This window comes from Manis pentadactyla, chromosome X (assembly GCF_030020395.1).
Source record: "Manis pentadactyla isolate mManPen7 chromosome X, mManPen7.hap1, whole genome shotgun sequence".
Taxonomy (NCBI): domain Eukaryota; kingdom Metazoa; phylum Chordata; class Mammalia; order Pholidota; family Manidae; genus Manis; species Manis pentadactyla.
The window spans coordinates 89,669,646-89,741,734 of NC_080038.1; the positions used below are offsets into that span (position 1 = coordinate 89,669,646).

Sequence of the window (72,089 nt, forward strand, 5' to 3'; positions counted from 1 at the left end):
ATAGAGGCAAAAACAATAATAATTCCAGTCCAGGGCATATTAACCCCTGAGAAGCCTTCCCTTTCTGTTTATTTTCAGGAGGCAAAAATGAAGATTTCTACACTATTGACCCTCGTCATGACCTTTCGCCCCGTTTGGACCCATCAGATTTTCAATTTCACCTGGACAGTCACCAGTGAAGCAGGAGACGTCGTTTTCAGTTCTTCCACTTTAGCAAGTTCCCCCCCATGGCCTGTTCTTGCCCCTGACCTCTGTGACTTGGCCGCTGGAGCTTCTGCGGCCTGGGGGACCCCAGACATTTACTTTCCTTTTTCCACCTCCCCTGAGACCTACCCTGAGGGACAATCTACCACCTCTCCTGGGTGTAACAACACCCCTAGGAGAACCTACCTCAGAGAAACAGAATTTTATGTTTGCCCGGGAGCTCATAGAGATCGAGCCCTTAACTATAAATGTGGATATAGAGACTCCTATTTCTGTGACTCCTGGGGGTGTGAGACTACAGGAGATGCTAGTTGGAAGCCTAGCTCCACCTGGGATTATATAACTGTAAGTAGGGCTTGGAATCCCAAGCCTAACTCAACTGTTACCCCAGAATGTCAAAGCACCCAATCCACAAGGGGGCGATGTACACCGCTCTCCATTGCCTTTACTGACAAGGGAAAAAGGGCCCCTATTGATGGATGGCTCAGGGGACATGAATGGGGGCTAAGGCTTTATGTTTCAGGAAAAGACCCTGGGCTCACTTTTAAAATCAAATTAATTCGATCCATTCCAAACGCCAACAAGCACGTTGTCCTTGGCCCTATTGCCCCTAAGGCAAGAGACCCAAGACCTTCTAACCCTTCTCCCCTGTCTACTAGTACTGTTTTCCAGGCCTTGCTCCCCCCAGTTTTACCCTCTACAGGCGAAATCCTTAAAGGCCTGGCTAATGTGACTGCAGAATCCCTTAACTCCACTGGATATAGCGAGTGCTGGTTATGTTTCTCCCCCGTTCCCCCGTTTTACGAAGGGATAGCAGTTTTAGTAAACACCTCAGCAGACCTCATACTTACCAATGACTCCAGCAAGACTCGCTGGTCAGACCCCTCCCGTTTTTCAGAGACCTCTCCGGGTCTCACATTGACGCAGCTTTCGGGAATAGGCCTCTGTATACATAGCCCCGTCTTGCGTCTACCCCCTCAGCTAATACCCATTTGTAACAGCTCCTTCTCACCCCGCTGTCCTATGAATTCCTTGTCGCGCCCAACGGTACTTATTTTGCTTGCTCCTTTGGCATAACGCCCTCTGTTAACCCGCGCTTGCTAATATCTAACAATGAATATTGTGTTTTAGTCATGCTCATGCCCAAGATTTCCATACATCCCACCGAAGACCTCCTTCCATATTACTCGGGCTCTACTCGCACTAAGCGTGAGCCAGTAACCGCCATTACCTTATCTGTGATATTAAGATTAAGAGCAGCTGGGGCTGGAACAGGCATTGCCTCCATAATTACTTCTAAACAACAATATTATGCTCTTAGTCAGGCTATTGATAAAGACATACAAAATCTGCAAGAAGGTTTAGACAGCCTGAAAGAATCTGTTGTCTCTCTCTCTGAGGTAGTGCTCCAAAATCGCCGAGGGTTAGACCTCCTTTTCCTGAAAGAAGGAGGCCTCTGCGCTGCTCTTAAAGAAGAATGTTGCTTCTATAAAGACAAAACAGGGTTAGTGCAAGATAGCATTGATAAAGTTAAGAAAAACCTAGAAGCCAGGCAAAAACAAAGAGAAAAGGATGAGGCCTGGTATAAAAACTAGACCTCTGCCACCCCTTGGTTAACTACTCTGATCCCCACCATCCTTGGACCCTTGGCAGGATTCTTCCTTTTAGTGTCTCTTGGCCCTTGGGCCTTAAGAAAACTGACAGTTTTTATTCGAGAGCAGGTTGACCAGCTCGTCAAGCCAGCGGTTGCTGTTCATTATCACAGACTTACAGCCTGTGATGAAGAGTCTTACACCGAACCAACCAATGCTCCCGGTCTCCGGTTCTCAACTTTACAGGCGCCTCAACCATGGTACCATCGATTCTGGCACCGTACTTAATGTGGCCCATATGCTGGTCAGCCAGAACCAGACATACCCCTAACTATGAGGGTATGGGCATCGAGATGAGTGCGAGACAAAGTACCGCAAGGGAGGGTTCTTCCTAGAACCTCTCTGGTCCTCCCTGAGAATACGCCTGGCTTGCATAGAGGTTGGTATCCATATGTACATAAAGCCTTGATATATTAAGATCAATTTGGCTTTCAGCTCTGCCTCTCCTCCCTAAAAGATACCGAGAGCATTTGCGAAATGTTACCCTGCTGGAGGAGCCAGGCCTCTATTCCCTCACTCGATTAAGGCCCACCTTTCTGAAATAAATAGAAAGGGAGGAGATGTTGGGAGCCACACAAAGACAACAAGATGGCCACAGTTCATGAGGTTCCTGCTTCACTTCCTGGAGATTAGCTGCGAGCCCGCGCGCGCCAACAAGAAAGCCCGCGCGCGCCAAGAGATACTCTTCTCCCCCTCCTTCCCCATTATCATATACCAATCAGAATGTAACTCGCTGCGCCATCCCTGCTATGCAGCCAATCCCCTGCTTACAAGTATCCTATGGCCCACTCTGCCCCTGAACACTGGTGTATATCTACCCCCGTCTTACAATAAAATTTGAGGGCTTGATCAGAATACTGTCTTGCCTTCGCTCTTCTCTCGCCCCCATTTTCTTTCAGGTCGGATCCCCCTCGTCCCCACAAATAACTAGGTCCCGCTGGACGGGACACTTCACCTTAGGAATGAGAAATCTTGTGATCCATGCAGATCCCCCGTCTCTCTTATGGTCCCTAGTGATTCTTCCTGCCCCACCACATAGGGCAACGCATAAGTGATGCTACTTGTATTTTAGCAGATCTGGGGAAGGTTGAAACAATAAGAGCACGGAAGGAAATATGGGCTATCACTGAAAGGAGAGGTGCAAAGGGCCCTGTGTAGGTCTCAAGGACGCAGATGTGTGTTGATTTGATAAAGGTGTAGGTAGTGAAAGAAGAACCTGATGGGAAGCCCAATAGGATCTTGTTAGAACTGTGGCACCAATTAAAGCTAGAGAAGCAGTTCTGCCCACTGAGGTCCAGGACACAGAGCCAGAGGCAAAGCCCCATGTCCAGCCTGTGTCCTTGCAAGACTTCAAAGAGGAGAATACTCAGGATCTGCCTCAGACCTCATGCCCACAGGAGGGTGAATGGGTTTTGTTGTTCTGCTGAGGGGGGATCAAGACCCACACTGAAGGGCCTCCACCCGTAAGATGGCGAACCTCCTGCTTCTCTTCCGGGTCCTCGGTTCCCGCCGGCACCACCTGAAGCCCAATCACCCCTTGCCCCCTTCCCAATCCCAGCACCTAGCCAATAGCCACCAGCCCCGTAGAAGTAACACCACAATCACCCAATGCCCCTTCCTATATAACCCAGCACCTTTCCCTAATAAAGCGGAATTCTCCGGTGAATTGCTGCTGTGTGTCGCTCCTTTCCTTTCACACACCTTGGGAGACAATCCTGAGCATTTTATGGCAATCCTGAGCATTTTCCTGGGACCCCTGCTGTGATATATGCCTATGGGGGTAAGGCAATTAGAGGGAAGAATGCCCAAATCCCATTGGAGATAGGATGTTTATCCCCAAAGGAGTATACTCCATACATTTCTCCCATTCCTGAATATATTTTGGGGGTAGATACCCTTCAGGGCTTGTGGTTACAGACCATGGCAGGTGAGTTCAGATGGAGGATATGTGTGCTAAAGGCAGTTTTGAGGGGACATACTAATTCCTCATTGTGGCCAGTGAAAAAGCCAGACGGCTCCTGGCATATGACCTTGGACTACAGGGAATTGAATAAAGTCACACCCCCTTTCCAACTGCTGTCCCCTTATAGCAGCCCTTATGGACACAGTCATAAACTAAGGACATATCATTATGTTGTGGACCCTGTTAATACTTTCTTCTCTATTGACATAGTGCAGGAAAGTTAGGAACAGTTTGCCTTCATATGGGAAGGCCGGCAGTGGACATTCACTGCCCTTCCACAGGAATACCTCCATAGTTCGACCATTTGTCATGGACTTGTAATCCAGGACTTGGCCACATGGAAGAACCCACAAGAGGTGTGGATGTATCACTAAATTGTTGATATCATGCTCACATCTGATTCTCTTGAAGATTTAGAAGGGGCAGTACCTAGACTGCTGTGACATCTACAGGAGAAAGGATGGGCTGTGAACAGTACCAAGGTTCAGGGAACTGGTTTGTCAGTAACTTTCATGGGAGTTGTCTGGTCAGGTAAAAGTAAAGTTATCTCAGAAGCAGTCATACACATCGTGCAGGATTTCCATATTCCTGTCACTGCGGCAGTCTTACAAGAGTTTTGGGTCTTTTGGAGTACTGGAGAGTGTTTATCCTCCACTTGGCACAAATTAGGAAGCCCTTATACCAGTTAGAATAAAAAGGCATCTGGTGGGACTGGGATGAAACATGTGCAGCTGTTTTTACTGCTGTTAAGTGAGCAGTCAAGGCCATACAGGCCATAAGTGTAATGGACTCATCAAGGCCCTGTGAGCTAGATGTTCGTGTAATCGAAGATGGTTATGAATGGGGTCTTTGGCAGTGACTTGAATGTACATGCCAACCTATTGGATTCTGGTCACAAGTATGGAAAGGAGCTGAGGTTCAGTACACCTTGATAGAGAGGCAACTGGTTGCTGTGTATAATGGCCTGATGGCTATGGAGACCTTCACCAGAACAGCTCTGTCCAAGGTAATAATCACCTATCCCTTCATGGGCTGATTGAGAGACTGGACCAAAGCCCACAGAGTGGTGTGGCACATATGTCTACTCTGGCCAAATGGGGTGCATATTTACAGCAGCATAGTGCCCTCTCTACTAGCTCCTTATGTGGAGAACTCCAATGCTAATTGGGGCCAGTGATGTATACCAGTGGAAAGCAGTTAGAACTTGATTTTGAGCCATTGGCAGCTAAGAGACCTTATCAGGAGGGAAAAGCCCCTATACCTGAAGATCCTTGGTATACAGATGACTCCAGTCATGGGCAGCCCCTGAAGTGGAGGGCTGTGGCTTTCCATCCTAAGACTGAGACAGTATGGATGGAGGATGGATAGGGGAAGAGCAGCCAATGGGCTGAGTTGTGGGCAGTATGGCTCATGATCACCCAGGAGCCCTCCCCTATAGTTGTCTGCACAGATAGCTGCGCCATATATTGGGACTGGACACTGTGTCTACCAACAGGGTACCATGACAGCTGAATGGTTGGTCACCAGCCCCTTTTGGGGCAAGAGTTGTGGCAAGATCTATGGGCCTCTGTTCAGATTAAGATGGTTACCATATATCATGTGACTGGCCATTTGCCTTTGGCATACCCAGGGAATGATAAAGCAGACACAATGGCCCAGGTGCATTGGCTAGAAGGAAAGCCTGCCTCTAATGTAGCCCAATGGTTACATCAGCATTTGTGGCCTTTAGCCCATCAGTGCAGCATGCCATTGGCCTTTGAGGAAGGCAGCATAGCCTGGAAGGAAAGCCTTGTGTGATCCAACAGGGACTTACACCAAGTCCTACAGCAACATGGGACATTAGAAAGGTGCTGATACCCCATGTCAGGTGGCAGATAGACTATATTGGGCCTATGCCCATATCATATGCCATGACTTGTGTGGACACAGCTACTGGACTGTTGGTTGCATTTCCTGCATGTCATTCAGATCAGCAGACCACCAAAAGGGACCTAGAGTGTCTCTTTGCAGCCTACTATGGCTGGCTGCAGGTGATTGAGAGTGATCAAGGCACCCAACAAGGGCAGGCATGACAGAGAGGTACAATGGTTTGTTGAAATCTGGCCTGAAGGTGAACACCAACAGTCTACGGGGCTGGTCAGTTCATTTATGGACAGTGCTACAGTGTTTGAATGAGAAGCCCTGAAAAAGAGCCTTGAGCCCTGTGGATATGCTAACACACATTGCTGCCCCTCCTATACAACAATATGTGCAAACTAAAGTGGAACTGGTGAAGCCAAAAGATGGCCAGCTGAGCAAAATTTTGCTGCCAGCCCCTACTGCATTAAACCCTGGAGACTCTGTTGATTGGATGTGTCCCTGGACATTTTGACATATGGACCAGTGATAGCTGGCCCTTCTGGCACCTTGGGGAAAATACCTGGAAGCTGGCTTCCTTTGTATTCCTGGAGTAACAGCACAGTGGCCCCCAAAGTTCATGGTAGTGTACCCAAAACGTTTGGGATGTAAGGAGCACTTTGCAGGGACGTTTTGTTTTATCTTTATGGCCAATGCATGTACCTCCCTTAGCCCTATATATTGACCCATCTGTAACTCCCACACGGATGGGGGTGAAAGTCTGGTATACCAGAAAAGGACGAGATGCCTTTCTTGCCACTGTCCTATCACAGGACCCCTCTTTTGCATATATCCTACTTGATGGACAAGATTTGCCAATGCTAGTGTCATCGAAACATGTATCTTATTGCCCTTAGGGTTATTTTCTTCTACAGTCCTTGTGGCCTGGACCTGCCCTTTGGCTGCAGCTGTGGCATGCTGATTGTTCTGAACTCCTTACCTGTTCAGCTACTGACTGTCTATGGAATGGGCAAGCTATTGACTTAATCTGCACAGGACTATGAACCTATCTGAATATGCTGGCTTAAAGATTATCATGATTTCATTGTTGTTGCTATTGTTTGTTATTAGTCTGGTTACTATGCTCCAGTTCTCTCACACAGTGTCCATTGTGGAAGATAGGGAATGAGTAGATTGTAAGACAGGATTTCTGGAGGGGTGGGCTGTGGGTAAACTGCAATACTTCCATGATCTCTGGCTTGGCCTTAGTGTATCTCCATATCAATAGACATTTCCAAGTGATGGAAAGAAGTATCCATCTCCATATCAATAGATAATTACAAGAACAATGGAAGGCTTATCTGGACCTGAAAGGTTGAGTGGGGCCTCTTCTTCTGCAGCTGGGTGGGGAGAGATATGGGAAAGTAAAAGTGGATGGCTGCTTGTAAGCAATAAACAGTTCTCCAAATTTATTTTTCCCTTTGACTGATTTCGGTTTCAAAGGCATTTTGCCCTGGGAATTTCCCCCCAGAGTTACATATTTACATACAGTCAGATTCTCTGTTATTTATTTTATTTTATTCTCATATCTAAATACGATTTAATTTCATGGCACTTCAGTTTATAGCATTATATTTTTGTTTATCCTTTTTGTATGTCTCCTAGTAGATTGTTTCTCTGAAATACCCATCATTGGTCTTAAGTTCGATTCACAGGGATATGGAGAACATGTCTGCTCCCTCTTTTGAATGACAGATCTCAAAATATTTTAAGACAAATATTGTGCCCTTCCTGAATAATCTCTCATCTAAGCCAAATATCTCCTGTTCTACCAACTTCTTTTTTGACATGGCTTTGTGCCCTTTCAGTATCTCTTTCACTATTCCCCATACTCTCATCCAAATCCCATTCATCCATCAAGTAGCAGCTCCTTTTTGAAGTAGTTCATTCCTACTTCTGTCTGCCTTAATGCTCCTACTCTCTTATTTACGGAACATATTCTTTAATCTGGGAAAGAAGGAATTTTTCATATTTGATTTTAAAGTTAAGTGTTCCAAAATGTAAGGGCTTTATGCTTTTTTTATGATTTAATACAGTGGTATAAGGTACCAGATGAATAACTTAACATTGCAATGAGAAAGAAGTAAGAGTGCATACACAAAACCAAATCCGACTGATGTAGTGAAACTTATAGGAATAGCATCCTGAATATTAGGTTATTGTTTTTATAAATTATTTTTCCTGGAATTGGCTACTTGTTTGTATCTAATTTAAAAATCCAATTCCATTCAGAATTTAGTGGGAAGTCAAAAAGCTGTGAAGACTCATCAGTGGTCACAGATACGTTGCTGATCCACTAATTATAGCATTATCTAGTGAAATCTCACAATAAAATATGTATGAAAATAATTCCATTATGCTTATGAGCTAAATTTAGTCACCGTGGGATATACAAGAATAGCCTAACAATCTGTAAAATGCAAGAGCTAGAATCCCATCATGTAACATGATTATCATAAAAGGACTGTTTAAAACCAGGTTTTCTTATATCCAATGTCACTGTACTCATTTATAAAATGTTCTTTCATGTTATTACATACAAAACTTTGGTATGTCTCCTTTTCAACCATCAACTAAAAAGAGCTTGGCTAATACAATACTCCTTCTATAAATCAGAGCTTTTTAAATTCTGTTTTCCACATCCAAGTAGAGTGGAAGTAAAGAAAGGGAAATAGTCATTTTCTTTTTTGTGGGTCTGTATCCTTCTAGTTCTGTCCCTGTAGTTTCCTCAATGAGACATTTCTAGTCAGATCACTAAAATAAATGTAAGGCCACTGTAGAATATTTTGAAAATACAGAGAAACAGCATAATTTAAAAACTTATAGCTCCACTAAAGTTAACTAATATCACAGACAATTGTATTTCTACTCTAGTCATTTTTTTTGGTATCATAAATCTACAATTACATGAGGAACATTATGTTTACTAGAATCCCCCCTTCACCAAGTCCCCCCCAAAAAACCCCATTACAATCACTGTCCATCAGTGTAGTAAGATGCTGTAGAATCACTATTTGTCTTCTCTGTGTTGCACAGCCCTCCCCAAGCCTCCCTCCACATTATACATGCTAATCATAATGCCCCCTTTCCTTCCCACCTCCCTTATCCCTCCCTACCCACCCATCCTCCCCAGTCCCTTTCCCTTTGGTAACTGTTAGTCCATTCTTGGGTTCTGTGATTCTGCTTCTGTTTTGTTCCTTCAGTTTTTGCTTTGTTCTTATACTCCACATATGAGTGAAATCATTTGGTACTTGTCTTTCCCTGCCTGGCTTATTTCACTGAGCATAATACCCTCTAGCTCCATCCATGTTGTTGCAAATGGTAGGATTTGTTTTCTTCTTATGGCCGAATAATATTCCATTGTGTATATGTACCACTTCTTTATCCATTCATCCACTGATGGACACTTAGGTTGCTTCCATTTCTTGGCTATTGTAAATAGTGCTGCGATAAACATAGCGGTGCATCTGTCTTTTTCAAACTGGGCTGCTGCATTCTTAGGGTAAATTCCTAGAAGTGGAATTCCTGGGTCAAATGGTATTTCTATTTTGAGTTTTTTGAGGAACCTCCATACTGCTTTCCACAATAGTTGAACTAATTTACATTCCCACCAGCAGTGTAGGAGGGTTCCCCTTTCTCCACAACCTCATCAACATCTGTTGTTGTTTGTCTTTTGGATGGTAGCAATTTTTTCTGGTGTAAGGCGATATCTCATTGTGGTTTTAATGTGCATTTGTCTGATGACTAGTGATGTGGAGCATCTTTTCATGTGTCTGTTGGCCATCTGAATTTCTTCTTTGGAGAACTGTCTGTTCAGTGCCTTTGCCTATTTTTTAATTGGATAATTTCCTTTTTGTTTGTTGAGGTGCATGAGCTCTTTATATATTTTGTATATCAACCCTTTATCAGATGTCATTTATGAATATATTTTTCCATACTGTAGATGCCTTTTGTTCTATTGATTGTGTCCTTTGCTGTACAGAAGCATTTCAGCTTGATAGAGTCCACCTTGTTCATTTTTGCTTTTGTTTCCCTTGCCTGGGGAGATATGTCCATGAAGAAGTCACTCATGTTTATGTCCAAGAGACTTTTGCCTATGTTTTTTCTAAGAGTGTTATGGTTTCATGATTTACATTCAGGTCTTTGATCCATTTCAAATTTACTTTTGTGTATGGGGTTAGACAATGATTCACTTTCATTCTCTTAGATGTAGCTGTCCAGTTTTGCCAACAGCAGCTGTTGAAGAGGCTGACATTTCCCCATTGTATGTCCATGGCTCCTTTATCATATATTAATTGACTATATATGTTTGGGTTAATATCTGGACTTTCTATACTGTTCCACTGGTTTGTGGCTCTGTTCTTGTGCCAGTACCAGATTGTCTTGATTACTGTGGCTTTGTAGTAGAGCTTGAAGTTGGGGAGCAAGATTCCCCCCCACTTTATTCTTCCCTCTCAGGATTGCTTTGGCTTTTTGGGGTCTTTGGTTGTTCCATATAAATTTTTGAGCTATTTGTTCCAGTTCATTGAAGAATGCTGTTGGTAATTTGATAGGGATTGCATTGTATCTGTAGATTACTTTGGGGAGGGTGGCCATTTTGACAATATTAATTCTTCTTAGTCAAGAGCATGGGATGACTTTCCTTTTGTTAGTGTCCTCTTTAATTTCTCTTAAGAGTGTATTGTAGTTTTCAGGGTATAGGTCTTTCACTTCCTTGGTTAGGTTTATTCCTAGGTATTTTATTCTTTTTGATGCAAATGTGAATGGAATTGTTTTCCTGATTTGTCTTTCTGTTAGTTCATTGTTAATGTATAAGAAAGTCACATATTTCTGTGTATTAATTTTGCATCCTGCAACTTTGCTGAATTCCAATATTAGTTCTAGTAGGTTTGGAGCGGAATCTTTAGGGTTTTTTATGTACAATACCATGTCATCTGCAATTAGTGACAGTTTGACTTCTTCTTTATCAATCTGGATTCCTTGTATTACTTTGTTTTGTCTGATTGCCATGACTAGGACCTCCAGTACTATGTTGAATAACAGTGGGGAGAATGGGCATCCCTGTCTTGTTCCCAATCTGAGAGGAAAAGCTTTCAGCTTCTCACTTTTAAGTATGATATTGGCTGTGGGTTAATCATATATGGCCTTTATTATGTTGAAGTACTTGCCCTTTATACTAATTTTGTTGAATGTTTTTATCATGAATGGATGTTGAATTTTGTCAAATGCTCTCTCAGCGTCTATGGAGTTGATCATGTGGTTTTTGTCCTTCTTTTTGTTTACATGGTGGATGATGTTAATAGATTTTCGAATGTTGTACCATCCTTGCATCCTTGAGATGAATCCCACTTGGTCATGGTGTTTGCTCCTCTTAATGTATTTTTGAATTCGGTTTGCTAATATTTTGTTGAGTATTTTTGCATCTACGTTCATCAGGGATATTGGTCTGTAGTTTTCTTTTTTGGTGGGGTCTTTGCCTGGTTTTGGTATTAGGGTGATGCTGGCTTCATAGAATGAGTTGGGGAGTATTCCCTCCTCTTCTATTTTTTGGAAAACCTTAAGGAGAATGGGTATTATGTCTTTTCTGTATGTATTACAAAATTCTGCAGTAAATCCATCTGGCTCTGGGGTTTTGCTCTTGTGTAGCTTTTTGATTACCACTTCAATTTCTTTGCTGGTAATTGGTCTGTTTAGATTTTCTGTTTCTTCATTGGTCAGACTTAGAAAGTTGTGTTTTTCTAGGAAGTTGTCCATTTCTTCTAGGTTTTCCAGCTTATTTTCATATAGGTTTTCATAGTATTCTCTAATAATTCTTTGTATTTTTGTAGGGTCCATCTTTATTTTTCCTTTCTCATTTCTGATTCTTTTGATGTGTGTTGATTCTTTTTTTCTCTTAATAAGTCTGGCTATGGGCTTATCTATTTTGTTTATTTTCTCAAGGAAACAGCTCTTGGTTTCATTGATTTTTTCTATTGTTTTATTCTTCTCAGTTTTATTTATTTCTTCTCTGATCTTTATTATGTCCCTCCATCTGCTGACTTTAGGCCTCATTTGTTCTTCTTTTTCCAATTTCGATAGTTGTGACTTTATTCATTTGGGATTGTTCTTCCTTCTTTAAATATGCCTGGATTGCTATATGCTTTCCTCTTAAAACTACTTCTGCTGTTTCCCACAGAAGTTAGGGCTTTGTGTTGGTGTTGTCATTTGTTTCCATATATTGCTTGATCTCTATTTTAATTTGGTTCTTGATCCATTGGTTATTTAGGAGCATGTTGTTAAGCCTCCATGTGTTTGTGGGCCTTTTTGCTTTCTTTGTACAATTTATTTCTAGTTTCATACCTTTGTGGTCCGAGAAGTTGATTGGTAGAATTTCAATCTTTTTGATTTTACTGAAGCTCTTTTGGTGGCCTAGTATGTGGTCTATTCTGGAAAATGTTCCATGTGCACTTGAGAAGAATGTGTATCCTGCTGCTTTTGGGTGTAGAGTTCTGTAGATGTCTATTAGGTCCATCTGTTCTATTGTGTTGTTCAGTGCCTCTGTGTCCTTATTTTCTGTCTGGTGGATCTGTCCTTTGGAGTGAATGGTGTGTTGAAGTCTCCTGAAATGAATGCACTGCATTCTAATTCCTCCTTTAATTCTGTTAGTATTTCATTCACATATGTTGGTGCACCTGTATTGGGTGCATATATATTTATAATGGTTATATCCTTTTGTTGGGCTGACCCCTTTATCATTACATAATGTCCTTCTTCATCTCTTGCTACTTTCTTTGTTTTGAAGTCTATTTTGTCTGATGCTAGTACTGCGACACCTGCTTTTTTCTCCCTGTTGTTTGCATGAAATATCTTTTTCTATCCCTTGACTTTTAGTCTGTGCATGTCTTTGAGTTTTAGGTGAATCTCTTGTAAGCAGCATATATATGGGTCTTTCTTTTTTATCCATTCTATTAGTCTGTGTCTTTTGATTGGTGCATTCAGTCCATTTGCATTTAGGGTGATTATTGAAATATATGTACTTATTGCCATTGCAGGCTTTAGATTCATGGTTACCAAATTTTCAAGGGTAGCTTCTTTGCTATTGAATTGTCTAACTTAACTCGCTTATTGAGCTATTATAAACACTGTCTGGTAATTCTTTATTTCTCTCCCTTCTTATTCCTCCTCCTCCATTCTTTATATGTTGGTGTTTTATTCTGTGCTCTTTTATGTTTCCTTTAACTGCTTTTGTAGGTAGTTGATTTTATTTTTTGCCTTTCATTAGTATTTGGTTGGTCTCCTTTGTTTGCTGGGATTTTATTTTCTCTGGTGACTTCTATTTTGCCTTAGGAGTCCTTCCATCTAGTGCAGTCCATCTAAGATACACTGTAGAGGTGGTTTGTGGGAGACAAATTCCCTTAACTTTTGTTTTTCTGGGAAATGTTTAATCCCTCCTTCTATTTAAATGATAATCATGCTTGATACTGTATCCTTGGTTCAAGGCTCTTCTGTTTCACTGCATTAAATATATCATGCCATTCTCTTCTGGCCTGTACGTTTTCTGTTGAGAAGTCTGATGATAGCCTGATGGGTTTTACTTTGTAGGTGACCTTTTTTCTCTCTCTGGCTCCCTTTAATGCTCTGTCCTTGTCCTTGATATTTGCCATTTTAATTATTATGTGTCTTGGTGTTGTCCTCCTTGGGTCCCTTGTGTTGGGAGTTCTGTGTGCTTCCATGGTCTGAGAGACTATTTCTTCCCCCAGTTTGGGGAAGTTTTCAGCAATTATTTCTTCAAGGACACTTTCTATCCCTTTTTCTCTCTTTTCTTCTTCTGGTACCCCTATAATGTGAATATTGTTCCATTTGGATTGGTCACACAGTTCTCTTAATACTCTTTCATTCCTGGAGATCCTTTTATCTCTCTCTGCCTCAGCTTCTCTGTGTTCCTGTTCTCTGATTTCTATTCCATTAATGGCCTCTTGCGTCTCATCCATTCTTCTCTTAAATCCTTCCAGAGATGATTGTTTTATTTCTGTGTTCTCCCTCCCAACTTTATCCATTAGGTCTTGCATATTTCTCTGCAGCTCCATCAGCATGTTTATGATCTTTATTTTGAATTCTTTTTCAGGAAGATTTGCTAAATCTATCTCTCTAGGCTCCTCCTTGGGATTTGTCTGTGTTATTTTTTTTTTATTTTGGTATCATTTATCTACAATTACAGAAAGAACATTATGTTTACTAGGTTTCCCTCTTCACCGAGTCCCCCCCACCTACCCCTTCACAGTCACTGTCCATCTGCATAGTAAGATGCTGTAAAATCACTACTTGTCTTCTCTGTGTTGTGCAGCCCTCCCCGTGCCCACCACACACTAAACATGCTAATCGTAATGCCCTCTTTCTTTTTCCCCGCCCTTATCCCACCCTTCCCACCCATCCTCCCCAGTCCCTTTCCCTTTGGTAACTGTTAGTCCATTCTTGGGTTCTGTGATTCTGCTGCTGTTTTGTTCCTTCAGTTTTCCTTTGTTCTTATACTCCACATATGAGTGAAATCATTTGGTACTTCTCCTTCTCCTCTTGGCTTATTTGACTGAGCATAATACCCTTTAGCTCCGTCCATGTTGTTGCAAATGATAGGATCTGTTTTTTTCTTATGGCTGCATAATACTCCATTGTGTATATGTACCACATCTTCTTTATGCATTCATCTACTGATGGACATTTAGGTTGCTTCCATATCTTGGCTATTGTAAACAGTGCAGCGATAAACATAGGGGTGCATCTGTCTTTTTCAAACTGGAGTGCTGCATTCTTAGGGTAAATTTCTAGAAGTGGAATTCCTGGGTCAAATGGTATTTCTATTTTGAGCATTCTGAGGAACCTCCATACTGTTTCCCACAATGGTTGAACTAGTTTACATTCCCACCAGCAGTGTAGGAGGGTTCCCCTTTCTCCACAACCTCGTCAACATTTGTTGTTTGTCTTTTCGATGATGGAGATCCTTACTGGTGTGAGGTGATATCTCTTTGTAGTTTTAATTTGCATTTCTCTGATGATCAGTGATGTGGAGCATCTTTTCATGTGCCTGTTGTCCATCTGGATTTCTTCTTTAGAGAACTGTCTATTCAGCTCCTCTGCCCATTTTTTAATTGGACTATTTGCTTTTTGTTTGTTGAGGCGTGTGATCTCTTTATATATTTTGGATGTCAATCCTTTATCGGATCTGTCATTTTTGAATATGTTCTCCCATACTGTCGGATACCTTTTTGTTCTATTGATGGTCTCCTTTGCTGTACAGAAGCTTTTTAGCTTGATATAGTCCCCCTTGTTCATTTTTGCTTTTGTTTCCCTTGCCCGGGGAGATATTTTCATGATGAAGTCACTCATGTTTATGTCCATGAGATTTTTGCCTATGTTTGTCTGTGTTATTTTTGTCTGAATGAAATTTTCTGCCTTTTCATGGTGATAGATGTAGTCGTGAGCATTTCGTGCATGTGTCAGCTGTGAGAACAAAGTCCCTTCTTGCTTGGTGATCGCCTTCCTTTCCTGCAAGAACAGTGACCTGTAGCAGCTTGTGCTGGGCAGCTGCATGCTGATGTGGCCTGTGAGTCTGGTCCGGGCGGCTGCAGAGGAGGCTCTGCATAGCTGCTGTGGTCGTGGTCTCTCAGGCTGCTGCCCTGCTATGGCGGGGCCACACCGGAAGTAGAATGAAGTGGGAGGCTGCTTTTCACCATGAGGGGCTTCAGAGGCACACTGTTGCTCAGGGGGTTAGGGCACCCAGAGTTCCCCAGGATTCCTAGCTGCTGAGATGAGAGTGCTGGGATGCTTTCATCCAGCTGTAAGGCCCAATTCCCTTTAAGACTTTCAAAAGGCACTCACTTTTCTTTTATACCAGGGGTGCCAGCTGCGGCGACCAGCTCACAGTTTTTGCTGTTCTGTTTCCCTAATATCCAGCACACCATGCACTGTGTGTCTGCGCTCCCAGTGCAGATGACTAGGGCTGGGTATTTAATAGTCCTGGGCTCCATCTCCCTCCCCACTCAGACTCCTCTCCTTCTGCTGGGGAGCTGGGGTGGAGGGGGGGTGCTTGGGTCCCGCCAGGCCACAGCTTGAATCTTACCCCCTTTGTGAGGTGCTGAGTTCTTGCAGATGTAGATGTAGCCTGGCTCTTGTGCTGTATCTTCTGGTCTGTCTTTTAGGAATCGTTGTATTTGTTGCATTTTCAGAAATATATATGGTTTTGGGAGGAGATTTCTGCTGCCCTACTCACACTGCCGTCTTGGCTCCAATCTACTCTAGTCATTTTTAAGTATCTCATATAAGCACACTTGAAAAAATGTCAGAAACAAATTAAAATCATGATATTTTGCACTTTGCAACATGTCATTTTTAAATAATTTAAGCATACATGGCCAGCATTTTTAAGGAGACATTTTCAGTGGATGATACAGAGGGTTATTAGTTGAAATTATATCCAAGATCTGGTTCTAAATTTGCCAAAGCACATAAAACTCAAAGTTTAGAATGTTCTCTTTCACTAGCAATATCTGGCTTGTAATGGTGTCTCTGTTTTCTTCATTTATGACAATAGTGAAGAATGTTAAATCTAATTAGCCTTTTCAGACACAAGAAATGGGTTGTAATTGATAATCTCTTTTGAGGGAATGTGGAAGTACTATTTCAAGCTTCCCCTTTCTCCTATATACCCTATACCTAGGGTTGAAAATCAGCTGATATGTGTCATCAGAATGACAGCCAATTATATTAAAACTCTATTTAAATGAATTTTTTAAAAATACAACAAAATTTCATTCACAAAAATAATAATGTTTCCTTTGACAAAATTAGGCTTTTGATTTTATTTTTAGTATAATGTTTCTTACAAAATTGTCTGATAACCTAGTATTTTTCACCTTTTACCTTCATTTCACTTTCAGACAAAGAAGATCAGAAGGAATACATTCTTTCAGAAGTGTTTGATGGTACGTCAATTTTCCCAAGGAGCTCTCCTAATCCTGTGAAGTGGAAACACATTTTTTGCAGGAACTATTGTATCATATCTTTGTAGAGTTCTCTCTAAGTCAGCCAGAACCTCATTTGTCCTCATTTGTCAATAGTTTCACAATAAGATTCTGTGGTTTTCCAGCATAACTTTCATGATTTTTGTATCTTTTGCAAGATTTTTCAACTTCACTGTGCAGCCAATTTGCATTATATTTTCATTATGTTATCAGATGTTTTCAATGTCCTACACTTAGAAAGAGACTTGTTAATGCAGCACTTAACTATTATATCAAAGTGTTGTTAACCAAGACTATGTTATATATGGAAGCCTATATTAGGTAAAATCCATTTAGATAGTCTCCAAGTTGGTTTTGTAACTGAAATACCAAAAATATATCATAAAATCACTTTTAGTGTCAAAGGATAAAATTTGAAATTTCAGTACATTTAATTTTATTCAATGACTAAACAAATTTTAATTTGTAACAAAAGTTTATTCAGTGCTTACAAACAATAGAATTATAGGTATAAAAGGTTTTTCTAGGCAAAAGACACTGAAGATCTAATGTCTAAACAAAGAATGGATATCTCCCTTAAGAAAAAATTTGGTTTTCAAAATGTGGTTAAAATTCTATTTCTAAAAACAAAATTGCATATGTTTATGTTTTCAGTCCATCCATTTTTTAATAAAATATATCACAAATGTATTCTTACAAGTTACATATATCTATGCAGTCATTAAATAATAGCTTTATGAGAATGCATACAAATACCTGTTTCACAAATGAAAAAAACGGAGAAAGCAGTAAAAGGAATTTGTTGACAATTGGCATTTTGTGTAAGCCCAGCTCAAATGGTTTAATCCTGCAGTTGAGAAAAACCCACAGACAGCCACAGGGCAGACAGTACCAGAGAAAAAGGCAACTGCTTTACGGCTAAATCAAGTATCTCAGGCAAATCATAGCAATACTAGCAAAATCAGATTAGCAATTACTGTTCAATGTGGAAAGCTGCTAACGGAGCAAAATTTAGAGCTCTGTATTTATTACATTAAGTCTTTGTGCCTCATCAGGCTTATTTCAGCTCTAAATTTCCATAAATAAGATTGATTGTTATTTTTCAAGTTAAAAAAAAATCCATTCTCCTTCCTTTAAGCTTTTAGCTTTAGCTATTGAGGGGATCTGGGCATTGCTCACATGAGCTTTAAGAGGGAGTTTAGTTTGGTTATCATGCTTTAGAGTGGAGTAAACAGAGGTTAATCACAATCTAAAGTCACAGATCTATGCAGGCAATTATTTTGAAACAGTTCTGTCCTCCTCATAACCCTAGTGAAATAGTTAATTGTATGTGTCAACATGACTGGGCCACAGGTTGCCCAGATATTTGGTCAAGCATTATTCTGGGTGTTCCTGAGAGGGTATTTAGGATGAGAGTAACATATAAATTGTGGAGATTTGAGTAAAGCATAGTGTCCTCCATAATGTAGGTGGGGCTCATCCAAATATTTGAAGGCCTTATTAAAACAAAAAGACCAGCTTTCACAGAGCAGGAAAGAATTCTTCAGGAAACTGATTTCAGACTTCATCTGCAACATTGGTTGTTTCTGGATCTACAGGAGATTGCCTTCAGACTGGAACTGGAACATTGCTCTCCTAGGTCTCTGACCTGCCAGCTTTCAGTACATTTGGGTCTGTAGCCTGTTGACACACCCTTTAGATTTTGGACTTGCCAGCTTCCATAATCATGCGAGCCAATTTCTTGATGAACACACATGTCTCTACCAAGTAGAATAGAAAGGAGCACAGATGAGGCAGTCATGGAGTGTTGATTCCTGCATGGGAACTAGCTCAGTGCCCAGATGACACTAAGAGCCCACCCAAGTCAGAACTATTTTTTTTCTCTCTTGATTTTGACAATTCTATTTTTGAATCATAGTTATCTGAGTCCACTAAGCTTGATAATTACTGTCCCTTGCAATGTCTCTGCTCATACTTTCAATAATTGTAAATGGCTCTGTTTCTGTCTTCAAGTATCTAAAGCGTAGCTAGTTGTTTTATTACTTGGGTTTGTAGCACGTGCTATTTATCTTTATAATATCAGTGTTTCTTCTCTTTCTCCTTTCTACTTTTCTGATGCTTTCTGTCATGTACCTCTGTTAAACTTTTCCTACAAGTTCTGTGCATTAAGAAGTGCTATGCTATGATCTATTGCTCCTTTAGCTGCATCCTTTTGTCATGAAGTTTAAAATTCTTATTCTCATTTTGTACTTATCTCTGTAGACCTTGGAAACCCCAGTGGGTGGATCAGATAGGCTTGTATCAGGAAAACAAAGTAAAAATGCCACAGAAAACAAACCCACCCTCTCCAATTTTTCTTGTGGCTTCACTTTAAAATACCCAGCTTAAAATTCTCAATAGTATTGCTGTGTCAGTACTTTCTCCTTCACTTCTTTGTCACTTTGTGTGGGCTACTTCTGCATAATATCAGGTCAAAAGTTAGGGTATACCATTATTTTTTTCACACTGGTAAATTTTTACCCTTCCCTGGGCCTCAGTTTCTCCACCTGCAAAGTGGGAGGGTTGGCCTATATGTTCTCTAAAGAACCTTTCAAGTCTGACATTCTTTGGATATGATTTTCACTATTCAGATATGCACACACAAGCATATATATATATTATGCAGAAAATTAATTTTGTATTAGATGTTACAGGTTTTCATCTAAATGATTGTCATTATTTAGATTTATCCAGATTTCGTGATGGTAGTTGCCTGATTGTATGTTAAAAGTAAACACCACAAAGGAGAGAGCAGAATTGAAAAACTGTAAAATAAAATGTCCTAGCTCTCAGTTTAAAATTGTTTGCACATCCCTGAGTTGATAAATTTGGGAAATCTCTATATGACTAAATATGAACAGTTGCCATATTTCACAGGAGCAAAATGATCTATTTTCCTCCATAGTGTTTTAAGGTGGACATTTTCTAAGTATAATCTGAAATGCCAACTCTGGTTCTAATATGCTACAGGTCATAAGAATTTAACTTAATATATGGAATGATTTTGCACATGTCACAGTCACAATGATTTTTACACTCAGAAAACATTTATTTCCTATAGGCGTTCTACCCATGCTTGCCCATATTCATGATAAACATATATTACTCAAAGAAGCATGACTGATTTTGTGTTTAAGCTCATATATTTCATATGGACTAGGAATACAATAAAGCTTACTTTAAATAATTTTTAATTTTTGATATGTTTTGAAGACATATGAAAACAACATACTTTATGTTCATAACTCAGTCCAATCATAAACATCAATTGCAGCAACTTTCCTGTATTTTCTTCTTTAAATCCTCAGATGAAGAGCATAGCATCTGACACAAAATCTTCTGGCAGTTTGCTCCAACCAATAAAGATTAATGATGAACTATGAAAATGCATTTTATGGCAGTGAATAAGTGAAGCTTTGACAAAAACTAGAATAATTTTCTTCCCCAAATTACTCTTTTGTACTGTGACCTTGAAATTCTAATCATTAAGGATTCTTCACACAGAAACACTACATTTTGAAGGCACACAGCTTAACTGTGGGCTAAACATATCTATCTTGTTAATGGAATCTTTTATCATATAAATCAAGGGGTGGTGAAAATTCTATGAGAATAAAAAATGTACCCAGTAGGTTTTTAAACAAACATCTTAAATACAAAAGTCCTACTGTTGCAACAACATGGATGAAGCTAGAGGGTATTATGCTCAGTGAAATAAGCCAGGCGGAGAAAGACAAGTACCAAATGATTTTACTCATATGTGGAATATAAGAACAAAGGAAAAACTGAAGGAACAAAACAACAGCAGAATCACAGAACCCAAGAATGGACTAACAGTTACCAAAGGGAAAGGGACTGGGGAGGATGGGTGGGAAGGGAGGGATAAGGAGGGGAAGAAGAAAGGGGGCATTACGATTAACATGTATAATGTAGGGGGGGCACGGGGAGGACTGTGCAACACAGAGAAGACAAGTAGTGATTTTATAGCATCTTACTACGCTGATGGACAGTGACTAATGGGGTATGTGGGGGGGACTTGGTGAAGGGGGTATTCTAGTAAACATAATGTTCTTCATGTAATTGTAGATTAATGATACCAAAAAAAAAAGTCCTACTGTATTTATAAGATCTCAGAATAAAATAGCATGTGTGCCCTGGCTATGTTGACAAGAGAAACTGAAGAGAAGCTATTTTTTACTGCATGCAAAATCATGGCCAAATTATAAAATTGCATTTCAGTACCTATGATTATATATTCATATACCCAGCTACCCTACTGGTAGCCTTTGGGTAAAATTTTAGGGATATACAATTTCAGGTTTTTTCCATGTTTCAGTATTATCAAGACTTCCAAAGCATTTTTACATTTCATCAAAGCATTTTGGCAATTCCCTTCATAAAGTGAGAGATTAAAGAATTTTTAGCATACTTCCTTTGTTGAAATATGTGGTTAGATATGAAAGTTCTTTTGACTTTGCCTCAGAATCATGTTTCTGAGATAGAGGTCATTTTGTTGCTTTTGTTTGTTTGTTTGCTTGTTTGTTTTAATGTCTTTTTGGTTTGTCCTTGCCAGGAAACAATGTTTTTGTTTAGCGAATGTCTAGATCTGCTTTGAACTAATAGAGGCATTTCAAGAGGTCTACAGATTGGTGAGTGCCTTATCTTACCAATCTTTACCATGCCTGAGCTGCTGGAGGATGATTATCATCTAGGTGAAATTGAGTGGAGAAGTTGAGCAGAAAAAGCTTATCAATCAAAATCACTAGATGGTCTCCTCCACAGAGTGGTCATTCACCTGCTGGATCAATATGGTGCCTCTGATTGGGAAATATGAAACTGATAAGAACAATTATAACCTGTTAATCAATTCTGTCCATTTAGATCAGTTGTTCTCAGTGGCAAAGGGAGTAACTCTGTCCCCCAGGGAACATTTGGTAGTGTCTGGAGACATATTTGGTTGTATGATTGGGAAGGGTACACTATTGGTATCTAGTAGGTAGTGCCCAGCAATGCTGGTAAACATCCTACAGCACACAGGACAGATCCCAATGAAGAATTATCCTCTCCAAAGTGTCAGTAGTGCTGAGGTTGAGAACCCTGTCTTAAAGAATTGCTTACATTACCTATTTAAAATGATTTGGAGTTGACTGTGTGAAAACACTGCATTTTTCCTTAAAGTTTACAGAGAATATACTAAAGACCTGGAAATATATTAAGTGGTTAACAAAAGTCAATTAATTTAATCCTCACATTAATCCTGGGAGGAGACCCAGATTGAATAGTTATATCATTTGCCATGTATTGTACATTTCGTAGTCAGTCTGGTTGAATTAAGGGTTTGTGATCTTAGTGAACTGTTCAAAATTCAAAGTATGGTAGATGTACTTCTTGTGGCACATAGCTGCTTTGAAAATAGGGTGAAGGCTATTGAACCTCTGTCCAGCAGAAGAACACTTGTTCAGATACATAAAACGTTGTACACCATCTCAGGAGGTTTCATGACATGCTCACCCTCCCAACATGCATCTATGGATCACTGGGTAAGAACTGGTCTAGTGGGAGTGCAAGACAAGCAAACACATCATTTCAAATAGTTAGGTGTTTTGAATCCCAGCATTATGCCTGACATAGAGTAGACATTCAATAAATACTGGGTGAATCAGAAAATGTTGTCCAGGGTGAGAAGTGTAGAGAGAAGAATGAACTTAACTACTATTCCCTAAGGAACGAAGAGCAACTTAGATAAGTCTTTGCTTTGTAGGAACTAATACAAATAGACACCATTCATAATTTTAACTGGGCATACTCCAAGAGTTCAGCTGTGAGGAAAATCTCTGTAAGGATGAACTGTCTCTTATGACATTATACTTTATCTTATTTCCTAGTGATTTTAATGTTGTTTTATTCTTATATTAAACTATACACTCCTGTACCCAGGGACTCTCCTGTTCATCCTCATTTTTTTATATTGTACTACATTTTAGAATAGTTTCTTGCACACAATAGGCACTAATCAATATTTGTTGAATTATTTAAGAACTAGAAAAACATTAAATGATGTGGCTTGCATACCCTTTTTAAAAAAGTACTAGAACTTTATTTAAAAATGCCATGGAAAAAAACATAGATTAAATAAGAGAAGGGGAGAGAAATAAAAGAGAAAGAAGAGATACAAGAGAGGGAGGGGAGAAGGGAAGGAGGAAAAGAGGAAAGCAGAAAGAGAAGGAAAGAGAGAGGGAGAAGTAGGGATGGATGATGCGAGAATAGAAGTGAGAGAAGAGATGAGAGTTTGAATCCCAGCTCTGTGGAAGCTTGGACAAGTTACTTAGCATTTTTGTTTTTCAGTTTCCTTGTTTTATGATGCAGGTGATAATATTAGTACTTCACAAGACTGTGGAGTGTTTTAAATACATTAATACTTGTAAAGTGCTCAGAACAGTGCCTGACCTATAGGAAGTACTTGTCATTATTACTATGATCCAGTTCTTAACCTGTTGTACTCGTTCCTGACCTATAGAAAGTACTTGTCATTATTACTATGATCTAGTTATTATCCTGTTGTACTCATTTAAATGCTATAGGTACAAGCAAAGTCCAAGACCTGCAGTCCACACACAAAGAGCTTCTGATATAGCTTGTCAGGGACTGGAACAAAACTAATCCTTTCTCCCTAGTCCTTCTCTTAATTATTCTAAGCAAGGGATATGATTTTAATTATAATGAATAAGTATCCTGGATTTCCTGTGGTAGTTGTACTTTTTGCATGTTATCCTACCATTATGATTAACTGAATCTCTTTTCACTCTCAGAAATGTTCCATTTTGGGCAATACGTTTGGCAATAATTCCATTTAACATGTATATTGAAAACCATGTAAGTCTGAAAACTTAAGATACTATTAGTGTACTCCAAAAACTCAGGGAACTAATACCAACTAACACATGGCAATAAAGCTGCTCTGTTTTCTTGGATGTTTAGAAGAGGTTGATATACCTTTCAGCTAATCAGGATGTTCCTTTCATGTAATCTTCAGAACAAAAGTGATAGTCATAGGCCTTTTCAGTGCTTTTAAGGACTGTACCTAACAGAAATCCAACAGGTCATTGAAAAATGTACAGCATCTATGAAACATTAGTCATTTTCCCCAATATAGTATATTTATTCCCCTACACACACACACATGCATGCACACACACATTGAATAAAAGGAATTTAAGTCCATTTGCGACTTTATCATCACAAGATAAAAATTAATCACTCAACATGTGTGGGGATATTGTTAAAAAGGCTACCCTTTGGTGTTAGCATTCTTTCCTGAAATAAGCAGCTGCAATCTTTTCCTTGCAGAATTTATTTCCAATCCTTTTAATCATTTTTGTTGTTTCCATTGGGCATCTTCCTACATCTTGCTTAAGTTGCACAACTCCAAAATAGACTCCACATGCTAATAATGTTCTGAGAAAAGCTAAAGGTAGAGTCAGGATAAACTTGTGATACAGAAGAGGAAGAAAATGTTTCTAGCATGTTATAAGGTTGTCACTATTTGGTCACAGTGGGGAGGTGGAATAAAGAATACATATAAACTTGTATTTATTATTTCAAGGAATATAAAACAGCAAGATGTTTCAGTTAATGTTTCAAAAATTATAATTACAATTACTTAAAAAGCAGTCACCATTTTTAGGTGAACAGACTCTAAGGTGGCTCTATGACTCCTGCCTCTTGGTGTTCACACCTTTGTGTAATCCTCTCTCCTGAGTGTGGTCAGTATCTATAACTTGATTACAACCTTTAGAATATGACAAAAGGGATGACATGCCACTTTGTGGTTATTTAAGTTCAAAAGATTCTGTTTTGCTAGCAGACTTACTCTACAGAGATTTTTCCCTTCCTAGCTTTGGGAAAATAACCATTTCAGGAGGCTTACATGGAATAAACTCTAAGATCTGAGAGTGGCTTTAAGATAATACCCAGGAATAAGCTTGTATAGATGCAAGAAAATGAAAATGCCAACAATATGAATGATCTTGGAAACATATTCTCCCCTGGTTGAGGCTCCAGATGAAAATGCAGCCCTGGACACCTTGATTTTTAGTCTTATGAGACCCTAAGTAGAGGCACAGCTTGGTCCTACCCAGACTCCATGCTACAGAAACTGTGAGGAAATATGTGTGTTATTTTAAGCCACTGAATATGTGATTTTTTTTTAACTAAACAATAGGTAGTAGGGAATGGCATTGTGTGGGTCATAGTTATTGGTCAAATTGTTAATGCCCATTGATAGCAAATTTCTAGATTATTGCTGTGTTAACACTTGTGTTCTGATTTTTCATCTCACTCTATCTATTGGAAGTCTAAGCACACCTGTAATATGTTAAATCAAGAAGAGAAATGTTAGGACTTGGCAAAATGTCGGGAGATCAGCCATGACACAACTTTTTGTCAGTTTGGCTCACATAGTCATGAGGTGCAACAGAAAATTCTTAATGAGATCATTAAATATTTTAGATATGCTATAGCCATTGCCTGTAGATATTGCCTATATCCCTGGTTGATACATTCCACATGGATTTCAGTCCAAATTGAGATCTTCTCCCTTTATTATTCTTTGTCTAGGTTCTAACTACTCTGCTTCTTTATTCTTGAAGAGTACTGTACTGATTGGCTTTTGCCTTGCCCAAGTGTGGATGCTGTCTCCTCAACTATGCTCTTCCTAACTACCCTGAATACAAGCATTCAGACATTCTTAAAGATAATATCAATTTAGGGAAGTAAGAATGTTTCCAAAGTAGTTCTTCTAGAATTTCTGACTGTCCTATATTTTGTTTTTGAGCTATAATTCATACACATAAAATTCACTCTTCTAAAGTGTACAATTCAGTAGTGTTTTGTGCATTCACAAAGTTAAGTAAACATTACCACTATCTAATTCTTAACACCAAACTCAACATCAAAAAAACAAATAATATGGTTAAAAAATGGGCAGAGGACCTAAATAGACATTTTTAGGATATACAGATAGCGAATAGACACATGAAGAGATGCTCAAATCACTAACCACCAGGGAAATGTGAATCCAAACTATAATGAGATACCACTTCACACTATTCGGAGTGGCTATTATCAACAAGACAGGAAATAAAACATGTTGGTGAGGATGTGGAGAAAAGGGAACCCTTATACACTGTCTGTAGGATTGTAAATTAGTGCAACCACTATAGAAAGCAGTGTGGAGGTTTCTCAGAAAACTAAACATAGAAATACCATACTACCCAGCAATTCCATTTCTGGGAGTTTACCGGAAGAAAACAAAATCACTAATTCAAAAAGATATTGTGGAGTAAATTGCAAAATTTCCAGAATCTCTTGCTGGGCCTTAGGCATTTACGTATCAATAGGTGTTTACTGCTGCAGCCTCCAGGGCAATGAGTGGAGAGAGGTTGGCCATTCTCCCCTTTCCTCCATTCCTGGTGTGTAATTGGTCTGGCACCTGCATTTGCCAGGGACACCCCCTCTCCCCCGTGGGTTTCCTCCAGGAAAGGGCAGGAGGGAAGTAGAAAGTATGCCATATGGGCAGAGCAAGAGCTGCAACCAGAGAAGATGGATGGGGCCAGGCCTAGATAGTGAATTCGAACAAGCTGTGAGTAATAAAGAACCTTTTTCCTAACCTACTCTTTCCCTTGACTTATTTTGGTTTCATTGGTTTCATAGGTGATTTATACTAGGGAACATCCTTTCCCTCAGAGCTACAGGTATATGCACCCCTATATTTATCACAGCAGTATTTAAAACAGCCAAGGTATGGAAACAAACTTTATGCCCATTGATAGTTGAATGAATAAAAAGATGTGGTATATATATATATATATAATTCAGCCATAGAAAAGAATAAACTTTTGCCATTTATGACAACATGGATCTATCTAGAGGGTATTATGCTAACTGAAATAAGTCAGACAGAGAAGAACAAATACCATATGATTTCACTTATATGTGAAATTTAAAAGCTAAACAAACAACAGAAATAGATTTATAGACACAGAGAACAGACTGGTGGTTGCTATGGGCAAAGGTGGTCAGGGGATAGGTGAAGGGGAAAGAATTAGTGAGAATATTTGATATGTTGATCTGGGTGATGGTTACATGAGTGTATGTATACACATGTCAAAATTCATTGAGCTGTACACTAAGATTTGTGCATTTCACTGTATGTACCTCAATAAAAAATAATAATATTGAAACATTTCTTTATCTCAAAAAGAAACACCTTACCTATTAGCAGTAGCCCTCTAATTCCCCTCCCCTTCCTTCATCACTGGCAACCACTAGTCTACTTTCTGTCTATGAATTTGCCTTTCCAAAATATTTCATATAAATGGTGTTAAACAACATTTAGCATATTCCTGAATGGCTTCTTTCATTCAGCATAATATTTCAAGATTCATCTGTATTGTAGCATGTATCATGGTTTCATTTGTTTTTATTGCCAAATAATATTCCATTGTAAGAATATACCAGATTTTGTTTATCCATCAATCACTTGATGGATATTTGGATTGTTTCTACCTTTTGACTATTATGAAAAACGTTCTTTCAAACATTTGTGTATATATATTTTTTCTGAAAACCTGTTTGCAGTTCTTTTGATTATATACCCAGGAGTGGAATTGATGGGCCATATGGTAATTCTATATTTAAGGAATCTTTCTGAGGAACTGTCTGATATACATCCGAGCTAAATGGAAGGTACCTTGTGTTCATTCCACTTTTATTTAAGGATCCAGCACATTAAAACTTTTTCCTACACAGAAGTCCAGTTTAGTGAGAGCCACATAGCAGGATGACTCCCATCAACACCAACTTCTGAAGTCTATAGGATAGGAAAATAATATGTAGGCTTGTTTTTCTCCTGAAAGAATTATCACTGCTGAGAAATTTTGTTTTGGGTGATACCCATTTCTTTAACAATCTACTTACTATGACCATACAATGTATTGCATAAACTAATGCAAGACACTTTAAGAGTGAAAGTTTGAGCTATTTAAAGTTTTTAGGTTATAAACAAGTACCATCCTGAGAAAAAAGGAAGTATGGTAACCCCATTTCTAACAGAAATGAAAATTTGAAAACATTCTCTCATATCTGATATATAATTACCTGCTTAATTACCTAGAAAGCACTGTCAAAAAGAATAATGCTAAACTTTGTTACTGAATGTTTTGTGTTACAGAAATATCAGAATTTCCTTGTGTCAATGGTCTTACAGTAAGCTCTCATCAGATCTTTAACCGTTGTCATTTGTAAATCTTTTGTCATCTATACTCACTATTTATTACTCCTAAACTAGTAAAAAACTAGATTTCAGCAGAACAGGTATTAGTTACATAGGATTAAGTAAACTAAGGAAGATGATTTTGTGGCTTTTTGTTTCAAATGTTGTTGATAAAGTGTTTTAAGCTTTTTCTCTTAAGCTGACAACAGTTTAGTAAATGACTGCCTTTATAAGCAGAATTGAAACTTTATCTTTCTCTCTACCTGATCCCTCCAGAATTTAAAAACTCTCAGTGACTATTTTTATATTTCATGGCAGTATGTTAATTTGCATAAGTTCATTCCAATAAATTCCGACCGAAGTAAGCAGGCTAAGAGAGGCAACAAAGGGCCAGGTAGTTTATTTGAATGCCACCCCTGGGTGATGTTCCGTGGTCTGAAACCCAGGCCAGGGAAGTCACACCCAGCAGGGCAGGCAGCAAGTTTTTAAAGAAGGCAGGGGGAGGGAGAGCAAAGGTGTACATTGGCGCAAGGATTGGCTCGTCTAAGGTACGTGGGGGTCTCTCATTGGCCTTTAGCCAGGTACTGGAAAGTTACCACTAATCCTTTAGCTTGGGGGAAGGGCTCTAGTTGGGAGGGTTATCCGATCAGGCTCTGGAATGTTTTCAGACCGGAATCTGTTGGTCTCTTTGCCTCGTTTGGTGAAGCCTGAGTTTGTCCATCAGGCTCACCCCTTCCCCTGATGCCTGCAGCCTAACAATATCCATAAAGTTGAAAAAGGGTATAAACATTTGGAAACAACTGCTTGCATATTTAGCATAGATTGGCAAGGGCAAAGTATCTGGGTCCTTTATTTGCTTTACTGCATATGTGTGATTGTATTGGAAGGGGGTGCTTATGGAAGAAACGAGAATCATTTCGTAACAGTTTCCTTACCAAATCTCACGTGGAATTTTTCATGATTTTCATATTTCAATTTAGCATTTGCTAATTTTTTAGAGCTGTTCTTGTTCAAAAATAAACTACTTTTAGACAAGTACTAAGTCAGCTTTACCTTATGCAAAGCAGACATTGAAAACTGGCTTGCATTGTAATTATATATTTCAAGCATCTATTTTTTCTATTGTTTTGGTAAAGGATCTGAATGTGCCCCTCAATTCCCTAAACTGTATTAAAAAATAATCTTTCTAGAACTTTAATAAAATTTAAATCAGGACTTTTTCATTTTTTCTAACTCAGCCATGTAATTACCACATACTTTTATATGCTTGTGCTAATGTATGTTTTTCTTTATGAAATATACTTATTATGTATGTATATATATATATGAATGTATGTGAATGTGTGTATATATGAATTCCTCACGAACCTGGAGACAGGGGTATTAATTTCCAATTTTGCATTTTAGGACAAAAAATGTGTTTTTGAGTGTCTGCAATCCTTACTTAACCAAGGGAGATTAGTTAAGAGAGATCTCTCTTTCATATATGTAATTTCTTTTTTTTCTTCAGGATTTCACAACAATCACTTAAATTCACTTATTGACACAAAATACTTCATAGCATGAAGCAAATATTTTCTCTTATTAGGGAGCCAATAAGAACGTTGAGTCAGAGGAGTGTTTTGATGTGTTTATACAATTCTGGTAACTTTAACTTCACCTCTAAGCAGAAAAAATATGGAGGCTATTACTAACTTTGTGTAACATGGTTCATAGAAGCCCTAAGACTTTTTTCTCTTTCTATATAAGTTGAATTAGATATTAACTGAATCTGTAAATGAGAAATTACCATACTTCTCTTCTGTAAGCCAGAAGGCCCCACCAGTGAGAAATACAAAACTGTATTTTATCTCACTGCCTCCCTAAATAACAAGAATTTTAGCAGAAGTAGCAGAAACTGACCTCATTTAAGGAAAGAATGTGCTCTTCAGAAATATGACAATATTTCATCATTCCAAAATAGATAGGCAGACTCAGGGAGTTAGTTAACAATATATGGAGGGAGAAATATATATGATTTCTTCCTTATTACCAATGCCTTGTTTTCTTAGTTATTGTCTCTAAATTTAATAGTTACTGTGATTTAATTAAGAATTTAAACCAGTAACAGATACCTTTGGTTAGCTGTTTATCTAAAAGACCATTTAACAAAATCTTCAGGAAAGAGGAATATGTAGTATTAGTAAAGCTGATAATGATGATAATGATATCATAGTATCTAATATTCACTGAGTCCATGCTATCTGCCTAATATCATCTGAAGCACTATGTATGTGTAATTTCATTTTCAAATTTATGTCAAAGCTATGAGAAGGTATCATTTCATAGATCCATCCATTTTACAGCTTAGGAAACTGAGGACCAGAGAGATGAAATAATGTGCCCACCCAGTTTGTAAGTGGCAGAGTTGGGATTCAACTTCTGATCAGTTTTACTCCATGAGCCAGCACTGTACAATGAACAAGCATAGAAATATCTGAGACATTTCAATGTGAACATTCCTTCCAGAAATAAAAACCAAATATACTAATATATCTTTTTCCATGTAAGAGACCTTGGTTACAAAGTTGGAAGATGATTAGGGAAGCAGGAAAGAAACCACCAGGGTGACTTTTGGCAGATGAGATCAAGTAAATTTAAAAGTTCTCCTTGAGACAAATTCACCTTAAACTATAATCATGTTGGCTGTTAGGTAGAAAGATAGACATGAACAGCCAGGGAAGGGAAGATAAGGTTCAAGGAAAAAACTGCCCAAACTTCCCAGGTAGGGGATCCCACATGAAGACAACAAAGGCTTTGCAGGGAGATAACTTCTTGCCTAGGTGCAATTGAACAAAACTAAGAACCACCCAAACCACACCTCTTCATAATCTCATTAAAACTGTGGTTTTGCCCTCCCAACCAACGGGCTTTTCTGTGTACATTCTGGGAAAAGACATGTGCACCAAGAGGAATAGGTGTAGAACTCAAGCTGTCAATGAAATGACCTCACCCTGTCAATCAAAGGAAGTGCCTCCCAGCCAGGTGGTGATAAGTAGATCTTCCCCTATAAGTTCAGAGCCTTTGTCTACCTTGACTCTGGCCCACTCCTCCCTTGGAGTATATGCAAATAAAACTTCGCTCTGACTTTCAATTCTTTCTTGTGGCTGGGACAAGAACCGAACAGAAAGAACTCAGCCCATAATACTGACTGTATCTTCAGCTAAGACTGGGTTTTAGATGATGATAAAGAAGGTGAATTAGTATGTGGTCTAAGACTGAGTATTTATAAACTAGAGAAAAACTTCTAAAACTGGTTGTGGTGCATAATATTGTCAAATCAACGAAAACATGTTTCACATATTCATGATGACACCAAGCAAGCTCACTATTTTTAACATTATGATTCTGTCACCAGCTTTCTAAGTTCTTTTTTGCTGATTTTTTAGCTGTTAAAATTGGCAAGATACTTAGGCAGCCTAAGGTGTTATTTTGAATCCACTGTTCCCATTTTATCAATAGCATTTTTTTACATTATTAGTGAGGACTGCCATCCAGTGTTCAGTTTGATTAATAACAACTAGCTCTTGTAGATTCCAATAGCTATTACTTCCTAATGCTGCACTTATTAAAAAACATAGTTAACACCAAGGTACATTTAGTTAACCTCCCTGTTCTATTTTTTTTTTTTTTTTCAGGTGTACAACACAGCGACTCAACATTTATATACATGATATTTCTAGGTACCAGGTATCACCATACCAAGTTGTTACAATATTTTGACTATATTCCTTATGCTATACATTACATCCCGGTTACTTATTTATTTTACAATTGGAAGTGTGTTTATATATATATATATATATATATATATATATATATATATATATATATATATATATATATATATATATAGTGAGGGCATCTCTCATATTTATTGATCAAATAGTTGTTAACCACAACAAATCTCTGTATAGGGGGGTCAATACTCAATGCACAATCATTAATCCACCCCAAGCCCAATTTTCGTCAGTCTCCAATCTTCTGATGCATAACGAACAAATTCTTACATGGAGTACAAATTCTTACATAGTGAATAAGTTACATGGTGAACAGTGCAAGGGCAGTCATCACATCTCCCTGTTCTATTAATAGAGGGAATATATAAATGACAGATACCAGAGTCTAAAATATGGTCTCCAAAAGTCCTTGATAGTCTAATTTTTTTCCCTTGATGTTATAAGCCAGACAGGACTAAAAAGAGGACTAAGGGAAAGGAAATGCAAATACAATGGTATATGTAGCCTACATTTCTGTACTTGGATACGCTTGAGAAAATTAGGTTTAATAACACCTCCATAGCTCCAAGTAAACTCACAGCCAAGGTGTTGTAAGACTTAAGATATAAACCAAGGGAAATGTCTTTTCTTGGCAAGTGAAAACCAAGAGTTAGCTCTTTATTCATTTTCTTCATTATAATCTCAAGCATTGTTGATGTAGAAAAGGAGCAGATTCAAAGATTAGCATTACAATAAACCCTTTTTAAATCTGAGTAATTGCTGGGTTGAAACATTTCAGATTTTTAAAGAAATGTGATTACAATGCACCTCAGATTTGGAATTGCTAGAGATTGAATTTAAACTACATGCAAGGAAATGTAGAGCACTTAGAGGGAGCATCATCAACTCATGGATTTACCTAAAGAACTTCTCTTCCTATAAGGCAATTTAACAAGATCTATTTGGGTCTTCAAAGTAAATACATCTTGCATTTAAAAGAGATGTTAAGAAGCTTTGTATTATAAAGCTTGCAAAGAAGGGTTTAGTAAACCAGTTTCAGATAAGCAGTCATTGTACACATAAATTGTCACTATATTTCAAGTTCATATAACAATTTAAGTTAGATCCTTATAGTGTTTAGAAATACAGGCCTTGCTGCAATGAATTTATAAAACTTAAACATGATAAAAAGCATCTGCTTTCAGGTTATTTTTTACTAATAGGCAAATATCTTAAGCCATTCATTCTTCTGAATTGGTTAAACATGCCCTGTAATCTTCTGTGATAATTCAATAGATTTTATAAATTCTTAGTGAGAAACAGTGGAGCATGGTGATTAACAGTATTGGCTCTAGAGTCAGAAACACTGCCAGGGTTGAAATTCTGGCTCTATTCTTTACTGCTTAATATTAGAAAAATTACTTAACTTCTTTGTGCTTCTGTTTATTCTTCTGATATATGAACCTTACCTTATAAAGTTGCTTTGATATTGACTTAATTCATGTAAAGTTCTTAAGACAGTTCCTGGCATATAGTGAGTGTTTAATGTTACTGGTTATTGTTCATTAATGTAGAGCAAAGAGTCACTTCAGCCCAAGTCAGAGCATGCAGTGGCATGTGAGGTATAATGAAGTAGGGCAAGAACATGGGACAAGCAACATGATTAACTTTTCCTGGCTATGATGAAAAATGTTAAAGTATAAACAGTATTGAAAGAACAGGAGTGACCCATCTTAAGGCAAAGATTCCATTTTAAAATGCAGAGAGTTGAGAATTAAGATTCCTAACATATTCTCTGGTAATCAGACAATAACCCACCCAATCTTAAGGCAGGGCAAGCAGTCTTAACTGGTATGGCCTCACTGCTTGAGTATAACCACCACCGTGGAGAAGAACAGGTAAATAAATTCCTTGTGTTGGGTTTATTTAGCATAATTAGCGGAGGAGTGATAACAGAAGAGAGGAAACATGGTGTCTCATCAGACATAAACATCTTGAGACCATAAATCAAGCCTACGCCCAACAACCTCCCCTCTGCCCTTTTCCCCCTTCTTAAAATCCTTAAAAGACAGAATCCCCAAACTTTCAACACACCTCCTCTCTGAGGGCACCACACTTTCCTTTCTTTACGGGTGTACTTTCAAATAAAGCTTTCTCACTTCTCAGATATTTGCTTTATGTCTCTTCGCTATTTGGTTTTATTTCCAAGTCTTCACTCATTTCTGCTTTACTCATAATAAGTAGCTAGGGGCTGCTAAGAGCTCAGATTTGGGTCTGCATGTTTCCATTGCCTGGATGACCCAGACAAAACTGCAGCTGTGTAAACTGCTCTTATTAGCCTGCTTGAAAATCTCCTTTCTTTGGGAAGTTCTCAGAACATAATATCACTCCATCCTGTGCTCCGTGGCTCCCCAAAACCGGAGTAGTAGGGGCTAGTCCTCATGCTGTGTAGATCCATGTGGACACAGGATGCCAGGTGACCCTAGCTTCAGGAGTCGGCAATGGAATCTGCCCTAGGCAGAGAACTTTCCCTCTTTCTCTGCAATTCCCTGTTCTCTGCTGCCTGCCAGGCAGCTGCCCTTCCCTGCTGCTCTTGCTCTAATGAATTCCTTCCTTACCTACACTCTTCTGACCTGCTGGAGAATTCTTCCTTGTTCGGAGACAAGAACCCTCCCCCATCCAGGTTGAGGTTTCTCCCAGTGCTTCACCTAGTGTGCAGGGAGAGACCTCCCCAGATGCAGCTGCCTGGCAACAGTAACATGAAGACCATGCTAACTGGGTTTTTCTGTATCCTATGGAACTGATGGAAATTTATTAGTTCCTTCTCAGGACATAAAATCTGTATAGAGAAACATGCATAGCACTAGCACCTACATTCACATCTAGAACCAAATGTTTCTAGAGTGTTATTGATGCTTGCTTTACATGTATTATCTCATTTAATTGTAACAGTACCACATATGAGGTAGTTACTACTGTTATTTTCATTGTACAGATAAAGAAACTGAGATTCAGGGAGGTTAACTAAAAATTGCCCAAGGTCACACATAATAAATGACAGAGCTAGAAATTTAAACCCAATAATCCGATTCCAGACTCTGCCTTATTAGCTAGTTGGCTTTAAAAGAAGTTATCATCATTATTATCTGTACATTCTCATACTATAAACTGAAAAATTAAATAGCCTTCGTCCTGGTTGCTATTTTCCTGTCTTCTAACTCTTAGTGAGTTGCCAACATGAATCACAGTTCTGTTCAGATAATGAAGGCTTAAGCAATTTCATTACATTTTGTTAAAATATAAATCTATCTAGGCATTCCATTAAAACAGACTCTGTCAAAGCATAAAGTACAGTTCCTGGAAGTCAGCATTGAGCTTTACTTGAGAAGTTTCACTCTCTAACCCAATTCATTTTCTTGGCCAGAATTATCAGTAAAAACCATCAAATTTTCAAAAGATCATTCAACCACAAAAATATTTAACTGTAACTTTTTATTCCCTTACTGAAGTGTCCTTCTTTAAGGATGGTTAGTTGTTTGAAATAGTTTTGCTAGTAGGTCTACCATATCTATGTAAGCCTAGTACTTGTTGAAAACAGAAATTAATCCTTCAGTATGCCTCCTCCAAGCCTCCCCTCTAGCTTTCTTTCTTTTCTTCTTGTTCATGAGTCCACTATTTTCCTGGACTCATGAATCATTTTATTTCTCCCTTTTTATCATCTCCTACAGCCAATCCATTGTCAGATCCTTTAGTTTCTACAACCCCCATTTTCTCAATTACATCCCCTCCTTCCAATCCCACCTCAACCACTCTATTTCATGTGCACTTTATCTCTTGACTGAACTACTGCCTTAGCTTGCCTACTGGCTCCTTCATTTGGAGCCTTTGTCAATCAGCTTTATCCATTACTTGCAGAATAATTGTACCAAAATACAGTTGGAAAACATTTCTTCATTTTTGTAAATAAAACAAACATTTTCAATGCTTTCCCAGATCCTTCTCAACTGTTACACATTTCTAACTCCAGCATTCATAATCTGAAACAAGGTGGTCCCAATGTACTTCCAATAATCTATTCCCAAAACTTTACCACATAATGTTGCTGACCATTTACTATGGTTTCGCCCCTCTAATGTTTTCCCTGTTTGTGAAATGTCTCTATTTCTACATGTCAATTTTCAGTGCATCCTGCAAAATTCATCTTAAATGAAACTTTTCTACTACCCTAACTGGATATGCTTTCTCTATCTTCTGAATCTTAATAACAAAGCTTTTGTATAGAGTTTAGGGCCTCATTAAACTTTGTGATAGTTATTTTTCTTTTTGTCTTTACATTCCCTTCATAAGGTATTCTAAGAATACTTGTTGAACTAAGTTTCAAGTATTGGACAAAGAAGACCAACTTCTTGCAAATGGAAGTTTGCATAAATTATACAGAGACAAGTTAGTAGCACTTTGATATTTATTTTTTAACTGATTATATGAACATGGATATTCTTTTTAAGAAATTAAACTATTTGTGACATTTATAAGCTACAGTGATGATGACATCTTTTATAACATTGTAAGTATACATATATATTAGTGCAAATTTAACTAATATACATCAAGAAAGTCCAATCAATGCCATCTGATTTAGAGATTAGTAAGTTTTTAATATATCTCTTCCCAAAGGCATTTCCTCCAAGGAAAAAAAAATGTGCATGCTTGGGACAAAATGTGAAAGAATGGTAACTGAAATGTATTGAAATACATTTCACTCTGTTATGGGATGTGCTGAAATACAAAAAAGTAGGAGACAAAAAGACAAAAAAAGAAAGAAATGAAACTCAGCACTTAGTATTAGGAGACATTCTAGAAATCTAAATGACATATGGCACTGATCATATCAGAATTTCAGGCAGTTAACCTTTATTGCTAAGCTACACTCCTCTGTATTTAGTTGAGAATATGTGTTTTGCTCAAAAGATTTCATGAATGAAATCCATGAGCTCTAGCTACTAATTATTTTTGTGGTTTGATTATAATGAGAGCTAGGCAAGTTCTGCAGACCCAAATCTGAGATTCCTTCACTGCAATGGCAATCACTAGGCTCTCCCTAGGAGCAAAAGTAGACTGCATTTGATTGGCTTTCAAGCTGTGCCTAATTACCAGTCTCCTGTCTGAAAACTTTTCAGTTATACATTCCTGACCAAGGCCAAAGAGGTCTGAAGAAGTATATTTCATGCTATTTAAAGAAAACATGAATTTTAATCAGGAGCAAGAATACCAGCAACTCTGCAAGGAAGATACTGCAGCGAATCTGCATAGAAAATGTTGAGCTCCAGGCTTCAAAGACTACTTCAAGAAGAAAAGAAAAATGTTTTTAAAATAAATAAATAAGAGATGACAAAGTTCACTAAAAATCTGTCTTCAGTGGTGATCTTAACTGTAGACCGTCTTTAGTACATAAATATAACCAGTATTGTGTTCCTTCTTAAGGAAATGAGGAACTATTAAGTGTCTCATGACGGTCATGTGGGCCAAGATGTTTGTAATTTTAAGTTGGGCCGCAACTCAAAAACTCATTCATGAGGAAATATAATTGACAACTAAAGTGGTATGGTTCTATTTGTGAACTTCATTGCTATCTAGCTCTATTGTTTAATATTCTCTCTTCAGAGGATAGTTGTGAAATTGAATTAAGTCAAGACATCTGGGACTAGTGATATCAACTGAAGAGAATACCATGTTTGGACTCAGGTGTACAACATAGAATCTTACAATATAATGTGAAAAGGAGTTGTTGCAGAGTAAGCAATGTCCTTTGGATGTGCACAGAAGTCATCTGATAGCAAAGCAAGCTATAGAGTGATTTATTAAATCTACAGTTTAGGGAAGAACATTACTAAAGGATAAATCATTGGACTATTTAAATCACTGGATTTTCTAAGAGTGCTGCATACAAACTTTAGGCATGGTGATCAAGTTCAGAGGATATCAAAGCAAAACACCTTGTTTCAACTTAATCTGTTTTTAAAGGGTAACAAAAGCTAAAAAGAACAAGACGTTTATGACCCTGCTTTTATTAATCAAACAACCTTCTTATATATATATGAACTTATAGCCTTATTTGGCTTTTAAAAAAACTGTAGAAAAAAATGAATGTTTTATGCTATTTGAGCACATCATAAAATAATATCTATTTTTTATAGAAAATATCTCCTGTCACAAAATTTCCACACATATCATCTCATATTTAGTTAAATTACAACTAAACAATATGCAGATAGGCTTTGGACAATAATGAATTTTAATGTATTTTGATATTCATTTATTTGTACTGCAATCTTATTAACAGTGCCAAATTCAGTGAAATATAAGATTAGCTTCAGATTGAACTGGTATAGTCCTTATATTCTTGTTTAAAGAAAATATTTGTGATCACTAAATTAGTCAACCACGAAGCAGAAGGATAAGAATGCCATATTTATTCAACTTCACTTTTATGAGATGAAATGGTATAGCAAAGTTCATATAACTCAAAACCTTCTGTACAAAAGTAAAGACTTAAGTTTGCTTATATTTCTTTAGAGCAAGAGACACATACAAATTAAAAATTAAATATTGCATATGGTATGACTATCCTGCTTGTGTTTACTTAATAACAATTTACTAGAATCATGGCAGATCAGCTTATGCTCTCTAATTACTCTTATCTATGTTAAGCATATTTCAAATATCTACTTAACTTATGAAGCTACCACGAACATCTTTGCATGTAATGCCTGCAATAGACAAATACAAAGTTGTCAAGTCTTCCAAATATAAAAATAATACCAGGGGAAATAGTTTTATAAAGGGCTAAGGGTCTCAACAGATAAGAAAGAGGAAGAAAATTACAAGTAGAAGAAAAAATACAAACAAAACTGCAATAGCAGAAATTTATAACACATCATGCTTTCCTTCATCTCTGAGTCTCTTTGATTGGAACACTTTGTCTATGTGCCCTAAGCCCCATCCCCATGCCCTTTACCTGGCAAACTCTTGCTCATCCTCAGGTCTCAGTTTGAAAGCCACTTATTGGGAAAGGTTTGGCCTTGTCATTTAGTGCTATGGTTGTTTGGCTTCCACCGTTCATGCTCTCAGCCTTAAGAAATATAATTTATAAATATTCATAATGAATATTACTGGGACTATTAATACAAAGAGCTAAAATAGTTATTTTTCAGAAAAAAATTATTATTGAATAGAAACTAAAGTTAAAACTTCAAATATTGATCCATGAAAAATTAAACTTGGTAGAAATCAAAACTGAATACCACCAACAAAGGCTAAAACTGTACATAGTTCAATTTTCACTATATAAACAACATATCAAGGTCTTAACGTGGTTAAGTGGACTTTATTCTTGAAATCGCTTTCTTTTGTAAAATTCATGCATGTAGATATGATTTTGATTAAAACTGTAAGACTTTTAAACTTGAAGCCAAAATATTCATTTGTCAAAAGAATAAAGTCTAAACATCTATTCAATTGAAATATAGGATCAAACCTTTTATTCTTCAGCTTTATGTTCCCAAACACTATTTATTGTGCTATGATTGAATTTTTCATATGAAGCCCCAAAGCAGTTACTCATCTGTATGCTAGACTAAAACATAAACTTTTTGAAGGGAGGGGAAATATTACCTTTTTTTCCCCCACTGTATCTTCAGTATTCTAACAAAGTGCCTAGCATATAAAAAGTACACAGTAAATATTTCCTAAATGGATGACAGAATAAATGAGTTAAAGGAACATTCAGGCACTATTTGCACCAAGTCAAAAATTTAAGAGTTCAAGTGTAATGGATATAGTACATAGGAGTAGAGAGGGGATTAAAAGGAAGGAGAGTACTGAGGAACAAAATGGGTAAAGGTGTTGAAAACAATGTGATGGGATTTGAATATCATTCCCAGTAGTTTGGACATAAATTTGTATGCACTGAGGAAGTACTGAGTTTTTGTTTCTAAAGAAGAGAGAAAAATGTTCAAAGGCATTATAGCAAGGATTGACAAACTGCGACCTATGGGCTCATTCTAACCTGCTGGTTTTAGTAAATAAACTTCTATTGGAATGAACACACCCATGCTCACAGGTCTATTGGAGCTTTAGCACCTTAACATTAAAGATGAGTAACTGCAACTGAGACTGTGTGGCCCACAAAGCCTAAAATATTTACTATCTGGCCCTTTATGTAAAAAGTTTATCAACTCTTAATCTGTAGATCTCTTACAAAACAAATAATTGAAAAGAAAAGATAGATACATATCCTAAAATATTGGTTCTTCCATTTATTCAGTCTTAAAGTGATATTTAAATGGTCTTTTCATATTAAAATTTTGCATATAGTTAGGCCATCATAATCTGGGACTTCAGTAATAGGTGCTTTGGTATGCTGGTGTTCAGTATTCTATAGTTCCCTCCATTTATGCTTTACAATTTATTTTGGTGGTTTTTTGGTTCTGTTTGCAAATGTGATCTTTTTATTTTCTATTTAACTTTGCTTTGATGGTATCTGGAAATAAAACTGAAAGTTAATGATCTTAATACTGGCCAAAATGATGAACTCTCTTATTAATTATAATAGCTGTTAGTTAATGCTCTTGAACTTTCTAGGTAAAAGATCTTATTGTTTGCAAATAGTGACAACTTTGTACTTTCTTTCTTATTTTTATGTCTATCTTTTCTTTTATTAATGTATGGCCTTAAATTTTGCACTGGAAAAAAAAGATTGGGGAAAGTACATTACTCCTCTTAGGCAATGTAAATCATATGAAATGTTGGTGTCTTGGTATCTTTTCAGAATTTAACTGAGAATAGTTACATATATTTTGTCTGCTCTTAAACTCCACAAATCTACATAGAGTTTTGAACATTTATCTCCCATGCTGATACAAAATTAATCTGAGGAATACTAGGGATAAAAGTTCCATCTCAAGGAAAATTTCTCTGTGTCTTTCGCTCTGATCTTTGCCATGTTCTCAGAAATCTTTTCTGATATGGACATATGAATAGTAGAGTAGCAATCTTAATCTTCTGTGACTTGAATCCTATTAGAGCCTAGGGTTTTAAAACTCAAAAACTTGGGTGTTGCCTCTTTTTTCTTCTATCTTCATTCCATCTGCTTATATAGTCCATTTCCCTAAGCAATGGAAGTTGAATGTCCACCTGAGAAACAGCAGAATTAGAGAAGAAAACAATTACATAATGTTAGTACTTCAAGAATGCTAACCTGCAACAATTACACAACAAGGAATGAATAACTTTTATTCAACATAGTTCTGGAGGTCCTAGCCATGGCAATCAGAAAACACAAAGAAATAAAAGGCATCCAGACTGGTAAGGAAGAAGTCAAAATGTCCCTGTTTGCAGATGACATGATATTGCATATAAAAAACCCTAAAGAATCCACCCCAAAACTATTAGATCTAATATCTGAATTCAGCAAAGTTGAGGGATATAAAATTGATACACAGAAATCTGTTGTATTCCTACACACTAATGATGAACTAGCAGAAAGAGAAAACAGGAAAACAGTTCCATTCACAATTACATCAAAAAGAATAAAATAACTAGGAATAAACCTAACCAAGGAAGTGAAAGACCTATACCCTGAAAACTACAAGACACTCATGAGAGAAATTAAAGAAGATACCAATAAATGGAAACACATCCCATGCTCATGGATAGAAGAAGTAATATTGCCAAAATGACCATCCTGCCTAAAGCAATCTACAGATTCAATGCAATCCCTATCAAACTACCAACAGCATTCTTCAATGAACTAGAGCAAATAGTTATAAAATTCATATGGAACCACAAAAGACGCCAAATAGCCAAAGCAATCCTGAGAAGGAAGAATAAAGCAGAGGAGATTATTCTCCCTGACTTCAAGCTCTACTACAAAGCTACAGTAATCAAGACAATTTGGTACTGGCACAAGAACAGACCTATAGACCAATGGAACAGACTAGAGAGCTCAGATATAAACCCAAGCATACATGGTCAATTAATATACAATAAAGAAGCCATGGATATACAATGGAGAAATGACGGCCTCTTCAACAACTGGTGTTGGCAAAACTGGACAGCTACATGTAAGAGAATGAAACTGGATTATTGTTTAACCCCATACACAAAAGTAAACTCAAAATGGATCAAAGACCTGAATGTAAGTCATGAAACCATGAAACTCTTAGATAAAAACATAGGCAAAAATCTCTTGGACTAAACATGAACAACTTCTTCATGAACATATTTCCCCAGGCAAGGGAAACAAAAGCAAAAATGAACAAGCAGGACTATATCAAACTAAAAAGCTTCTGTACAGCAAAGGCCACCATCAGTAGAACAAAAAGACATCCTACAGTATGGGAGAATATATTCATAAATGACACATCTGATAAGGGGTTGATATCCAAATTATATAAAGAGTTCACGTACCTCAACAATCAAAAAGCAAATAAGCCAATTAAAAAATCAGCAGAGGAGCTGAACAGACAGTTCTCCAAAGAAGAAATTCAGATGGCCAACAGGCACATGAAAAGATGCTCCACATCACTAATCAGCAGAGAAATGCAATTTAAGACCACAATGAGATATCACCTCACACCACTTAGGATCCCCACCATCCAAAAGACAAACAACAACAACTGTTGGTGAGGATGTGGAGAAAGGGAAACCCTCCTTCACTGCTGGTGGGAATGTAAAGTAGTTCCACCATTATGAGAAGCAGCATGGAGGTTCCTCAAAAAACTAAAAATAGAAATTCCATTTGACCCAGGAATTCCACTCCTAGGAATTTACCCTAAGAATGCAGCAGCCCAATCTGAAAAAGACAGATGCACACCTATGTTTATTGCAGCACTATATACAATAGCCAAGAAATGGAAGTATCCTAAGTGTCCATCAGTAGATGAATGGATAAAGAAGATGTGGACATATACACAATGAAGTGTTATTCAGCCATAAGAAGAAAACAAATCCTACCATTTGCAACAACATGGATGGAGCTAGAGGGTATTATGCTCAGTGAAACAAGCCAGATGGAGAAAGACAAGTATCAAATGATTTCACTCATCTGTGGAGTCTAAGAACAAAGAAAAAACTGAAGGAACAAAACAACAGCAGACTCACAGAACCCAAGAATGGACTAACAGTTACCAAAGGGAAAGTGACTGGGGAGGATGGGTGGGAAGGGAGGGATAAGGGGGGAAAAGGGGCATTACAATTAGCACATATAATGTAGGGGCCAAGGACATGGGGAAGGCAGCATAACACAGAGAAGACAAGTAATGATTCTACAGCATCTTACTGTGCTGATGGACAATGACTATAATGGGGTATGTGGTGGGGACTTGATAATAGGGGGAGCCTAGTAACCATAATGTTGTTCATGTAATTGTACATTAATGACAGCAAAATTAAAAAATAAGAAAAAAAACAAGGAATGAATAAGCCTTCAAGAAAATGGTTATTACTACAAAAAACCTGATCTGTGGCATCTAAATAAAATGCAAAAGAAGCTCACAGATATAATCAAATCTAAACTGAATTCAACCACTAATATTGACTAAAGCACAAACAATATATCAAATCACATAGACCCAAATGCAAAAATGGAACTAGATATTGAAGTATTTTGACTTTGTATGACAAGGAACACTAGAGGGCTCCTTGGATTTCAGGAGGCAAGAAAAAGGATTATGTGTTTCATGTTAGAACAGTGGTCTAAATAGGTACTGAAGTTGGATATCAGTCCATCTTTCATACTTACAAAGACTCCTGACCAATTGATTAAAAACAAATCAATGTACAAACACCTAAAGGATTTCAAGTTGTTAAGTGGCGAACAAAATGGATTTATTTTAAAAGTCAAACCACATTAAAAAGGACTGTTATTCTCTGACCTTTTATATAGGGAAATGATGCTGCAAGTTGACTGCCAGAATGCTTCCAACATGCCTGCACACAAAATACTAGCAAGAAAAATTGTCACTAGGCTGGACCCTAAAGATGATTTCTGACAATGTTACTTTGCAAGAATGTAGGTAGGACTTTTTAACAAAAGAGGGGACCTTCCAACTTTTCTTTTTTTTAATAAAATAAGATGAATCAATAATGGTTTAGCATTAGAATGTTTTTATCTAGTTTCACAGAAAAGCAATAAGGATGGACATAAAAAAGTATTTTTCAGAAATGAGTATTTTTAAAACTATTCAAAGTTCAAAAAGTAAACTGTAGAATTAATCTATTGGATAATGTTTCTTTAATAGGATACTGCTTTTTTGAAAAGTGGGAATGGAATATCGAAGGCAATTTTTTTAGTCTTATTTCAACACTCTAAGTCTCAAAAATTGACAAGGCATGGGTGTAAGGAAAGAAAGATTAAGATTGCAGGGTTACTCACTGCTTGCATTAAGCAAATATCAAGGCTAATAGTGCAAAATATTCCCCTCCTCTCTGTGGTCCTATCACATGACTCTTCTTTAGCCCAAAGGGAATCGAACTGAGACAGGGACCATGGGTGTAGTCAGAATAGGGAGAGGGCCTCTGGAAAAAGCAAGGCAAGATATTTACAGTCAGAGCAGTGTAACTACATACAAGGAAACCCCCTACCAAAACTCTGTGTTAAACATTAAGCTCTAGAGTCATTCTTCAGTGAGATCAGTTGATACTTCCCAGATAAAGGAAAATAGCCCATGTTTTTATTATGCTAATTATTTGTAATCACATGTAAGATTCACTTTAGCATGCTATAATATCTCGTCAAGGACAAACACCCTAAGGCCACTTTTAACAAGTCCACACCCTAAGCCCTTTATCAGTTCCCCCAAATCCTCAACTGTTTATAAATTCCCTGGACAACGCACCACCCTGGGCTCTCTTGTCCCTTCCTGACGTGAGCCAGGAGCTCTTTCCTATCACTTTATTTCTAAATAAAAGCCTTTGCCCTGGCTCTCCTACCTTTGGTGTTTGCTAAGTTCATTCTTCAACTCTGCAAACAAGAACCCCGGCATCAAAACCAAGATATGTGTAGAAGGTCAATGAACAGGACCAACCTTAGTAAAATGTATGAAGTAGTTAGATTACCTGACACTCTCCCAGAGTCATTTCCTTTCCTTTTACACTCACTTTTCTTGCCCACGTTCACAACGTATTCCAGGCTAGCCTGTTTTGTAGAAAAGCATATGCTAAAATTATTAAGAGTGAAAAATTAGTGGCTCCTGACTTGCCTATCTAAAGATATTAGTATTTTAAAGGAGGGCATTAAAAAGATGAAATCTGATTGGAGAGGCACTCATAAGCTAGGTTACATCCTACAACACAAGAAAGTGTGTACCTGATGATGGAAAAGAGTTTTGACATCTTTCCTTATACTTTCATTTCTGTCACATCTCAAATACACATTCACCATTCTCAGTTATAATCTGAAGGAATGATCAAAGGCAGTTTAAGTTTCAATACACAGTTAAGAAAACCACCTAAATATTTAAATCCAAATGTTTAAAAATTATGCAGTCATAGTAAATCAATCATTTAAAAATATTTCAGGTCATGGGAAAATATCAGTGGGAAAATATTAATAGTATTACATATGAAAATGCAATCCACAAAAGCATATTCAGTAAAATTTCAATTTTGATAAGACATTATTAAAATCAAAATTAATTTACATGTGCAAATATAAAAGCTTAACAGAAATATATCAATATGTTTAGTAGTATTTAACAGTGCAACTTTGTGGTTACACCAGAAAATGAGAGGGAAATCTGCAGAGATACTACTCCTAATTGTGTTTCTTTTATTCATGAAGATGACTATAATGGGGTTTGCTTTTATTCCATAAATTGATGAATGTTTTCTTTTTAATACACCATAGCTTATGCCACTTTAATAGATACAGACTATTCTTTTTGTCCTTGGCATCAAATGGTTGAATCCAAAGAGTTACCAGGTTTGCTATTTGTTTTATTTTTAATATCATATTTTTCTCATTATAAAGGTAACATGTATTTATTTCAAAAAATTTGGGGAAAACAGAAATGTGCTCAGATCTCACCTGCAATTTTACCACCTGGGGATCACATTGTTAGCATTTAGTGCATCTGTATCCAGTCTTTATTTTATGTATATATTATATTAGCAGTAATAATTATATAGTTGCATATATGTGTATATGTTTATGTATGTGTATGAGTGTATACTACAAAATTAGGATCATGCAATGTATATCCTTTTTCATTCTGCTCTTTCTTATTAAATATTATATGTATGTGATTTCACATATAAAGACATGATTATTGGCTGCAAAGTTTTCTGGAGTATAGCTGTGTGAAATGGCCCCAACTGCTGATCAATTAGTTTCTCTCTAGCTTTTCAATGTTTTCCAAGATTCTTCAATGAATATCCTTGTACACAAATATTTACATTTCTGATTATCTCCTTAAGCTTAATATCTGTAAGTGAAATTGATGAGACATTGGGTATATTTATCTGTAACATTTGTTATGTTTTGTGAAATTACATTCTAATGTTATCACTATGTTCCTTTCAATTTTCTGTGAAAGGTCTATTTCATCAAATCCTTACCAGGATTAAGCATACCAAAGTTTCCATCATTATGTATCTAATTGAAAACAAATATTTTCTGATTATAATTTTCGTCATTTTGCATTTCTTTGAACATTTTGTCATATTTAGTAGCCATTTATTTTCATTGTTATGAATTTCCTGTTTGTTACCCAGAAAATCATTTTATAAAAAACACTCTTCTTTCCCTCCCATTCATCATATATGAGAAAGAGATAGTGGTTTTTGAGGTTTAAATGAATGATGATATGTAAAACTTTCAAAACAGTGGGTATCACATAGTTTATTAAATGTTAGCTATTTTTTAAATTATTATTATTAGGTCATTCATCTTTTCCTTTATTTGTAAGAAGATTCTATATATTGAGAATGTTCACATTTTATCTGCCATATCTGATGCAAGTATATGTTTCAGTTAGTTTAATTTGGTTTTGTTTTCTTACTGCATGTCATTAAATATACTGAAATTTAAAATTTCTATGTACCCAAATATACTGAAGTCTATTGTTCAGTTTGTTTTGTTTTACTTAGATGTGTAATAAAAGATTAACCTTGTACAGATAAGCAAGGTTTAATCTTTACTCCTGGGAGGTAACCTCTAAGTCCTTGGAATTGTCCTGCTTGATAAGCATATCTTTGCTTATCTGAAAGCCTTGGGCCATGCCAGATAGTGTATACTAATAATGTGATTTATTGTTGGGGTTGTGGGTTCAGGCCAGGTGGTATCAATGCAAACTCTGGAGGGGTCAAAGACTGAGGTAATCCATGTAGGTAGTCAACCATGTCTGTGTCTGAATGCCAAGGCTTGGGTGAGCTTCCCTGATTGGTAGTGCTTCATACATATTGTCACATATTATTTCTAGGAGATGTTATCAATGTCCACAGGACCATACTGGGAGAAAACAATGAAAAACTAACACATGGAACTCTCCTGGATCCTGCCCTATGAGACTTTTCTTATTGCTGCTTTTAAGTGGTAAATGTTCACTATAATAAACTATAACTGTGAGTATAAAAGCTTTTTGAAGTTCTTTGAGTCTTTGCATATTATTGAACCTGAGAGTAGTCTTGGGGAGCCCCGAACTGGCAGTGGATATCAGAAGTAAGGGTGGTCTTAGGGACTCCAGAATTTTGGAGTAGGAAATATACCTTTTCCACCCTGAAGCAAATACAAATTCACATATACCTAGGTATAGGCTTTTTCCCACTCTTCATGAATTATATCTGACTCTTTATGTCATCTGTTATTTGTCTGTTATACATTTTGTGAAATAGAGACCTAAATTTGTTTTTGTTTACATATATTTAGCCAGTTAGTCAGCCCTGTCAATTGACTAAATCATTCTTTACTCACTGATATAAAATGCTTCAATTATCAAATACCAAAATATCTAGGCCTTCTATGCTATCCATTGAACTATTTTTGTGTTGATCTCATATTATTTTACATATTGCTACTTTATAATATATTTTTTCCAATCCTGTAGCTCTAGGCCAGAGGGCTTTCCCAGTTCCAGGCAAGTTCACTCTACTTTTGGTGAGACTGAACAACAGCAGAACATTGGGGGTAAGAGGATTTATGCCAAGCTTTATTCTCATGGTAGCAGTGAGATAAGGAAGCAGGAGGGAATACTCCCTGCCCAGTTAGAGTAGAGTGTGGGCCCTGGAAAAGGACAAAGTCCTACTGAAGCTTCGCTTCAGGAATGTAGAGGAATAACAGGGTGCTTAAGGTTGAAACAATGTAACAACGTAGCCCCCCCAACAGGACATAGTGATATGGAACAGCTTGCTGACGGTAGTCCTGTAGGCACATTAGTTTACAATAGGGTAACCTGGTAACCTTTAATGAGACAGGTTAAAACACAGCTAGCATTCTGGCTGAACCTATAGGAAACTAAAAGCTCCCACTGCAACAGGCATAAAACCCTAGAAACTGAGACCCCATGCGGCAGCCTTTGCCCCTCCCTGCACCTGTTGGGAGTTCCATACTTTCTCTTATCCTGCATAAAACTTTCTCTGTAAATCTCCTACCTTGTTGGTTCACAAAGTTCATTATTCAACTCCACGAACCCCGGTATCAGCAGGTCGAGCATTAGGATCACGTCTGCATCTGGCAAGCCTGCATGCAGCAAGCCTGTCTCTGTCTCTGCCTCAGCTCCAGGTTCTGCCTCTACTCCAGATTCTCTGCTGAGCACTGCGTAAAGCTCTTTATATAGCAGCACAGGCAATAATGGCTTTTTGCCAACACATGTGCAAGCATGAGCCTGCATAGCAGGCTAAGTATTACATCATTGCACTTTCACAGTGGGTGAGTAGATTAGGATCAGTTGAGGACCCTGACCATGGACCTTCCATTTCCCCTACAATGCCTTATTACTGGTTTTGGAGTATACTCATTATGCTGACATGATAATTACAATAAAGACAACTCTAACATCTAATATTTATTGGCTACTAAGAGTCCAGTTCTTCTATAAGTGCTTTATGTGTACTAATATATTACATGTTCAAAATAGTATAATGAAGTAGGTATTATTATTTTTTCCCCTAGTTTACACATAAAGAAGCATAAAGAGGATAACTGACTTGGCAAAGAACACACAGCTAGTTATGGATAAAACAGATTCAAACCTCAACAGTCTTGCCTTCAGAGCTCTTGCTTTATATTGTCCTTGGATTTTATTGCCTACTGATTCTTCCAGATGAAACCCTTTGCATGACTTTTAGGGCCTTCAGTGCAAATGTACTCTATTTCAATAATCTCTATTAAAAGCTACCCTTATTTGGCTTGTCTCTGATATTCAAGAGGGCTTGAATGCTATTTACTTTGATTTGAGGATTTCATCTTTCCTAAGCACACACCCTTTCATTTGTTTCACTATTAGAATTTGGACTAACCAGCTGGTAAATTTACCAATTTGAGATTATGGCTCTTCCAGGCCCTATTACCTAAGGAAAAATGGCTTCCATTTTTTCTCCTGTTTAAAGAACTGAAGTAAAGCACAAAGGACATGACTATATATTCCCTAGCACTCTAATTATGTCATAAAAATCCAAATTTATGCCATTGGCCATAAGGTTATTAAATGACAAGATGCATAGCATCTATGCTTAGAGAATAGTGCTAAATAGAAACTGTTATGGTACTATGCAAACGTGTGTTCATGGCCTTAGTGTGGTTTCATGTGGGGTAGAGGGATATTGCATACAGGTTTGAATAACACTCTTTGCATTAAAGGGTTAGGGTAGTTAAAACTGTTTCTGTCTTCAGAGTATGAAGAAAGAATGCATCTGTCAGAGCAGCAGAGAGCTGATCCCTGCAGAGAGAGCAGAGACAGTATGTTGGTTTGAAGGAGTTTTAGTATTACATGCTCAGTCTATGAATTTACAAATAAATACTCAATCCATAACAATGTACTTCAAGAAAGTGCATAACCTGAGACTAAATCTTAATAATAAGCATTATCTACTTAGCAAGGTATGGAAAATCTCAGTGCAAGCAAAGCCATAAGGACCAGGAACATTTGGAACTCAAAGAAGAAAATTTCAAGCAAACCAGAGCAAGCGTCTCCCTACTTATACTAGAAGGGCTATTGCCAGAGACATGCATATATCAGAACTCACTGTATATACTTTACCATATATAGCTTTTTCTGTATACCAGTATTCATAGCAGTTCATATTAAGTGAGTAGGGGCCTCTGAAGTATTGAAGAACAGCTCTAGCTATTGTGGAATATAAAGAAGTCCTCTAGGCATGTAGCTACCAGGAAAAGGAAGTAGAATAAAAATGCTGCTGACCAGAACAGGCAAAAACTTTTAATCAGTCCCCTTTTCTCACTGCACTCCTTACAAAATGTTGAATGGATGTATTATACATTGAACTGAAGTGTCTAATACAATCACTAGGGTAGGTGTCCCTTTTATGGTTTCATGGCTTACATTCAGGTCTTTGATCCATTTCAAGTTTCCTTTGGTGTATGGAGTTAGACAGTAATCCAGTTTCATTCTCTTACATGTACCTGTCCAGTTTTGCCAACACCAGCTGTTGAAGAGGCTGTCATTTCCGCATTGTATATCCATGGCTCCTTTATCACATATTAATTGACCATATATGCTTGGGTTAATATCTGGACTCTCTATTCTTTTCCACTGGTCTATGTGTCTGTTCTTGTGCCAGTACCAAATTGTCTTGATTACTGTGGCTTTGTAGTAGAGCTTGAAGTTGGGAAGCAAGATCCCACCCTGCTTTATTCTTCCTTCTCAGGATTGCTTTGGCCATTCGTGGTCTTTGGTGGTTCCATATGAATTTTAGAACTATTTGTTCCAGTTCATTGAAGAATGCTGTTGGTATTTTGATAGGGAATTCATTGAATCTGTAGATTGCTTTAGGCAGGATGGCCATTTTGAAAATATTAATTCTTCATAGCCAAGAGCATGGGATGAATTTCCAATAATTAGTGTCCTCTTAAGTTTCTCTTAAGACTGTCTTGTAGTTTTCAGGGTATAGATCTTTCACTTCCTTGGGGAGGTTTATTCCTAGGTATTTTATTCTTGTTGATGTAGTTGTGACTGGATTTGTTTTCCTGATTTCTCTTTCTGCTAATTCATCGTTAGTGTATAAGAATGCAAAAGATTTCTGTGAATTAATTTTGTATCATGGAACTTTGCTGAATTCAGATATTAGTTCTAGTAGTTTTGGAGTGGATTCTTTTGTTTTTTAGAGAATGGTATTTACTTGTCAAATAAATTACAAGGTATCATGTTGCCTAAACATTATTTTTTTCCATTTTGTTATCATTAATCTACAATTACATGTAGAACATTAAGTTTACTAGACTCCCCCCTTCACCAAGTCCCCCCCACAAACCCCATTACAGTCACTGTCCATCAGCATAGTAAGATGCTATAGAATCACTACTTGTCTTCTTTGTGTTGCATATCCCTCCCTATGCCTGCCCCCACATTACACATGCTAATTGTAAGGCTCCCTTTCTTTTTCTCCACCCTTATTCCTCCCTTCCCACCCATCCTTCCCCATCCCTTTACCTTTGGTAACTGTTAGTCCATTCTTGGGTTCTGTGATTCTGCTGCTGTTTTGTTCCTTCAGTTTTTCTTTGTTCTTATACTCCACATATGTGTGAAATCATTTGGTACTTGTCTTTCTCTGCCTGGCTTATTTCACTGAGCATAATACCCTCTAGCTCCATCCATGTTGTTGCAAATGGTAGGATTTGTTTTCTTCTTATGGCTGTGAATAATATTCCATTCTGTATATGAACCACTTCTTCTTTATCCATTCATCCACTGATGGACACTTAGGTTGCTTCCATTTCTTGGCTATTGTAAATAGTGCTGTGATAAACATAGCGGTGCATCTGTCTTTTTCAAACTGGGCTGCTGCATTCTTAGGGTAAATTCCTAGAAATGGAATTTCTGGGTCAAATGATATTTCTATTTTGAGCTTTTTGAGGAATCTCCATACTGCTTTCCACAATGGTTGAACTAATTTACATTCCCACCAGCAGTGTAGGAAGGTTCCCCTTTCTCCGCAACCTCGTCAACATTTGTTGTTGTTTGTCTTTTGGATGGTAGCGATCTTTTCTGGTGTAAGGTAATATCTCATTGTGGTTTTAATTTGCATTTGTCTGATGACTAGCGATGTGGAGCATCTTTTCATGTGTCTGTTGGCCATCTGAATTTCTTCTTTGGAGAAGTGTCTGTGCAGCTCCTCTGCTCATTTTTTAATTGGATTATTTGCTTTTTGTTTGTTGAGGTGCATGAGCTCTTTATATATTTTGCATGTCAACTCTTTATTGGATCTGTCATTTATGAATATATTCTCCCATACTGTAGGGTACCTTTTTGTTCTGTTGATGGTGTCCTTTGCTGCACAGAAGCTTTTCAGCTTGATATAGGCCCACTTGTTCATTTTTGTGTTTGTTTCCCTTGCCCAGGGAGATATGTTCATGAAGAAGTCGCTCATGTTTATGACCAAGAGATTTTTGCCTATGTTTTTTACTAAGAGTTTTATGTTTTCTTGACTTACATTCAAGCCTTTGATCCATTTTGAATTTACTTTTGTGTGTGTGGTTAGACAGTGATCCAGTTTCATTCTGTTACATGTAGCTGTCCAGTTTTGCCAGCACCATCTGTTGAAGAGACTGCCATTTCCCCATTGTATGTCCATGGCCCCTTTATCATATATTAATTGACCATATATGTTTGGGTTAATGTCTGGAGTCTCTATTCTGTTTCACTGGTCTGTGGCTCTGTTCTTGTGCCAGTATCAAATTGTCTTGATTACTGTGGCTTTTTAGTAGAGCTTGAAGTTGGGGAGCAAGATCCCCCCAACTTTATTCTTCCTTCTAAGGATTGCTTTGCCTATTCGAGGTCTGTGGCAGTTCCATATGAATTTTTTAACTATTTGTTCCAGTTCATTGAAGAATGCTGTTGGTAATTTGATAGGGATTGCATCAAATCTGTATATTGCTTTGGGCAGGATGGCCATTTTGACGATATTAATTCCTCATAGCCAGGAGCATGGGATGAGTTTGCATTTGTTATTGTCCTCTTTAATTTCTCTTAAGAGTGTCTTATAGTTTTCAGGGTATAGGTCTTTCACTTCCTTGGTAAGGTTTATTCCTAAGTATTTTATTCTTTTTGATGCAATTGTGAATGGAATTGTTTTCCTGATTTCTCTTTCTATTAGTTCATTGTTAGTATATAGGAAAGCCACAGATTTCTGTGTTTTAATTTTGTAGCCTGCAACTTGCTGTATTCTGATATCAGTTCTAGTAGTTTTGCAGTGGAGTCTTTAGGGTTTTTTATGTACAATATCATGTCATCTGCAAATAGTGACAGTTTAACTTCTTCTTTACCAATTTGGATTCCTTGTATTTCTTTGTTTTGTCTAATTACAATGGCTAGGACCTCCAGTACTATGTTGAATAACAGTAGGGAGGGTGGGCATCCCTGTCTTGTTCCCCATCTCAGAGGAAAAGCTTTCAGCTTCTCGCTGTTCAGTATGATGTTGGCTGTGGGTTTATCATATATAGCTTTTATTATGTTGATGTACTTGCCCTCTATACCCATTTTGTTGGGAATTTTTGTCATGAATGGATTTTGAATTTTGTCAAATGCTTTTTCAGCATCTATGGAGATGATCATGTGGTTTTTGTCCTTTTTGTTTATGTGGTAGATGATGTTGATGGATTTTTGAATGTTGTAGCTTCCTTGCATCCCTGGGATGAATCCCACTTGGTCAGGTGTATGATCCTCTTGATGTATTTTTGAATTCGATTTACTAATATTTTATTGAGTATTTTTTCATCTACGTTCATCAGGGATATTGGTCTGTAATTTTCTTTTTTGATGGTGTCTTTGCCTGGTTTTGGTATTAGGGTGATGTTGGCTTCATAGAATGAGTTTGGGAATATTCCCTCCTCTCCTATTTTTTGGAAAACTTTAAGGAGAAAGGGTATTATGTCTTCTCTGTATGTCTGGTAAAATTCCATGGTAAATCCATGTGGCCCAGGGATTTTGCTCTTGGGTAGTTTTTTGATTACCACTTCAATTTCATTGTTGGTAATTGGTCTGTTTAGATTTTCTGTTTCTTCCTTGGGCAGTCTTGGATGATTGCATTTTTCTAGGAAGTTGTCCATTTCTTCTAGGTTTTCCAGCTTGTTCGCATACAGGTTTTCATAGTATTCTCTAATAATTCTTGGTATTTCTGTGGGATCTGTTGTGATGTTTCCTTTCTTGCTTCTGATTCTGTTGATGTGTGTTGATTCTCTTTTTCTCTTAATAAGTCTGCCTAGAGGCTTATCTATTTTGTTTATTTTCTCAAAGAACCTGCTCTTGGTTTCATTGATTTTTTCTATTGTTTTGTTCTTCTCAATTTTATTTATTTCTTCTTTGATCTTTATTATGGCCCTCCTTCTGCTGACTTTAGGCCTCATTTGTCCTTCTTTTTCCAGTTTCAATAATTGTGACTTTAGACTATTCATTTGGGATTGTTCTTCCTTCTTTAAATAGGCCTGGATTGCTCTATACTTTCCTCTTAGAACTGCCTTCTCTGAGTCCCACAGTAGTTGGGGCTTTGTGCTGTTGTTTTCATTTGTCTCCATATATTGCTTGATATCTATTTTAATTTGGTCACTGATCCATCATTTACTTAGGAGCATGTTGTGAAGCCTCCATGTGTTTGTGAGCCTTTTTGTTTTTTTTGTACAATTTATTTCTAGTTTTATACTTTTGTTGTCTGAGAAGTTTGTTGGTAGAACTTCAATATTTTTGAATTTACTGTAGCTCATTTTGTGGCCTTGTATGTGGTCTATTCTGGAAAATGTTCCATGTGTACTTGAGAAGAATGTGTATCCTGTTGCTTTTGGGTGTAGAGCTCTGTAGATGTCTATTATGTCCATTTGCTCTAGTGTGTTGTTCAGTGCCTCTGTGTCCTTACTTTTCTGTCTGGTGGATCTGTCCTTTGCAGTGAGTAGTGTGTTGAAGTCTCCTAGAATGAATGCATAGCCTTCCATTTCCTCTTTTAATTCTTAGTATTTCATTCACATATGTTGGTGCACCTGTATTGGGTGCATATATATTTAGAATGGTTATATCCTCTTGTTGGACTGACCCCTTTATCATTATGCAATTTTCTTCTTTATCTCTTATTACTTTCTTTGTTTTGAAATCTGTTTTGTTTGATACTAGTACTGCAACACCTGCTTTTTCTCCCTATTGTTTGCATGAAATATCTTTTTCCATCCCTTGACTTTTAGTCTATGTGTGTCTTTGGTTTTGAGATGAGTCTCTTGTAACCAGCATGTAGATGGTCTTGCTTTTTTATCCATTGTATTACCCTGTGTCTTTTGATTGGTGCTTTCAGTCCATTTACTTTTTGGGTGATTATTGAAAGACATATACTTATTGTCATTGCAGGCTTTAGATTCGAGTTTATCAAAGGTTCAAGGGTACCTTATTTACTATCTAGTCATCTAACTTAAGTTACTTATTAAGCTATTATAAACACAGTCTGATGATTCTTTATTTCTCTCCCTACTTATTCCTCCTCTTTCATTCTTTATATGTTAGGTGTTTTAATCTCTACTCTTTTGTGTTTCCTTTGACTGCTTTTGTGAATAGTTGATTTTATTTTTTGCCTTTAGTTAGTATTTGGTTGGTCTGCTTTCTTTGTTGGGATTTTATTTTCTCTGGTGACATCTATGTAGCCTTAGGAGTGCTTTCATCTAGAGCAGTCCCTTTAAAATACCCTGTAGAGGTGGTTTGTGGGAGACAAATTCCCTCAACTTTTTTTTCTGGGAATTGTTTAATATCTCCTTTATATTTAAATGATAATTGTGCTGGGTCCAGCATTCTTGGTTCAAGGCCCTTCTGTTTCATTACATTAAATACATCATGGCATTCCTGGCCTGTAAGGTTTCTGTTGAAAATTCTGATGATAACTTAATGGGTTTTACTTTGTAGGTGACCTTTTTTCTCTCTCTGGTTGCCTTTAATACTCCTTCTTTGTCTTTCATCTTTGCCATTTTAATTATTATATGTCTTGGTGCTGTCCTCCTTGGGTTCCTTGTGTTGGGAGATCTGTGGGCTTCCGTGCTCTAAGAGAGTCTTTCCTTCCCTAGTTTGGGGAAATTTTTAGCAATTATTTCTTCAAATACTCTTTCTATCCCTTTATCTCTCTCTTCTTCTTCTGTTACCTCTATAATGCAAATATTGTTCTGTTTGGATTTGTCACACAATTCTCTTAGTATTCTTTCATTCCTGGAGATCCTTTTGTCTCTGTCTGCCTCAGCTTCTCTCTATTCCTGTTCTCTGATTTCTATTCCATTAACAGTCTCTTGCACCTTATCCAGTCTGCTCTTAAGTCCTTCCAGAGATTGTTTTATTTCTGCACTCTCCCTCCCAACTTGATCCTTTAGCTCTTGCATATTTCTTTGCAGCTCCATCAGCATGGTAATGACCTTCATTTTGAATTCTTTTTCAGGAAGATTGGTTAAATATATCTCCCCAGGCCCCCTCTCAATGGTCATCTGGGTGATTCTGGACTGGACCAAATTTTTCTGCCTTTTCGTAGTGATAGAGGTAGTTGTAGGCAGGTAGTGCATGTGTCAGCTGGGAGAACAAAGTCCCTTCCTGCTTGCTGGCTGCCCTGCTCCTCTCCATTGCCTGTGTTGCTTCCCCGCACACCAGGAACAGCTCTCAGGGCAACCCAGAGCCCTGCGGGGGGAGGCAGGCATGCCTGGTGTGCTCTCCTTTGTGAGCAGTGCCCCTTTGCACCCAGTCCCAGCTTCCTCTGCCTGCACTGGCAGCCCCGGGACTGGCCCAGATGGCTGCACACTTGGAGGAGGCTCTGGGTGGCTGCTTTGGGTTCGGCCACTCCTAGGCTGCTTGGCCAGCACCACATGGGAAGGGGAATGACCGACAGGCTGTTTATCACTGTGACTGGCTTCAGAGCTGTGTTGCCACCTATGGGGTAAGGGCGCCTGGAGTTCCCCAGGATTCCCAGCTGCTGGGCTGAGTGTGCTGTGTTGATTCCAACCAGCTGTGAGGCCCCTGTCCCTTTAAGACTTTCAAAAAGCACTCACTTTTCTTTTGTCCCAGGGAAGCTGCTGTGGGGACCTGCTTGCAGATTTTACTTTTCCATTTCCTTGATATTCAGAGCACCATGCAATGTGTCTGTGCTCCTGGTGTGGATTACTGGAGCTGGGTATTTAGCATTCCTGGGCTTCCACTTTCTCCCTGCTCCAACTCCTCTCCTCTCATTGGGGAGCTGGGGTAGGAGGAGTGTTTGGGTCCTTCCAGGCCGCAGCTTGTATCTTACCCCCTTCTTGAGGTGCTGAGTTCTCACAGATGTAAATGTAGCCTGACTGTTGTACTGTATCCTCTGGTCTCTCTGTTAGGTGTAGTTTTATTTGTTGTATTTTCAAAAATATGTATTGTTTTGGGAGATTTCTGCTGTCCTACTCACACTGCCATCTTCCCAGAATCCCCTCTATGTCTTTTGATTGGTGCATTCATTCCATTTACATTTAGGGTGATTATCGATAGATATGTACTTATTGCCATTGCAGGCTTTGGATTCCTGGTTACCAAAGTTTTAAGGAGAGCTTCTTTACTATCTATCATTGTACCTTAACTTATTACTCTATTATAAACACAATCTAAAAATTCTATTCCCCCCCTTTCTTTTTCTTTCTACTCCTCTCTTTATATATTAGGTATCATATTCTCACTCTGTGTATCCCTTTACTGATTTTGTGTGTAGCTGATTTAATTTTGCTTTATGTTAGTATTTAATTGGTACACTGACTTTGCTGTGGTTTTATTTTCCCTAGTGACAACTTTTTAGCCTTAGGTACACTTCCATCTAGAGCAGTCCTTTTAAAATACACTGTAGAGATGGTTTGTGGGAGGTAATTTTCCTCAACTTTTGCTTATCTGAGAATTGTTTAATCCCTCCTTCAAATTTAAATGATAATCCTGCTTGGTGGAGTATTCTTGGTTTTTAGGCTCTTCTGTTTCATTGCATTGAATATACCATGCCACTCCCTTTTGGCCTGTAAGATGTCTTCTGAGAATTCTGATGATAGCCTGATGGGTTTTCTTTTATAGGTGACCTTTTTTCTCTCTCTGGCTGCCTTTAGTACTCTGTCCTTGTCCTTGATCTTTGCCATTATAGTTATTATATGTCTTGGCATTGTCCTCCTTGGGTCCCTTGTGTTGGGTGGTCTGTGGACTTCCATGGCCTGAGAAACTATTTCCTTACTCAGATTGGGAAAGTTTTTAGCAATTATTTCTTCAAAGACACTTTCTACTCCTGTTTCTCTCTCTTCTTCTTCTGGTACCTCTATAATGCATATTTTATTCTGTTTGGATTGATCACATAGTTCTCTTAATATTGTTTAATTTCTAGAGATCCTTTTTTCTCTCTCTACCTCAGCTTCTTTGTATTCCTATTTCCTAATTTCTGTTTCATTTACTGTCTCCTCTACCTCTACTAATCTGCTTTTAAATCCCTCCATTGTTTGTTTCATTGCAATTACTCTATTTTTCAGGTGCCTGTCTCCCTCCTGAATTTGTCCCTTAGCTCTTGAATATTTTTCTATACCACTGTTACCATGCTTACTACTTTTATTTTGAATTCTTTTTCCAGAAGACTGGTGATTTCAGTCTCTTTGTGCCCTCCTTCTGGTATTTGAGGGATTTTGGTTTGAAAAAGGTTCTTCTGCCATTTCATAGTCCTGGAGCTATGGGAGTGGTCACAGGCGAGCAGCATGGGTGTGTGGTAGGAGTACAAAGTCCCTTCCTGTTTCCCAGTTGGTCACAGTGCCTGTCTCCATTTTCTGTGCTTGTTAGCTGCAATCAGGGAGCAGCCTCTGTGTTAACCCCCTAAACTGCTCTGGGTAGCACTGCCTTCCTGCTTACCCAGGCGATGGCAGGGGTTGCAGGCACGTGGTGCTGGTGTTTACTGGGAGGGAAAAGCCCTTTTGTGCTTCCTGGTTGCCATGCCTATCTCTGCTGTCAGGGCCTGTTAGCCACATGCAGGAGAAGCCTCTGCATTAAGCTGTGTAATTGTAGGTGGGGCTACCCTCTGGCTGATCTGCAGCAATGGTGGGAACAGTAGGTTTGTGTGCAGGTGCTGGCGGGGAGAAAGGAGCGGCTGGCTGCTAACCATGGTGAGGGACCTCAGGTGGTTCCTAGGCTTTTTATTTTCTGTACATTTTCCCCTGTGACAGTGAATACTGAAGCACAAGTTTATCTTTTTTGGCAAATACCTGAATAACAGTCTAGTTTTAGTTCTCTGCTCATCTCTCTGGTTTTCTGATTTTTAGCTATTGTCTACATTTTGAGTATTCTTGTTTTCTTACCAGCTTATGCATATATTAAGGTTTTTTAGAAAGAATAGTTTTTCTAGTTTATTGTGACTATGGGAGAAAACCCTGCCTGGGGCAAGTTCTGTATGAATCTGCTGAGACTGAAGTAAGACAAGTGAAAGGGTTGGGGATTAAAGGTTTATTTCTCATGGCTCAGTTTCTTTTACCCGTGGTGATCCTCTCTTCCCTATGGTGCTCCTCTATGAACCCCAATTGCTCTGCTCTCTCTCTCCTGGCATGCTCTGCCATCTGTCACTGGGCCCCACTCCCCAGCTCTCCCTCTCTGGCAGGGACATGCTCTGCTTCCATACCTCCCCCTCCCTTACAAGAGGAACTCCGTGGGTGTGTCCCTGGTAACTGGTGGGTGCCTCACCAATTACATACCAGGAATGAAGGGGAGGAGAGAATGGCTGCTGCTTTCCACCCCTTACCCAAGACCAGTAATCTGTTGATGGACCAGTGACTCTTCCATGGTAAACATCACATTGATGTTCAAACAGTCCCTTATATGCATATCACTATCAAGGCCAGAAGTGAATATTGGTTGAAAACTTCCATTTACCCCAAATTTATTTAGTCATTTTCAGAGATAGATAGGTCAGTGGGTGAGTGTGTGTATAATTTTTGGTGGTGGCTTCTTAAATCATACAGGTGCAAAACCTAGTGCTCCAATTCTCCAAATCCCCTTGCTATTATCCTTACTGGAAGTTTGTCTGGTTCATCTATATTAAAAGCATCTGCAAAGGAATTTATACTTCTTAAAAATATTAGCTATTTTAAAGTGTTCTCATTGCTTCATTAGACTTCTCACATTAACCAGTTATTTGATTTTGGGTGAGTAACAAGACTTATGAGCTTTATTTTCCTTTTGTGTAAAATGGAAGTATTAACCCCAAATGACAAATCTGGAAAAGTGTGAAGTACAAATGATAATGAGATAGTATATGAAAAGGTGTTTTGTAAACTGTAAAGAATTATGGTAATGTAATTTATTAGTATTACTGAACAGATCACCCTCCTATCATCGCTTGGGCACCCTATTTAACAGGGTGTCTGAATTTTGCATTAAATAGATATTAGCAACATTTTGAAAATCAGTGAGAGTTAACTTTTTTTCCCACAATGGTATATATTCTGTCACTTAACTAATGTCATGACCATGCTTTTATTACCTTTTCATGTGAACAAATTATAATCTATAGTATTTGAATACATTCTATAAAGTGAAAAAATCACAGTTACCTTCTTCAAGCATATGAGGTGCACAAAGACAACCAAATCCTTACCCTGCATATCTTAGAGAGTTTATATTATTATTTACCAATTTTTTAATGAATATGTTCATGTATCATTTAAAATATCTCTTTTGAAAATTAAACTGCCATGCTTCATAGTGATTCCAATACCCATATATGCTCACTCTAACAGATTATTCAAACTATTTCCTAATGATAAGGCGCATTTCTAATTAAGTACACAATTTTATTTACAGAGCAGAACTGATGAACTTGATGAAGCAAAAATGAAGAATGTGACAATGTTAAGTTCAACCAAAACTGTGTTTTGACCATGCCTTACATAATAAATATTCATAAAATGAACTTAAACTAAAAAGGAAATTTGAATACCCACAGGGTAATTTCCTTTTTCAAATAATTTCACTGTGATCCTAATTCTTTCAAAGGATAAGTATAATTCTTAAATCTACCAAAACTCAAATTATAGAAAATCATCAGATATCTAATGAATCAAATATTGCTTTCATAAGTGAAAAGATATTACCATGCTATTTTATTGAGCTCAGAACATACATGTTAAGAAAAGTGGAAACACAGTTGATGTATCTACATCATAGTTAAAAACATCAAACAAAATTATGGATCTTTAAAGTGCAAGCATAGCTTCAAGCTATGAAGTTAAAGAAAATAAAAAGGAGTGGAAATGCACTTGAACATAGTTAGGAGGGAACACTTTTACTTAATTTTGTTTTTGTTGGTAGTTTGATTAATAAAGTCTCCTATGTAAGTAAAAAATTTATATGACCTTAGTCAGTTCAACTTGAATCAATTCAATTCAAGGCATTTATTTAGAGTTTACTTTGTATAATGGACCATTCCAGAACTTGAGCACTCCAATGATGAACAGGAGATAATTCTCATCCTCCAGGGCTTTAATCCAGTTTTGAAGTCAGACATATACAGAACTAACTCTAATGAATGAAATAATAAACAGAATACAATAATAAAGATATAAAATACTATGGGAAAGAAATCAGTTCTGAATGAAATTAACCAATTCTGATTGAAAAATCAGCAATGACTAATATAAACTTACCTTGTTCAATATAAACATATTGCAAATTATATTCCCATATGTGTTTGCTGTACATACGTTATGAATCATGTTGTGTTATCTGAGACACCAAGTAATGCTTATATACCTCTCTGGGTGAAAAAATATGTACTAAAGCTAGATCCCAGGCATGAAATGCTGGATGTGACAAATTTTTTTATTATATGAATTCAAGCATGTTGTCATTTCAGACATTAATAATTCATATTAATGGAAAATTAAAAATGGAAAGAAACTTAAAGGTCATCTAATCAATCTCACCATTCATATATGAGGAACTGTGACCCAGGGAGGTCAATTGGTGAAGGTTTAGTGAAGGTCATGCAATAGATTATTGGGTTAGAACTGGATTTACTATTCCCAATTGGGTGCTGCCCACCAAGCTGTTTTGAATGAGCAAGGCAAGTTTGCTTAATGAAACAATTTAATAGATTTTACAATTAATGTTAACAAAAATTTTTAAAAGAAAAAAAACTATTTCATATAAATGAATCATCAACATTTAACCCATACATTAAAGTTTATGGAGCTGAAAACTGAAATTCTGAGACAGTCTTAAAAATTTTTTCAGGGGTTGTCATGGCAACCTGTTAGGAAGTACTTTTGAAAAAATTTTGTAACATTTTGTAATATGTGCTGCCAGGTGTCTGATAAAACTGTCAGAAGGAAGTCAATTGAAGAATATCTACAGAACCTACATTTCTGAAAAACCTGTAAAGGAATCCACATCTTTAAATTAAGTTATCTTCATCTAACCCTACAATTTAAAAAATGCTTTAGGAATTTACTTTAAGAACGCAGCAGCCCAGTTTGAAAAAGACAGATGCACCCCTATGTTTATCGCTGCACTGTTTATAATAGTGAAGAATTGGAAGCAACCTAAATGTCCATCAGTAGATGAATGGATAAAGAAGAAGTGGTACGTATACACAATGGAATATTATTCAGCCATAAGAAGAAAACAAATCCTACCATTTGCAGCAACATGGATGGAGCTAGAGGGTATTATGCTCAGTGAAATAAGCCAGGCAGAGAAAGACAAGTACCAAATGATTTCACTCATATGTGGAATATAAGAACAAAGGAAAAACTGAAGGAACAAAACAGCAGCAGAATCACAGAACCCAAGAATGGACTAACAGTTACCAAAGGGAAAGGGACTGGGGAGGATGGATGGGAAGGGAGGGATAAGGGTGGGGAAAAATAAAGGGGGCATTACGATTAGCATGTATAATTTGGGGGGGGGCATGGGGAGGGCTGTACCACACAGAGAAGACAAGTAGTGATTCTACAGCATCTTACTACGCTGATGGACAGTTACTGTAATGGGGATTGTGGGGGAGACTTGGTGAAGGGGGGAGCCTAGTAAACATAATGTTCTGCATGTAACTGTAGATTGATGATAACAAAATAAAAATATGTTTGCATATATTTATTTAAAATCCTAGACATTTATAGTTTCTGAATAAGAATGGTAACTGTCTTGTAAAGCACAAAAAGTTTCCTGTTTAAGATCAAGTTTGCAAAAGAAGATGGTTTTATGACTAGAATAATCTGAAGTAGTTATCAAGATAGATTAGCTCTTATGGAACTTATATAACAATGAAGAGAAACAGGTGATAAGCAAACATATATTGGTGATAAATGTTATGCAGAAATAAAAACAGATTGCTAAAGAATCTGAGTGTTTTACTTTGGATGGTCAGAAAAAGTTTCTTTAATAGTAATATTTGTTTTGAGATTTGAAGAAAAGGGATATAGATTCAAAATATCTGAAAGTATTAGAAAAGATAGCATAGATATAATGTTGGGAATCCTATTTTCTTGACAGGCTTCAGATAAGTGAAAAATAAATATGGGCAGTGCAATAGAGCTGCAAATATATTTTTTAATACAGAACATCTAAGAATATGCTCTTTCTCTTTAATCATAGTACATTAGAATAAGTCAGCCATTGGATATCCATAAAGTGTCATTATTGGTTAACATGCCTTTTGAACTTAAAAATTATAATATATGCACATTTGTTGGAAACAAGACAGATAATTTGAGACTGGGACTTAATTTTATCAGAAAAAAAGTTTTGAATAGTTATTAAGCATATTCCTATGGAGTACTCATCCATTTCATCAGTGGCCTATAGGAAATAATTTTAGAAAGAAAAAATACAACTATCTACTCCTGAATTTCTCCATATCAAATCTATATTAGTTTTAAAAATACTGAAACATTCACAGATAAAAGGTGTTTTTTTTTAAAATGCAGAACTGTTCAGAGTCCTGGTTATGATAAAGTTTTGCCAAATTTATTTGACCATTTGGAGCATATATATTTTCAAGTCTGACTCATTAACATCTCCAAGAATAATGTTCCATGAAAACCCAAATTAGTTGATATTGATGTAGTTTAACTATTTCACTTAGGAGAAGTGAAAATAGAGAGCCACAGAACTTAAATAAGTCACTTCAGCACTTAATTTTCGATTGTATTAGTTTTCTATTGCTGCTGTAACAAAATTATAAACTTAAAATATGATTTCACTTATATGTGTAATCTAGAAAACAAATGAACAAAACAAACAAATTCATGGACACAGAGACTGGTGGCTGCCATGGAGGTAGTGGGTAGGTGAAATAAGTGAAGGGGATAAAGAGGTACAAACTTCCAATTATAAATTAAATTAGAAGCCAGGATGAAAGTATAGCATAGAAGTATAGCATAGAAAATATAGTCAATAATATTATAATAACTATGTTGACATGGTAACTACATTTATGTTGGTGAGCACTTAGTAATGTATACAAATATCAAATCACTATGTTATACATCTGGAACCAATGTAATATTGTATTTCAATAAAAGAAGAGAAAAATAAAAAATAGTACTCATTTATTTTATCACAGCTTCTGTAAATCAGAAGGGTAGGTGGATTCAACTGAGTTCTCTGCTTAGGGTCTTATGAGACTGACATCGGTATTTGGGCAGGTCTAGGCTTTTATCTAAAATGATAGAATTCTTTTCCTGTGGCTATGAGGTCCTTGTTTCCTTGCTGGCTGCCAACTGGGGCTGGATCTGTACTCCTAGAGCCTGCATACATTCTAGAGGCTTCTACCATCTCTTCCATCTTCAAAGTAACAATAGCACAAGTCCTTCTCATGTTTTCAGTCTTTTTAACTTCCTCTTCTAACAGAGAAAACTCTCTGTTTTAATGACTAATGTGATTAAACTGGGCCTTCCTGGACAATCAAGGATATTCTCCCTATCTCGAGGTCAACTGTGTCATATAACAAAAGAATTACAGGATTGATACCTTATCATATCCAGATGTTCGAGGAATCAGGGCAGGAAATCTTTGAGAGGCCATTGTGAAACTTCTTATCGTAGCAGCATTGCTGAAACAGGTATTGTCTTTTTACCATGAATCCAGCATTTTCTCCTACTCTTTTTGCAATCAGTAAATGGGCTTTCATATATATGTGAATCACTGAATTACTGTTAAAAGTATAATTTATGCTTTATTTAATGTATTACTAATATTTGCATATTTAATCTGAAGAACTGTGATTAACAGCATGTTTTCTTTCAAAGAGTCTTGTTTTTTTTATTATAAATAGATTTCTAAACAGATTGGTCATTTTTAACAATTACAATTTGTTTTCTTTCTTTTTTATTTTAAGGAACATTAAGTGGCATGTTACTTGCATTACTGTAAGGAAAAGCAATTCCAATAATAGTCAGAATGCATTTTATTCATTTGGAGGCATGAAAATTTAAAGTAATTAGATTCTTTATCTTCATCAATAGAATTGCTAATGGATTAATTATTGTAAAATTAAAAGTAACATAAGTGCTAATTAAGCACCCAAATGCTGTTCTATGATCATTTGCTAGAACCACAGTAATTTTCATAATTCTCTTAACTAACAGTATTATTTTTGCATATAGTATTGCTGTTATTGTGAATTATTTCTTCCCTTAAAAATAATAATTAAGTTTCTGTTAGAGGTATGGCAATTTTGTAAACTGGAAAATATATTTTAGGAAGGAAGCTGAAGGGTAATTTTGCTGATATACAGGCACAATTCTCAATCCCAAAGCAAGATACAATGAACATTTCATAGTTTTTATTTACTCAGCATTATTTCCACCTTTTCTGGTAACCTCAACCTCATTCTTTTGGAGAACTGTCCCATATCCATGCTGTGGTTCTAACGATACTGCCAAAATAGAACCCAATATCCTGTTTATAAGGATGACCATCTGACACACCCAACCCTGACAATTAATAATAACTTATGTCTCTGGACTCAATGATTCCCTCAAAGAAAGGCATCCAGGATGGTCAAACTCCTTTCTCTAAATTTTGTATGTAAATACAGGGAAAGAAAACTTTCTTCTTCTGGGGTTGCACGTTAGAAATACATAATCCTGGTGCTATGTGTAGATATATCATCTCCCAACCCCCATTACCACACACAGAAACTCAGTATTAAGTAGAAAAGAAGAGAGTGAACAAAGTGAGATTTATACCTATGAGGCATAAATAGATAAAAAATGAATAAGCGGTTGACTGAGAGGGAAACTCGACAGCATGGTTTTATTGCTGAAAAATTTACTCTTTGACTTATCAGTTGCATGAACCAATATATTTTTCTTTTTGCTTTTATTCATACTAATTTGTCACATGTAACTAAAAGATCATTGACTAGTACCTTTAGAAGAATTTCTTTTGGTAAATTGAATTGTATGACCATTTGACTTTAAGCCACGAATGGCAATATCATTATTGTTACCTCTTTTCTCTAATCTACCATCACTTTTCACTTTGATTACTGCAGTAGCTTTCAAACTGGTCTCTTTCTTTCTACCCTTACATCTACAGACTATTTTCAAAATGGGAGCCGTAAGTATGATATGTCATTCCTCTGCTCATACCTATTTGATGGATGGTCATCTCTACTGAAGTCTAAATGAAGAATATTAAGGAGACAGCAGTGGTTCTTTAAACTTTTGTATGTGTCAGAATCATGAGACAATTTGATGAATTGCAGATTCCTGGACCTATGCCAAGAAATTTTAAATCAAGAGACTTGGCATGTTTTCCACATTCTATACTTTGGGCAAAATTGAGCTACATGTATGGATGGGGAGGCTAAAAAGTATCTTACCAGCAGGAGTGTGGTGACGTTTTACAAAAGCAATTGCTAGGCTTTGGAAATGACTATTCCCTTCCAAGAATTTATTCTTCATAGCTCAGTCTTTGTTCTATGCAGAGGAATAGAACCCATTTAAAATTCTGATTCTCGATATGTTACCTTTTTTGTACTACTATTCTTAAATCCTCTCCTTCAGTCTTTTTTGGTTCTACATGTAGCTCTGCTATGTATCCTTTTAATTCATCCTTAGTAACTTGCTCTGCTAAATCAACTACAGGTCCACTTGATTTTGCTGTTACCTCTATCATAAATTCATATGTTCAAGACCGAATTAATCAACTTGTTGATGTACTATACTCTTGCATGCATTTCTGTAAGGTATTCAACTTCTGTATTTGGGAGTCTCATTCACACTGCTTGCTTTGTAACTTACCCACTATTTTAATCTGATCATCTTGGTTTTTGATCAGTATACTGATGCTCCATCTATATCTATATTCTGCACTAGTAATTCTCTTACTCCCAACTTTGAAAACACATTACTGAATAGTTAAACTCTTTGGCCTGTTCAAAACCACAAAAATAATTTCTCATTTGCATCTTTGTTTTTACTTCCTTGTTAATTTAATATGAATTTAAAACACAAATCTAGCTTTTTAGTGAAGTTTGACTCATTTCCTGCTGAGCTGACATTTGGACAGCTTATTTTCTGGCTGTAACCGAGACTATTTTCTTTTAGAATGTAAATAGTATATATAATTTTATTTAAGTGATTTTCTAGTGAATGTAGTTCATCAACATAAATTCACCCCCCCATGACTTCTGTGCAATTTAGCACAGTATTTAGCTTTCAGTATGCAAATTGATATATACTATTATGCAATTGAATAAATCATGTCTACTGATGCAAATTATTCAAAGTGAAACTACATCTTAATTATTCATATTTACCAAAAGTTATTCTAAACTTTTCTGCAGAAATAAGTTATATATGAGTCTCCTCAAAATAAAAGGCTGAGAAATGATCAATTTGGTGTATGCAAACATATTGAGGGGAATTTTTTCAAATACCTTCTTGCCTGTTCATGTATGGAAAAGTTGCTCTAGGTAAAGCAATATGGGAATCAGACTCATTGAAAGCAAATCAAGATAATCTGTAAGTAGATATAAGGCATGGGTCCTTATGAGTCTATTATGATTCCAGAAAACTTTACAGGAAATTAAAAAAAGATCTAACTAAGGCTGAAGATGTTGATATTTCAGAAATATATACTAAAATATATTCCTGACAAAAGGAATATATTGTGTTGAAGGTAGAGCCCTTTTTTATGTTAAGGATACTCTACAATGAGTGTTTGTTTCTTTGTAAACATCTGAACAATATAAACTTTAAAAGCCCTTTCACTGCTGAAAAAAAGTTTGGGAGGAAAGGCAAGTCAGAGATAAAAAGATTAAAACACTACCCAATGTTGTATAGCAGATGTAAACACAGATCACTGCTGCTGTGAACATGACCTCTTTTGCTGTGCTTTCAGATTACACATTTCCACTTGGCGTACAGATCCGTTAAACTGTGGAATCTCATTTTTGAGGGGTATAAACAATGACATTGATAAATTATAGCTGGGGAATATGCTAACTGGTTGCATCACCTGTCATAGGTCTTGAAATATTTTTATTCCCTACTTTTAAAAAGGAGATTTTTTTTCGGTGTTTAATATTTAACAGTTTCTTCTTCATGTTGTGTTAGCCACTGATGTATTTGGAGATGCTGGAACTGCTTCTCCGTTGCACTTTTTTATTGGATACAAATATAGTCCAATTGGGGAGTATTATCAAATGATAAGTATAATATGTAAACCTACACGGAATATTTACCATTAGTTGCCTAATAATCATTGTTTCAGAGCACGTATCTTGTACAAATATGTATTAGCTTCTTATGCTTGTTTCCTTATCATTTAAAATACATATTGCCAAACTTACAAAGTCAATTACAGAATCTCTCTGATTTCAAAATCACTACATATGGGAAAAATTGATAAACATAAAGAACATGTAGAAAAGTATTGTCCTTTTTCTAGATAAATACTAACTAGACTATAATGTTAGCATAAACAAGTCACCTAGTTAATGCTTAAGTTTCAACAAGGATGCTGTCTTGTTTGGGTTCTTTTTCCTTCTCAAAAGTTTCATAGCATATTTACTAAATGTTTTTGTTATACATGTAACAGAGGAATAATTTCTGCTTCTTAATTTTTATTTTGCTGTAACCTACTGACCGCATTACAAGCAGTTCTTATTTTAGAGTAATTCACTGCATAATGATACACCATCAACAGTGCTTTGCCTATCATACTCATTTTACCATTTATTGCATTAACAACAGACAACACACAAATTATATTATTCATTGAACTTTCACAAACTATCTTCCTCCTTTTAGAGAAAAATTAATCTCACCCTTCTCTTTGGCAATACTGGACCCTAGCCTGTTGCACAGTACTTTAGTAAATTCTACTACACTGAGAAGTTACAGTTCTTCTCCAAGTGATAGTCATTGTTTTAGAAATCATATATATGTCACATTAAATCAAATTTATGTCATTCATCATAAATTAATTAATTGATCTAGTAAATATTTTTTACCAATTAATAGGTACATAGTATTAAGAAGCTAAATACTACTTATACAATGTAAGACAAATGAAGCCCCTGCTTTCATAGACTACATTCCAATGGAAACTCTCCTGCCCCATTCACTAATATACAGAAATATAATTCAGAAAGCTGTATGCCATGTGAAATAAAGAGATATCATTTTTAGCTTATTTAATATGCAAACATGCACTGTGTGTGCATTTTCTCTCTCATTCTCCTCTATTTCTTTACAAATAAAGTGATCTTTATAAAATGTAAATCAAATTATGTCACTTGTCCTCTTCAAACCCAACAATAATATTTGTTGCACTTAGAATAAAATGTAATAGTGGTCTGCAGGAACCCATGAGGTTTAGCCACTGCTGCCTTTACTGTGAGCCACAGTGCCTTTTCTTTTCATTGAATATATATACACGTTGGCCCTTTTGGCTAGAATGTTCTGTCATGGGCTTTTCACAAGGTTGGCTCCATTTAATGATCATCTCAGACAAGAAGCCTTCTCTGGGGCACCCTGTCTTGCCTCTATTGTTATTATCTCTCTCAGTTCCTTTTATTAAATACCACAGAGCAATTTACAATTCTACATTTATTTGTTTGCTTGTTTATTATCTGCCTCCCTTACTAGACTAAGCTCCATGTGGGCAGAAGCAAGGTTTGTTTCATTCATCTTTATACATTTAACATATAGCACAGCACTGACACAAAAACAGGTTGTTTAATAAATAAATGGGTGAATGATTGAAAAAAAGCCCACAGTTGGGGGCACAGTCCTTCACTATAACATTTTTCCTTCCTATGGAACAATCTTACTATATCCACATCATTTTGATTTGAGCACCTTTTACAGGAACAGAATTCACTCTAAGTTAAAAAAATCTCCATTTCAAAATATACAAGATTTTTATAAAAAGTTCATGAGTCTGAATCCAAAATGTATGCTGATGCAGTGCAAAAATATTTTAAGTACATGGATATTATTCATATATGCTGAAAAATACAGAGTGCTCCTTCTTCAACAAACAGATTAAAATGAATCAGTATTTTTAAAAGTATTTTTATACATACAATCATTATGTGTCTGCTAGGGTTCCAGAAATTATATGTTGCATGTACCTTAAATCTCTGTGAATTTGGTTGGCCATAAGGGCCTTGTCTCTGCAAAGAAGAATATTAAACATACATTGAGGCAGATCCCTAGCATGCTTAGCCCTATATTTCTGAAGATGCAGCTAAAATCCACAGTCAACTTCTTTAACATTTTTGGCCTTAAGGCACATCTCTTCCACATAACATTTGCTAACTAGCCATGCCTCCAATCATATCTCTTCTTTCAGGAATTTGTAATCTGTTCTGTGCATGATTTAGCACATAATTACGAGCTAGTTTACATTTTTAACTGTTGATTTTTTGTGTATGTTAATCTGACCTCCCCAACTAGATTGCAAACTCCAGAGGGGTAGAAAACTGCCATGTCCTATTTCTTCTTGTACCCCAAAGCTTCGGTGATAATATTGAGTATACAGAGAGTGCAAATACATCACTACTCTACACGTTGGTTGTGAATATTAATGTTTAATTACAATTTTTTGGCTTGCATACTCTTTAATACCTTAAAAATGTTCTATGAGAAGAAAAATTATACATTAAACGATAATAATTTATAATTTAGATCACATATAACTTATAAGTTTTATTTAAATAGAACCTTAACAGATGGACCCTAATGGAATTTCAGGCCCTGCCGTTAACAGGGAAGTTATTTTCCCCAGTCTATACTACTAATTTCTATTTCTTTGTAATGTTAGGAATCCTATGTGTGTGTTCCTATGGAAAGAGGTCATAGAAGTGAGGAGAAAAGCAAATTGAGCCTCCTGGAAATTTTGACCTCTGATATTTTCAAGTCTTCTTATTGTCTAACAGAAAGGGTTACAGTAAACACTGAAGTGTTTGCCTAAAAGAAGGAGTAAAAAAGTCAGAAGAAATTCCTTTATTACTTAATGAAATCCTTTGTTACTTTCCTGAGCCAGACTGCCAGGACTTTTAGCACCAAATCTTATTCTATTCCCAGTTGACAGACCCCTGCAGCAGTGTAGCCATAGTTCTCTGTGGTTATTGTTATAAATGCAAAATTTGTTGCTTTTTCATAGATGTTATTTAATTTAGTACTCACAAAAGTTCTCTGAGATAGGCATTATTGTCTCTATTTCTGGATAAAAGTAAGCTGCAGCTCAGTGAACTTGGGTAATTTACTTCAGGTAACACAGATGTAGTTACATGAGGACCTAGATCTAGCTCACTACAATTCCTGTGTTCCTTCTAATACTTTATGTGTCTTTCCAAAATACACACAGAGAAAAAATATGTTAAGGGAAGAAATCTATTACAGATAGAGGCAGACATACAATTGTCACTGGGAAGGAGGGAAAAAGGGGAGATAAATATTTTTGAAAAGCCAGCTAATAAAACAAGTTTATTGCACCTTTGAATATAATCTATTTCCATGTTCACAGTGGTCAGGATAAATTCTTAGAGTAAGGTCTTCGTATAATGAGAGTTTTTCTAGGGCTGTTTGTGGTTGGGTTTATCTGTTGCTTAGCTCTATAGCTCTATCAGAAAACTGTTTTGCTG

The 72,089-nt window shown here is 37.0% G+C and overlaps 1 long non-coding RNA gene across 1 annotated transcript; it reads right to left on the minus strand.

Moving 5' to 3' along the window:
- Positions 1-17,196: 17,196 nt before the first annotated feature.
- On the minus strand, positions 17,197-48,555 carry LOC118929488 (uncharacterized). The gene is made up of 5 exons (XR_005031592.2): positions 48,426-48,555; positions 45,145-45,232; positions 44,895-44,973; positions 38,794-38,907; positions 17,197-18,469 (listed from the first exon to the last, which is right to left on the minus strand). It is a non-coding gene; the product is annotated as an uncharacterized LOC118929488 (long non-coding RNA).
- Positions 48,556-72,089: the final 23,534 nt, after the last annotated feature.